Source organism: Telopea speciosissima, chromosome 7, assembly GCF_018873765.1.
Source record: "Telopea speciosissima isolate NSW1024214 ecotype Mountain lineage chromosome 7, Tspe_v1, whole genome shotgun sequence".
Lineage (NCBI taxonomy): Eukaryota > Viridiplantae > Streptophyta > Magnoliopsida > Proteales > Proteaceae > Telopea > Telopea speciosissima.
In genome coordinates this window covers 37,146,679-37,218,767 of record NC_057922.1, presented here as the reverse complement: position 1 = coordinate 37,218,767, position 72,089 = coordinate 37,146,679, and the positions used below count along the sequence as shown (strand labels likewise).

Here is a 72,089-nt window from a genome sequence, read left to right as displayed (position 1 = left end):
ATCAGGGGTTTTCTTACAAGTAGGGGTGTCAATACCCAGTCCGACCCGCTGAAACCGGCCCGAACCAACCCGAACGAGCCCGGACCACATCGGACCGATCCCTTAGCGGTTTGGGTTCGGTTTGAGGATCCAGAGATCAATCAAGTTCGGTTCAGTCTGGGCTAGCCCGATGGTGCACCGCAAACCCGAACTGTTAGGCCTGAACCCAGCCCAAACCACTAGGCCCGATCCCAACCCGACCCATTAGACCCAAAAAATCACTTATTCCCCCCTAAATGCCCTAATCTATTTCACTCTCTCAGTCTCTCCTCTCTCGTCTCGAGTTTTCTGTTCTCGACTCTCAGTGGCGGTAGCAACGTCACTCCTCACTTCCTCACTCCTCACTCACTCAACGACACTCAAGCTTCAAGAGTTCAACTGTTCAAGCAATCAAGCCTCAAGGCTCAGGGGCTCAAGGTCACTCGGTAGCACCGACATTCGGCAACCGGCAACAACACAAGCGCAAGTCGCAACCGGAGGTAGGTTCTGATTATCCCTTCTTTTTTTTCCAATCTCAATTCCTGATTCTTCATTTCTATTTTTTGTGTCATTGCTTTGTTTCATTTTTGGAATTAGTTTCTTCTGAACTTCTTTTTTTTTAATTTTTTGGATCTTCAGATTCAAATTTTGAACTTCTTTCTGATTATCCCTTTTTTTTACCCACTTCCGAGAAGCCATATATCTCCGACGATATTTACAATTTTTTTTTTTTGGTTCTTTCTGTATTGAACGATCTTTAACGATCTATGGTGTCGATTCAGATATGGAGAATTCACCTCTGAACCGACATTTCGTTCTTGTACTTGCATTATTGTTTTCCAATTGAGAATTCTTAAATCTCTTGCTGTCTTTTTTAAGTTTTCACTGGATCTCTTTCTGATCTCGTCTCGCACATTTGAATCAAATGGTTTTTTTCAGTCATTTATGCATTTGATTACGTTTGTTCATAGGGGATCAAATCACAAAAAAAAGACACTGTAGATCATAGGGGATCAGTGGCGGTAGCGGCGATAGCAGCGTCACTCCTCAGTCCTTAGTCACTCAACGACACTCAAGCTTCAAGAGTTCAACTGTTCAAGCAATCAAGCCTCAAAGCTTTATATAAAAGTTAGTTAATGTTATCAGGATGTCCAAGGAAAGTTTGGAAGAATACCACTAAATCGACATTCTTATCTAAGAAAAAAAGCTTTCACCATCTCTTCATTTATTTGGGCGGTTTTCTTTTTTTGTTTCTTCCTTCTGTGTTTTTCATTTCTTGGAAGGTTGAGGTTGGTTTTGAATCACAAGTCACAACTTTCTTTTATATTTTTCTTGGATGTTATTAGGCTGTCGTTCTCCCTCATGTTTGAATCTTACTTTTATACTACTAAGCACTAATCGGATCTTAGTAGTTATATAAAACTGGTACCAAACCGAATCCAAACCGTTATCAAAAACCGAAAACCGACATGAAACCAAACCACACCGAAACCGAAACCCCACTGAAACAGAACATTTCTTAATGGTCTGGTTTCAGTTTGTATAAAAGTCACACCGAAACCGAAAAGCCCAAACCGAAACCGGCCCGAACCAGCCCATTGACACTCCTACTTACAAGGTTCAATAAAGAAGCCCTGGAGGTGCAAAATTTGGACCAAATGGTGAAGTTCTAGGCGTTACGTAGCGGAATTTGAGATGTTGAGTTGAAAAAGTCCTTAATCATGGACGAACTAGGAGACATGTACGAGTTGTTCTCAAGATGTGAAAAGTATATCAACTTGGCCGAAGTTCTTGTGGTCGAGAAAGAAGATAAAATCGAGAAGAAAGCTCAGGAAAAGGAGGAGACCCCCTGAGAAGTTGGCGCGAAACGCAGTCGAGATGACAAGGATGACAAAAAGAAAGAAAGATGACAAGAAAGCTTGGGTCCCCAAAGCTGCAGATCTGGAATCCGAGTCGGTGTATACGGCCTTGACTCATACCCAAGCACACATATTGAATGAAATTAAAGACCAGGTGACCCTATGGTGGCCGGCCAAGATGGTCAAGCCGGCGCATGAGCGCAATAAGAATAAATATTGTCGCTTTCATTACGACCACGGTCACAATACTGAGGAATACAGACAGTTGAAGGATGAGATAGAGGCTCTCGTCCAAAGAGGATGCCTAGGACGATTCGTCAAGAAAGAAGGGAGTGATCGGAGGTCAGATTATTGTGCTTGGGAGCCAGAGGGAAGACAAAGATCACCCCCCAGAGCTGATAAAGAGGAACTACACTGTGGTAAGCCCTACAGAGAATGCACCCCTGAGGGAAATAACAACCATATTTGGTGGGCCTGGCATGGGAGGAGAAACCTCAAATTCCCGAAAGCAACACGCTTGGAATGTACTCCAAGCCTAGACGACAGTCAAAAAGAGGAGAACCAGTTACCACATAACCTTCTCTGATGAAGACCTAGCAGATATTAAATCTCCTCATGATGATGCCTTGGTAATCAAGATGGTTATCGCCAACTGCACGGTAGGGAGGATCCTGGTGGACAATGGGAGTTCAGCTGACATCCTATACTATGATGCATTCGAAATGATGCTCCTAAAACCCGAGATGCTGAAGAGAGTGGAGTCTCCCCTATACGGTTTCAATGGGGCCCCGGTACAGGTGGAATGATCAATTGAGTTGCTGGTTACCGTGGGGACAGAATCCAAACTCTCTACGGTGATGATGAACTTCCTAGAGGTAAAGGTGAATTCCACGCATAATGGAATATTGGGGCGGCTAGGACTCAATGCAATGCAGGAGGTGGTCTCAACCCCACACCTAGTCATAAAATTCCCAACTGACCATGGGGTAGGGGAATGTCGAGGAAGCCAGGTGGCGTCCCGTCGCTGCTATGAAGGATATCTAAGAACCAAAGGAAAGGAGCCACAGATGCATCTAATCCATCTGGATGAGAACTGAGATATCGAAGAGCAGGAAAGGGGTGAACCAGCCGAGGAGTTGGTCATCGTGGAGATAGTAGAAGGGGACGCGACGTGCACCTTCCAGATAGGCGCAGGCCTGAACAGTGAAAGAAAAATTGCCCTCATAAACTTCTTGAGAACGAATGCAGACGTGTTCGCCTGGTCCACTGGTGACATGCCAGGGATAGACAGGAAAATAGCTGAACACAGGCTCAGCGTATACCCCACTGCCAAGCCAGTGTTCCAGAAGAAAAGAACCTTTGCTCCCGAGCGATAGGAAAAAGTGATCGAGGAGGTAACCAAGCTGCTTGACGCCGGCTTCATTGAGGAGGCTATCTATCTAGAATGGCTTTCTAATGTTGTAATGGTGCCCAAGCCAAATGGCAAGTGACGAATGTGTATTGACTTTACAGATTTGAATAAAGTCTGTCCTAAAGACTACTACCCTTTGCCTCGTATTGCTTTATTGATAGACGCCACAACAGGCCATGAAATGCTTTCTTTCATGGATCCTTACTCAGGGTATAATCAGATCAGGATGTATGAATCTGATATCTTGAAAACTTTTATTATCGCGGGGAGGGATACATACTGCTATATTCACATGCCTTTCGGATTAAAGAATACCGGAGCTTCCTAACAGCACTTGATAAATTACCTTTTCAAGCACTAAATAGGACGCAATATGGAAGTATATGTAGATGATATGCTGGTAAAGAGCTTGAAAGCACAAGATCACATTGCGGATTTGAATGAGGCATTCTAGGTTTTAAGAGAAAGCAAGATGAGGTTGAACCCGGCCAAGTGCGCCTTTGGGGTCACATTAAGAAAGTTCCTCAGCTTCATGGTCTCGAGAAGAGGGATAGAGGCAAATCCAGCAAAGATCAAGGCTATATTAAAGATGCGTCCACCTAGAAGAGTTAAGGAATTACAAGAACATACGGGAAGAATTACGGCACTCGGGAGATTTATCTCGACTTCGGGGGACCGCTATTTTCCTTTCTTCAAGGCTCTCAAAAACTGAGCAAAGGAACGGGAGACTAAAGGGGCCAAGCTCACCTTCGAATGGACCGAAGAATGCCAGATAGCCTTCACAGAGTTAAAAAGATATATGGCACATCCACCTTTTTTGGCCAAGCCGGAACCAAGGGACATATTGCAGTTGTACCTGGCCATTACCGCTGTTGTAGTTACCGCGGTATTAGTTTGAGGAGACGGGCAGGTCCAAAAACCGATATATTATGTCAGCAAGGTACTCCTAGATGCCGAGACCAGGTATAGCAATGTGGAGAAATATGCCTACGCGTTGGTTACGGCGGCTAGAAAGTTAAGGCCATATTTCCAAGCTTACAGCATCGAAGTGGTCACCAACCAGCCTTTGAAGAAAATATTGGCCAAACCCGACCACTAGGGAAGGCTGGTAGCCTGGTGCGTAGAGTTGGGAGAGTTCGACATCCGATACAAGCCCCGAACTGCCATAAAGGCACAGGCCCTAGCGAATTTTGTGGTGGAGTGCACACTCCCTGAAGAAGAAATCCCCACCACCACGGAACCTGAAGAAGTGGTAGAAGAATGGACACTGTATGTGGATGGTTCATCCAACACACAAGGGTGTGGGGCAGGATTGATACTAACCAGCCCTAGAGGGTTCCTGGTGCAGTATGCACTGAGGTTCGAATTTCAAACAACCAATAATGGGGCCGAATATGAAGCCCTGATTGCAGACTGAAACTGGCACAGAGTCTTATGGTAAAGCGTATCACCGTCCACAGTGATTCACAACTGATAGTTAATCAGGTCAAAGGAGAGTATGAGGCAAAAGAAGCACGAATGGCCCAGTACCTGAGAAGATTGCAGGACCAGACCACGAAATTTAGCCATTTTGAGATACTTCAGGTACCTTGAACACAAAATGCATCTGCAGATGCCCTCTCTAGGCTAGCCACCGCAGATTTTCAAGACCTGGGCAAAACAGTGTACCTAGATGTACTTGGTACTCCAAGTATAGAATAATATGAGGAAGTATTACCAATCGAGGTGGAACTGTGCTGGATGGACCCTTTAGTCAACTACCTCCAGGAGGGCATACTGCCCATCGACAAGGAAGAAGCAAAGAAAGTCAGAATACGGGCCGCCAGGTACACGATAATAGGGGAAACACCATATAAAAAGGCATTTGCAATGCCCTATTTGAAGTGTCTCTGACCATCTGAGGTAGAGTATGTTCTACGATAGATACACACAGGCATTTGTGGATAACACTTGGGGGGCGTGGAACTCGCCCATAAGGTCATTAGACAAGGAAACTTTTGGCTGTACCTCCGTAAAGAAGCAATGAGTTTTTCTTATCCGTAAATGCCTGAAATGTCAGAAGTTTGCACCCATCACGCGCCAACCAACAATGGAGCTCACTTTAATTTCAAGCCCATTACCCTTTGCCCAATGGGGAATGGACATACTGGGACCCTTCCCTAAGGCGTCTGGAGGCAGACAATTTGTGGTGGTGGCTGTCGACTATTTCACCAAATGGGTAGAAGCGGAAGCCTTGGTAACTATCACCGCAGTAAAGGTTTGGAAATTCTTCCTCCATTCAATTATCTACAGATATGGAATCTCGAGAACCCTCATTACTGACAATGGAAAGCAGTTTGAGCAGAAGTTCAAGGAATTTAGTGACCAATATGAAATTCAGCTAAGGAAGGCCTCAGAAGCCCACCCCCAATCCAATGGGTTGGCAGAAGCGATGAAAAAAATTCTATTAGATGGGATTAAGAAAAAATTGGAAACGGCCAAAGGTTTGTGGGTGGAAGAACTGCCTAACATTCTATGGGCATATCGGACAACCACGAGGTTGGCAACTAGCGAAACACCCTTCATACTGGCATATGGAACAGAAGCAGTACTCTTGGCGGAGATAGGAGAAATCTCGCTAAGGGTGCAACTCTATGATCCTAAGGTCAACGATGAAGAATTGAGAATAAACTTAGATATGTTGGAGGAAATCAGAGAAACAGCTCGGGTAAGGAATGCAGTACACCAACAGTGGATAGCACGCCACTATAACACAAAGCTGAAAGCTAGAAGGTTCCACCAGGGAGAGATGATCCTATGCAAGGTAGAAGCCTTAGACCCGAGATCCATGGGAAAGTTATCACCCAACTGGGAAGGACCATACAGAATCTCCAAACAAGTAGCCCCAGGAGCCTATCATTTGGAGACCGTAGAGGGGGTACCAATACCACGATCCTGGAATACAGAGAACTTCCAAAAATTTTATCAATAAAGGTCAGTTCCCAATTGTTTGAATCCCAAAATTCTCACTTGTTGAAAGTTTAGGCCATGGCCAATAAAGATATCATTGATTAATCAAAGAAGTTAATGGCAAGCATAGTGACTCTTTGCAATATTATTATTTTTGTTACTAATGATATGCCAGCAATCAACATAATGGTGAGTTACACCATAGGGGCGTTTCCGCAAGTCCAAGGCGATAGTCACTTGATCATAATGGTGAGTTGCACCATAGGGGCATTTTCCCAAATCCAAGGCGATGGTCACCCAACCATAATGGTGAGTTGCACCATAGGGGCGTTTCCCCAAGTCCAGGCGATGGTTACCCGACCATAATGGTGAGTTGCACCATAGGGGTGTTTCCCCAAATCCAAGGCGATGGTCACCCGATCATAATGGTGAGTTGCACCATAGGGGCGTTTCCCCAAATCCAAGGCGATGGTCACCTGACCATAATGGTGAGTTGCACCATGGGGGTGTTTCCCCAAATCCAAGGCGATGGACATCCGACCATAATGGTGAGTTGCACCATAGGGGCATTTTTCCAAATCAAAGGCGATGGTCACCTGACCATAATGATGAGTTGCACCATAGGGGCATTTCCCCAAATCCAAGGGGATGGTCACCCGACCATAATGGTGAGTTGTACCATAGGGACGTTTCCCCAAATCCAAGGCGATGGTCACCCGACCATAATGGTGAGTTGCACCATAGGGGCGTTTCCCCAAATCAAAGGCGATGGTCACCCGACCATAATGGTGAGTTGCACCACAGGGGCGTTTCCCCAAATGAAAGGCGATGGTCACCCGACCATAATGGTGAGTTACACCATAGGGGCGTTTCCCCTAATCAAAGACAATGGACATCCGACCATGGAGGTAAGTCACACAAAAATAAAGTATGCCAAGGAAGTATACAAGAAAAATTGCTCGGATAACGAGATTCTTTTATTAGTATTCCAATCTACAAGTACAAGTATTCCATGACTCAAGTACAAACTTACAAAGCAGTCACAACTTTCAAATACAAGTACACAGTGAGGTTTACAAGTACCCACATGAAGCTATGCTCGGTTTTAAAACCAGTACTCTGAGAGGAGAAAGTGTGGCAAACTAACAGGGCAACCACACCGATAGGAGAAAACCGTCCTTGCACTCTCGAGCAGAAGAAGGCTGATAAAAATTGAACGCCGAGGGATGCGAAGTGTGAGACAGGGGTAGCATTGACAACATCATCACATAGAACGATACTGAGCTCGGTATTCATGATGCAATACCACCTGCTCCAAAGCAATCCCAAGAATCAAGAGCTAGCTGCCTTGCCAAATGGGATTCACCATCAGCGTGTTGAAGCACCAAAATAGCCCTGTTACTACTCCTCTCAAACCACAGAAAGCAAGGAGCCCAAAGAGGATTGGGCCTATCACAGGCTTCTTGTTCTCCAATGCATTGACAGTTCCACACCACCACCCACCAAATACGTTAACAGTGGAGTCGGCATGGAGCAGCCTCCTCAAGATTCTCCACCTCTCTGATGCAACATTCCCTCTCCAAAGAGTCGGCAAAGGGAAGGCACACATAGAGGGACCCTCACGGCCCGTCAACCCAAAAGACACTACGTGTCGGTTGAGGATCGAAACTGTGAAGGTCAATGTTAATTGAAGATTGAAGCCGAAAGTAGCATTTCTAAGAAGATAAACCTTAAAAAACTTGCAACCTCTACATCTAAGAAAACAACGACAACCAAAACTCTATAAGAAGCATCGAATTTCTATGGAGCGGCAACAGACAAACAACATTGAAGAACCCATATTTCCATGGGAAGCAAAGAAGGAAGGATACCAGCCCTATTTATAGGGCAAAACTACGGTTCGAAGGTGAAGGAGAATATTAAGGGAACAACTACCCCACCTAATGGGAAGTTACATCCAGGACCACGTGCTCCACCCCCAATGGACAAACACTTCTCCAAAAATTGGAAGGGGTGCGATTACCCAGACAGCGATTCGGCTTCTTCCCCAGACCCCAGCTCCATTAATGATGAAGTATGTGAAACATCAGTCAAACAAGGAAACAATAAATGTTAGCGTGGGGAATCTTCCAAAAATCTCTGAAAAAAGATTCACGCCATAATGAGGGTTTATGCCAGAAAGAAGGGCAAACGTCACCAGAGGCCGAGGGAAAAGAAGGATTTTACAGCTCAAGGAAAGAAAAACCAAGGGGCGCAGATTCAATAAATATTGAGCATAAAGCAAAACCCACCATATACATCAGTAGGGCAAAAATAGTTGCCCGAGATACAACAACAGTAGCTACATGCGTTTGAGCTTGGGACGAGGTGGATTAGGGGGCAAAGGCCCTGGAACATTTTGTGGAGGAGGAAAGAAAGGTATGGATAGTGTTAAGGGGTCAAGTACAACCTCCTGTACCAGAACCCAAGGGTCAAAACCCAATCTCATCTTCCCCCAATTAAAATAGAGGGCAACCTCCTTCACCCGGTTATATAGGCGCTGAGCGCCTTCCAAAGCCTTATCTACGCAGAAGCGCTTAAATGCAGGCGATTGAATCACATGGTTGATCGTGAGGTTCGCCGCAGCATATTTCTCAGTCCAAAGATAGTCACTGACGTTATCCATAATATCCCGAGTAAATTCCAGCTTGGCCAGTAGATCTTCCTCCCAGCGCTCAAAGGACTTATGATCTTCCAATTCCGCTTCCAACTGAGAATTACGCTTCCTCAGTATAGCATTAGCTCTGTCGTATGTTTCTATCCGAGATTGCAACTCCTTCTTATGCTCTGAAGCCACCCGAGCCATGATATCAGACAAGGGGGGATGATCCTAGGGAAAAAAGGGGTAAGGAGTCATGGTCGGATATGCAGCAAGACAAAGAAATCCAAAATAGTAAATAAAACCCGTGGCCATTTTCTATTAATTGAAGTGCGTGGGATTACAAAAAAAAAAAAAACAACGCAATAGCATCTGACGGAACAGAGAAATTAAACCATAGAGGTGTCTACAACATCTTCAGGGGTCACAAGAGCAGCTGGCGTGTTTGACAGGAATCCTCCCCTGCTCAACACTTTGTGCAATATTTTGCTCGGGGGCAGTCTCAGAAGGGACAGAAGTCACTATCTGGCTAGTTCCACTGGTAGTAGCTCCTCTAGGGCTGACTGAAGAGCTTTGCCCACCGACCTCATTGAGGGGCATCTAAGGAGTCACAAAAGAAGACGGACGAGGGATGTCCAATTTTCCAACCGAGGAGGCAGGCTTGTAGGCGCCTGATTCTAACCGCATAAGCATATTCTCCACCTCAGATATCCCCTTGAAGTTGAAATCCGGTTGCCTCTCCTTCACTTGAACCCAGATGGAGTGAGCAGTCTTCAGCATAGCCAGAGAGGCCGTCACCATGTGGTGAACCTTACAAGCTTCGGATTCAAGATATTCATTGAGGACCTTGACTCCAACATCATTAACTTGAACCTTCAGGCTATCAATCTCAACCTGCAGCTCACGGAGTAATTGTTTCTTCTCACCTAGCTTCTTTTTGACCTTTCCGTAAGAGGTCACGGAAGATCGGACTTGCCCCTCCTCCTTCGCCAGACTCTCCTTCGCTGTCGCCAGCGCTTTCACTGCAAAATCTTTTTGTGACCTCAGAGCGGTCAACTTATTATTCAGGAGAGAGGTCTGTTCATAGCTATACTTGACAGCCTTCCTCAACTCCATCATTTCCTTCTCAAATTCCTGGTAGACCAAGGTAACCTTCCTCTTGCACTCCACCAACTCCAAAGCAAAAGCTAAAGCCTAAAATGGAGAGAGAAAGAGGGTCAACAAGCAGGGGGAAACAAGTAGGAGTGCAAACCGAAGAAAGAACGTCACCTCATAGGCCCATACCAGGGAGCATTTCTCCAACGTCTCATCGGACATCTCAGAAAGCTAGTCCTGGTCTACTGGGGCAACGCAATTTAGAGCCATATTCTCAACAACCGCAATATTACCAATCACCCTCTGGTCGTTGCTAATGGACCATCGAAGAACGAACACTTCAAGATTGGCCTTGCCCTTGCCCTTGTCCTTATTGGTATTACTGGGGGGAGGAAGGCCTTTCAGGATCGTGGAGGACTCCTCCTCCTGGGAAACTAAGTCCGAGCTAGGAGTCTTCTCTTTACCCGAGGAAACTTCTACAGCTTCTGTACCTTAGGGAGGTGCGAGGGGAGGCTTGAATGATCCCTTCATTGGGGAATCCTTGCTCAACTCGGTGGAGGGCGCTTTCCTCTTCTTGCCCTTGTCCAAAGGGGCTAGAACTTTGTCCCCGACAACTTGAAGGTCTTCCTTCTTTATGAATGATGCAAGGGAATCCGAAGGAAACTCCACTACGGCCAACAAAAGGAAAATATCAAACAAAGAAAATGTTATAATATAACCTGAAACACCCCGGGAAAGGGGAAGGAAGGAGCTCCTGAGATGCTCACCCCGCTTCAGCTCGCCCATATCCTGGACATCGATAACCTCTACCTTGATGCAGCTCCTATCAGCTATCATCTTCTCCAAAGTCGCCTGATCCTCGGAGTCCAAGGGTGGAATTTTGTTTCCCGCCGTGGTATCGGGGTAACTCCACGTGGTGGGACACTCAGGACCCTCACAGACTACCCAGAAAAACCTCTGCTTCCAACCATGGTTGGACGATGGTAGAGAATCCACCACAGGTACACCACATTGGCGAAAATAGTACCACCCGGGGTTATCGCTATTTTGATTCAAAGTAAAGCACCTGATGAATAGGGCAAGGGAAGGGCATCTCCCCAGCCCAAAGCACTTGATTAAAAAGGCTCCCACACACCTCCAGCCGTTGGGTACCAGTTGGCTGGGAGCTATCTTATAATGCCTGAGGAGTCGACCCACAAAAGGAGAAAAGGGATATTGAAGTCCAGCTTCAAAGGCATCAAGGATAAGCCCCACCTCCTAGGGTCGAGGCTGATTCAGTCTATCCTTGGGAGAGGGAACTCTGAGAACAACCCCCTCTGGAATCGCATAGACATTTCGGATCTCCAAAAGGTTATAATCAGTGAGAATGGAAGAAATCTAGTCAACACCTTTTCCAATGATAGGATCCTGTTGCGGTTGTCGAACCCGATAACCCTTCCTCCCTAGCCATTTCATGGAGTCAAGGCTGGAGGTGCTGGCAAACACACCTGTGGAACTCCGAGGAACAAATGTTGAGATCTTAGAACTTGCGCCTTCAGCTTGAGGCGATCGAGGGGAGATTCCTTGGTTTTCTTCCTGGGCAACCCCGTGGAATAATCTCTCACCCTCATCTAATAGGGATTTTACTTCTATGTCATCCTTGAAAGAAGAATTTCTCTTGGATTTCCCCAATTCCCTGAAGCGGATATAAAAGGAAGAGAAAGGAAGGGCAAAAAAAAAAAAGAGGAGAAAGAGAGAAAAACACTTACTTGGGACGAAGAAGATTGCGATTGAAGGAGATGGAAAGGCACAGAACGATGCTATGGCAAAACTTGAAGAAGTATCTTTTGCAGAAGGGCTTGAAGACGATGGGACGAGAAAACTAAAGAAAGCTGAAACATTTTATACCCTTGGGAGCACCCTCGTGACGCCCATTAAGATCCAACTGCTCAATTACTTTCGACGGACCAGATGACAGGGAGAGGAAAAGACCTAGAGCTCTAAGGAAGAGCACCATCATCAAAGAACACTGGGAAGGCAAGGAAGTTCAAAAATTAAACTTTATGACGTCCCATCAATCTCCCCTCAAAAGGCGCGAAAGGCTACAGATATTTCGCTCCCACGTGGTAACAACAGCTACTGGCGGTGCATTTTATAAATAACCAATGAAGGGTAAAAATGTCCAGAAGAGGAAGAATCATCTCCAACTAGGCATGGCTCCTTGCTAGCTAGACCCAAACAAGCCACCCGAGCACTGGGCAATTCGTCAAGGCTCTTCGTCGATGCTTATCAAATTACTCCTTACACCTCAACCGAGGTAAAGGGTGTAGGGGCAAATGATACGCCATAATTTGTACTTCAAATCCTGACCCTACATGTAGACCCCTCAGGTTCGCAAACAAAAGGAAGTTGGGGGTGTGCTTGGAGAATCCCACGCGCATGACGGTTAAGAAGCGTGGCCCACTACGGTAGTTATGTAACCACCAAGAGAAGGTCCCATATGCCTCAAGAATTTGGGAGATCCCAAGATTTGCGGGGGATCACAACCAGAATGGGAGTTTCCAAAAATCGTGCAACCAAGAAAGGAAACTATCGAAATAGGAAGGATGGCCCGAGATTCCATCCATCACTATAAATTAAGGGCCAGACCCTGATGTAAAAAGAACTCAATTGACAGTATTCAAGGATCAATAGAGAAAAATTATTATTCAACAATTTCGTCTCCGTTATTCCCAATTCCATCAAGTTTTAACACTAGCATATCCCTTGTGCCGCCGGTAGATTTCTCCTTGGCAGAAATCTTTGCACAACATTGGTACAGAGAAAGTGTAAGCTTATTTTTACTCCTGTCCAGCCGTGACTCATCTATTTCTAGACATCCAGCAAGGCAAACCAGGTACTCTGATTTTCCTTCTTATCTCTATTTTTTTTTCCCCCCATTTCTCTGTACATCAAATGCTTCCTCTTCCTATTTCTCAAGTCTGGAAAACCTGTACTGCAGGGCCGTTCTCTGTGCTACACTTGATTTTCTGATTTTCACCTTAAATCCAGACTTAGTAGGTTACAGAAAAATGTCTCAGGCAAGTTAAACAGTCTTATTCTTATTGCCTCTCTAATATCTGAAAATTTTTCATGTTTGCAAGGGCGGAAACCATGAGGACACCCACTCTCAATGTTTTTTAACTTTTCCATATTTCACCTACTTATTAGTTGTCGTTTAAATGGCCTTATTTCTTCCACCTTTATCTGATTTTGGTGAGGGTTCTTTATTGTGTGTTCCAGTTGTGCTAATATAGATTCCCTATTCAATCAAGACTTGTAAAGTGATTTGTTGCAATATTCTTGTTTGGAAGGATCTGTGCTTATATGTTTACCTTCCTATAACCTTGGATCTTTTTGTTTTCCTATGTCTATTTCTTGCATTTGATTGTTTCCCATATCTCTGATGTTGGGAATTTGCATTGAGTATGTGTTCATCCATTTTCCTCAATCAGTTGTCTTCTCTTCTCTTTTCTTTTTCTTCTTTGGTTATACAGGTCCAGATCTCTCTTGTGCATGCTTAGTTCCATCTATTTTCTTAATTCTATTTGATAGTCATTAAATAATATTATCTTGCTCTTGTCTTCTTCAATTTTCAATTTTGTTAACTGGTTAAGGTTCTACTTCAAATTCTGTTTTGAAAATTTAATTTTTCAATTCAACTAGAGGTATATGTCAGGTGAGGTTAGTGTACTTTAATTTAATTTTTTTTTTATGTTGGATTAAACTAAAATGGTTTTAATTGATGTAGGTGAGTCTTTAGCTCAAAAAGGTAGAGCAACTGGTTTTTTACTAGGAGATGATGGTTCGACTCCATCGGGACTCCCATATTAATTAATTAATGAATTTTCGTTCAAAATTTGGCCTTGGTATGAGTTAGTAAGACAGTCTAGAAGGTCTACAAGGTTTCTATTTTGTTCAAAGATGAGTGAACTTTTGGTTAGGAAGTAACTTAAGGAGTTTCTATTTTTGTTAAAGCATTATGGCCTATATGAAGGGCAAAACAGCTGACTAAGCTAAATAATTGAGTTGTGTTCTTTATTGATTTGGAGTTGAGTTGTACCCTTTTGCTGCAATTGTGGTTGTTTCCATGAGTCCTTGTGGTTATAGTTTATGTAGTTCTCTCTCTCTATTTTCTGCTCTTTGGATTTTGGGCCTGCTATCTGGCATAAGTCCTTGCTGAACTACATCAAGTCAATGTGCCTTTTTTGTATGAATGTTACATGTAACAGAATGAAATAAAAAAGTAAGAACTTATATGGGTGGTAGTGAAGCATTTTCCCTTGCCAACACTTATGCTATGATCTTTATAAATAAGAGGGAGCTCTTCTATGAGTCAGAGCACCTATTTTAGTCTTCCTATGCTTTCTATTTGTAAATTTTATTTGAAAAAGAATGAGATGATCAAGATACCTAAGAATCACACAATATGGAAGCCTTTCATGTCTATGAATAGTTGAATAAAAGGATCTCGGTGGATTCGAACCACCATCCCCTTGGAACATGCTCATGTTCCAAGTGCTCTATCAATTTGAGCTAAAGACCCCACAAGTAGAGTTTAAGATTTACAAGTAACCATGAGATTGTGTCACAAACCATGTTTCAAAGATCATACCCAATGGGGACCTTGCCACAAACCTTCCTAATGTGGAGTCTCTCATATGATTCATGGCATGGGTGTCTTCATCAAAGATTAGTTCGATGGTGCCTAGGAGGGTGTGATCACACTCTAAAAACTGTGGGAGTGACCAGTAAGAAAAAAAAAGAAATCTGAAACCAAATATGGATGACATAATATATATTGATATCCCCCGAGATGTGTCAAGTTTTGTTGGTGATGGACTAGTCTGATCATGATAATATAGAAGATATCTGAAAGATAAGTACTTCTCCTTGAAATACCCCCACAGGGGATGGGGGTGGGGGGAAGGGCAGCAGGCTTTTAGCTTCTGGGAATGCTGGAGCACCTGTGCTAAACCACCCTACCCCACCTTGGGGATAAAAGAGGAAGGAACAACAAAAAGCAGGTTTGCAGAAGATATATCAAGTAGGCAGAACCATAAGTCTGAGTTGCAGTTAGGTCTCATTACTGCAATTCCATAAAGAAAAAGTTTTGAGTTCTTTCTAGCTAATTAGCGTTATGTGTAGGATAAAAAAAAAAAAAAAAAAAGAATTTGGGTGGAGGATATTAGGTTTAGTTTTTGTTAGTATTGCATCAACTAATCCCTAAAACCATAAACTCTTTATTGTTGATTACAGAACTGTGAGAATCATTTTTTTTCTGCAAAAAATTGTCTCTCTCTCACTCAGCCTCAATCAGCCTTAAGCCCAATGACAGTGACAGTGCAAAACACTAGAAAAATTTAAAAAAAAAAAAAAAAAGAGATGAAAAGGAAAAGGGAAAAAAGGAAGGCATAGCACATCGTGATCAATGCTGTGAAGGCATGAATAATACAAAGTTTGCAGCAGAAGAAGGTTAAGAGAACTGCAAGTGAATACCTCTATGAAGAACCTTTCGCTGCCGCTCATTGCTCGTCGCCGTTCATCGCTCAACCAGTGGAGCTCCCCTTTGTCGCTCTGGAATAGAGTTTGTTGCAACGAGATGAGGTGTCGCCGCTGCTAGGGTTCGTCGCGAGGTCAAGAAATGGAGAGAGAAAAGAAAGGGGGGAAGAAAGAAAGTGGGGAAGACGAAAGGGGTTAAACAAATCCGGGTTTCGTTTTTAGGTTTCAAATTTCAAAAAGGAAATGGGTTGGGTTCGTCATAGAATCGGATGAGAGAGGACGAAAGAAGCAAATGGGTTAGAATAAGGAAACCCATAAATTTGCCGTTCGATGGTCTCCTGTCCAGGTGGCAGAATCTTAGATGAGTGCTGGACTCTCCAGCTCCCGCCACGGCAGGACAGGAGCCAAATCCCCCCCCCCCACCACTCCAACCATCAATTCCCTCTTTCCCTCTTTCCTAAACCCATGATCTCCCCCACTGCCTCATCCTAGATTCTCTACCAACCCAACCCATGACCCACGATCACCACCATCTCTCTACTATCCACTCTCTCTTCCCCAAACCCACAATCACCTCACGTCACTAGGTTCTCTGTTCGCCAAACCCACAACCCACTTCTTCATTCTCGATTTTGGGAGAAAGGAGATTTATGTATTATTAATTGGGGAGAAAAGAATGAATTTACATTCTGAGGAACCGCTTCCCGTTTGCATCTTCCCTTACAAGGTTGGACAAAGCTAATGGCAAGCTGTTAACACAGAGATGCATTTCATGGTGGGTATGTAGTAGTCCAGCCAAGAAAATCCGCACACCTATTTATCTCTCGCACATGGAATATGAAAGTGCAGCTTTTGAAGCCCTCTCTCAGCGCAAGCATGTCCTCCACCAGAGCAATTGCATGCCACAAAATTTGAAAGCGACCGCATAGCATTTGCACCGCCACCAGAGAATCTGATCTCACTTGAACTTGAGAAATGTTCAAGGACTTGGCTTTCACAAGGCCCATCTTTATTGCCAGGAGTTCAACATAAACAATGTTATTATCCTCAGTCGCCCCTGCCAAAGTGATCAAAGCTTTCCCTCTAGAATCTCAACCCATGGCACCGCCCACCTCACGCCTAATCAGGCGCATGGGAAGCAACGGATAAACATTATCTCCGAATTACACTCTCCAATGGTCTCACTCCACTCCGGGATTCTAGCCTACCAATCTTAGCAGAATTCAAACTCTCAGTCACCTTAAATACGGGAGGTAACACACGTCCAACTTATCTGAACACTCATTGAATTGACTATTGCTCAGAGATCTAACTTAAGCATCAGAGTGAGATCACTGGCGATGCCCGGTACTCTCTGCTAATCTCTGTCTTGCAGGAAGAACTCGCTTTAACAGGATTTCTGACACAACAGTTTGGTGCCGTCTGTGGGAACGATACAATGCTCAAAGCCTTAGACTCTCTCTATCCGAATGAACTTGAGATGATGGCCGAAGAACCAAACGTCGTTCCATCCAACACTCAGGCTCCACCAGCCGTAGAAAACCCGGTAACACGTCGGACAACGAAGAGCACTCATGGCGGCGGGAATGCAGGGAAGCAAACATTACAACGGTGGATGGCAACAGCATCCGTCGATCCCCCGCTACCAGTAGCCGGGGAAATAGCAGGAACCCAACCCTCTACAACATTGGGAACTGACAAAACGGCGACACTGGAGCAAGGCCAATCTAGCCGTGGCATCAGGGCACTGCCTCCCCCACCACCACTGCCTCAGGGGTTCATCCCAGAAACAGATCCTAGTGCGCCTGCCAATGTTGGCCAGATCCAGGATCTGCAATAGCAAGTCCTCAATCGGAATGGAGTCCTAAGGGACGTGGTTCGAGAGATACAGGCATTGAGGACGGCTACTGTGGCGGCAATCGCGGCAGCAGGCCTGCCCCCGACACCGGTGCCACCTCCAGAGTCGGTACTGCCTCCGGTACTCCCAAGGACTACCCAGGGGAACCTAAGGCAGGCGAGGGATGACGTACGAGCATAAGGAAGTACATTAGGATCATCGCGCCCATCCAGGCAAGAACTACCTCCTCTGGGAGTTGTGCGCACGGGGAATCTGCCCACTAGGAACAGATCCTCGCACGTTGAGGAAGTGTTAGCATCCATTGGCCAAAGGACCTACAACAGGATAGAAAGAACCCATTCTAGGGCATCAAACACCCACGCTGACCAGGTCGACCAGCAGAGAAGGCCTCGGCATGACCTCAGGGATGAACTAAACGCGCGTTGGGCGCAGGTCAATGCCGTCAACAACCAGGTCATAGAGAGCGAGCTTGACCATAAGCTTAGAGAGATGAACACAAAGATCGCGGCGTTGGAAAGGGGAACCATCCTAGAAGAAAGTTTTAGACCGGGCCAGCATCCCTTTACAGTGGAGCTCATGAGGGCAGAGCTTTCTAAGGGCTTTAAACCCCCTACGTTCGAGGCTTATGATGAGAAGGGCGATCCTAATGATCACATTGTGAATTCACCTAGAGGGGGGTGAATAGGTGAAGATAGTGGACTATGCTAAAATAATGTGGAATAAAAAATTATCTAAGGAAAGCAAGTAAAGCAAACAAGCAACAAAGATAACACACAATATTTATAGTGGTTCAGCCAACACTTGCCTACGTCCACTCCTCTCACCTTAGAGAGAATTCCACTAAATCGAAACTTGAGTAAGAGCAAGAGGACTCAACTACTCTTGATTGAGAGCAAAAGGACTCGTACAAATCTTGATTGAGAGCAAGAGGACTCATACAACCTACTACTCTTGATTCCGAGCAAGAGGACTCAACTACACATAAAATAAAAGTGTACTAAGATTAGGATTACCTCAACCTTAGATGTGTAAAACTATCTTCTACCTTTGAAGCTTGAAGCTAATTGAGGTAAAGTAGTCTTGAGTATGTGAGCTTGTGATGCTTTGATGCTTACAATGAATGATTGGCTCACTTGCAATGTATCTTGTATTGAAAGCTCTTAGGTATGATTAGTAGTAGTCATTAGAGCCTAAAACAAGTGGGTATTTATAGGCTAGATGGCTTGAATTAATTAAGAATCAAAGTAAGGATCGGATTCTATAAGCGATATATAATCTGGTATGCTGGATTCTAATCTGGTATGCCAGATCACTTATCTTCCTTTTAAAACAGAGGAATAACGGTCAAATGAGACTTAGTAGTACACTGATCCGGTATGCTGGATAGCCATCCAGTATGTTGGATCAGGGTAAACAACAGGCAAATAGGATCCGGTATACTGGATCCTTATCCAACTTACTTAACCAAGCCACTGTGGCCATTTTCCTGAGATCAACAGCTGATCCGGTATGCCGTTTCATGATCCGGTATGCTGGATCATAAAATTTCTGCTGACATTATTAAGTCCTTTATTGGACTTACTTGGGTTGATTCCATTGGATAAGTCCGGGCAAATTTCTTTGGTTTTAGCCCAAGTGAGAAGTGTCTAAAACAACCTCCTAGAGTCACACTACATATATGCATGCGTGAGTGTGTGCATCACATATGGACTTTAACAAATGAATTTACAACTTAGTACATTTCTAAGTCTTCACAATTCTTTAAGTTTTGAACTTTACTTCTTTACGTGAGTATCTTCAAAGAGAGTTCATCTAACTTGTTTTGATCTTTGACTTCAAAACTTGTTCTCCATTCTTCATATTTCTTTAATGTCTTGAAAGATTGGACAAGTTCAATTTGCTTTGAGCATCAATCTCTTGAATTGAGTGCTCCCCCTCACTTGATGTTCTGCTCTTATCTATGCATCTATTAGGTAAGAGTTAGTACAACTAACTTATTTGTTATCATCAAAATCATAATGGGTGATGTGTGGAATTTACCTCAACAATCTCCCCCTTTTTGATGATGACAAATAAATAATATCAAGTGATATAAAGAGACAATATGAAGACAATTTATGTTCAAAAGATAAACTACATAGCAAATTTTTCTCCCCATTTCTCTCCCCCTTTGGCATTATCAAAAAGAGGGGATAAAGGGAAATAAAACTTAATAAAATGTGGGTCCCCATTGTGTGTTGGGTCCGTCAATGTTGGTGTCATACCTTTCTCTTGGTTTCCAAACCATTTGGTTACCATACCAATTTAGGTATGATTAGGGGTTCTAATGTCTTTGGTTCTGGGGTACCTTATGTGGTCTTTGCACTTTGGGATGACTCCTCCTATTTTGACCACTATAAGGTCTTCTAGGATGGTGAAAAGGTTGATTCATATGACGACCTTCCCAAATAGTGTGTCCCTTCTTGTTACAATTATTGCATATAATAATTTGAGGGTTATACGGAGTCTTCCCTTTGGGATTTGATTTGCTAAATTAAGGAGTTTTCTTTCTAGCATAATATTCCTCAATTGAGTGCCCTTTCTTTCTACAATAGTTGTAAAATTTCGTCTTTACTTTCTTTTTACTTGAACTTGCCTCTTTGTTCATATCATAGCCTACTCCTTCCTTGTTGAAGGATGCTTTGGAGGCATTTCCAAGTAAGATATCAAGGGTCTTTTTGCCATTTGTAAAGGACTCCAAGGCTTTACACAATTTCTCTTTTTCTTCTTCTAAGATATTTACTTGAGAAGTTAGAGTTATGTTTTGGTCTTTGAGGGTGTTTATCTCTTTTAAGAGATTTTTCTTAGTAGTAGCTAGTTCCATACTACTTTGGTAAATGTCTTCAAAGGCTTCTTCTAATTTCAAAAAGTTCTTATCTTTATGAGATGGAGAAGTAGGAGTTACCTCATTTTGGGTTTCTTCATCTTCAGTAGCCATGAGTGCCAGATTTGTTTGTTCTTCTTCTTTTTGTGATTCTTCATCATCTTCCTTTTCTTCATCACTTGAGTCAACGGTATGTTCAACTTTGTAGGCCGTCTTGTATTTCTTCATTTTAGGGCAATCTCCTCTAAAATGTCCTGGTTTTCTACATTCATAACATATAATATCTTTTAAAGAACTGTCAGTGTTATCCTTAGAAACATTCTTACCTTTTTGGTCTTTGGAAAATCTTCTCTTATTGAATGATGTTTTGCCCTTATTCTTCAAGAATCTTGAAAACTTCTTGGATAATAGGTAATTTCATCATCCAAAATTTATTCATCATCATCGCTGATGTCATAAGTTTTGAATGCAACAACTTTCTTCTTTGGTTCCTTAGGCTCATCTTCCTTGGTGTCTTGTTTGAGCTCTATCTCATGAGTTTGGAGTGATCCCAACAACTCATCTAGACTTAGCTTGTTGATGTCCTTTGATTCCTTTATTGCTGTAGTCTTGGGTCTCTACTCTTTTGGGAGAGATCTCAAAATCTTTCGAACGTTCTCACCATTGGAGTACATATTTCCTAAACTTTTCAACTTGTTCACAATGTTAGTAAAGCGAGTGAACATGACATATATATATCTTCATCATTTTTCATCTTAAGTACCTCATATTCATTTACCAACATATCAATTTTAGATTGCTTAACTTCAGAAGTACCTTCATAGGTCACTATAAGCCTATCAAACATCTCCTTAGCAGAGTCACACATGCAGGTTCTATTATATTCTTTTTTTCCTAAGACAGACTGAAGATAGCTTATAGCTACATAGTTGAGTTGCATTTTAGTTTTTTTAGCTGGGGTCCACTCTTCTTTAGGCTTGACTATGATATTTGGTCCATTTTTAATAACTTTCCATGCATCAATGTTGTTGGCACACACGAAGTTTTTAAAATGATTCTTCCAGTAGGAGAATCCTTCTCCTTCAAAGAAGGGAGGTCGGATAATATTATAACCTTCAAACTTGCGATTAGCAGAGGTTCTCATGGTCTTAAAAACTTTTAATTGGATTAAAAAATCACGGTCTTGAGCTCCCGCTCTGATACCAAATGTGAATTCACCTAAAGGGGGATGAATAGGTGAAGATAGCGGAATATGCTAAAATAATGCAGAATAAAAAATTATCTAAGGAAAGCAAGTAAAGAAAACAAGCAATAAAGATAACACACAATATTTATAGTGGTCCGGCCAACACTTGCCTACGTCCACTCCTCTCACCTTAGAGAGAATTCTACTAAATCGAATCTTAAGTAAGAGCAAGAGGACTCGTATAAATTTTGATTAAGACCAAGAGGACTCATACAAATCTTGATTGAAAGCAAGTGGACTCAACTACTCTTAATTGAGAGCAAGAGGACTCATACAACCAACTACTCTTGATTTCGAGCAAGAGGACTCAACTACACATAAAATAAAAGTGTACTAAGATTAGGATTACCTCAACCTTAGATGTGTAAAACTATCTCCCACCTTTGAAGCTTGAAGCTAATTGAGGTAAAGTAGTCTTGCGTATGTGAGCTTGTGATGCTTTGATGCTTACAATGAATGATTGGCTCACTTGCAATGTATCTTGTATTGAATGCTCTTAGGTATGATTAGTAGTAGTCATTAGAGCCTAAAACAAGTGGATATTTATAGGCTAGATGGCTGGAATTAATTAGGAATCCAACTAAGGAACGGATTCTACAAGCCATATATAATCCGGTATGCCGGATCACCTATCTTCCTTTTAAAACAGAGGAATAATGGTCAAATGAGACTTAGCAGTACACTGATTCGGTATGCTGGATAGCCATCCGGTATGCCGGATCAGGGCAAACAGCAGGCAAATAGGATTTGGTATGCTGGATCCTTATCCAGCTTACTTAACCAAGCCACTATGACCATTTTCCTGAGATCAATAGCTGATCCGGTATGCCGTTTCATGATCCGATATGCTGGATCATAAAATTTCTGCTGACATTATTAAGTCCTTTATTGAACTTACTTGGGTCGATTCCATTGGACAAGTTCGGGCCAATTTCTTTGGTTTTAATCCAAGTGAGAAGTGTCTAAAATAACCTCCTAGGGTCACACTATATGTATGCATGCGTGAGTGTGTGCATTACATATGGACTTTAACAAATGAATTTACAACTTAGTACATTTCTAAGTCTGCACAATTCTTCAAGTCTTGAACTTTACTTCTTTAAATGAGTATCTTCAAAGATGTTCCTCTCACTTGTCTTGATCTTTGACTTCAAAACTTATTCTCCATTCTTCATGATTCTTTAATGTCTTGAAAGATTGGATAAGTTCAATTTGCTTTGAGCATCAATCTCTTGAATTGAGTGCTCCCCCTCATTTGATGCTCTGCTCTTATCTATGCATCTTTTAGGCAAGAGTTAGTACAATTAACTTATTTGTTATCATCAAAACCATAATGGGTGATGTGTGGAATTTACCCCAACACACATCAGTTACTTCAACGCCATGATGACGGTCTACGGTGGGTCCGACATAGTGTCGTGTTGTTCTTTTCCCACCTCTCTCAAGGGACCCGCGGTGTTGTGGTTTGCTAAACTGAAGCCCAACTCGATCCGAAGCTTCACAGAGTTGGCCAAAGCCTTTGTCAGCCACTTCCAGAGCAGTGTGAAGCAGAAGAAGACCGCAACCAACTTGTTGGCCATCAAGCAACACTCTGATGAGTCCATCAGAGACTATATCGCCCGCTTCAATGTGGAGTGCCTAGAGATCAAGGACCTGGACGATGCGATGGCCTTCAATTCCTTGCATAATGGGGTCACCAATCACGACCTAGTGAAGTTGCTTGCGCTGGACCCGGTGATGGCCATGCCACAGCTACTGGATCCCTGCTACCAATACGCCAACATGTTCGATATCATGAAGGCAAGAAAAGCAGTGAATGGCAAAGCCCCTGAGAAAAAGGGGGCAAGCGAGAAGGATGAGAAGAAGAAAGACACCAAGAGAACGATGTCAGACAGGGACCAGAGCCCTGACTCCACTCCACTCAACACCACCAGGACCAAAATCCTGATGGAAGTCTATGACTGGGGACTACTGCAATGGCCTCAGCCAATGTTCTCCAGGCCGGAGGACAGAAACAACAACAAGTTCTGCAAGTTCCACAAAGATGTGGGCCATGACTCCGAGGACTGCAGACCACTGAAGAGAGAAATTGAAGATGTGATCCAAAAGGGCTACTTGAGAAGATATGTCAAGGAAGATGCAAAGGCCATGAAGCTGCAAGAAACGACCGATGAAGGGATGATAGAGACCGTAGAGGAGAGGATTGAGGTCACAACGATGATCGGAGGGACGATCGTAGGGAGGTCCGCAAAAACTGGGATGAGGACAATAAGTCCACTGCCCCTGCCATTCTCACCATCCTGGGAGGACCAGGACAGGAGTGAGCCCACAAAGCCAAGGTAAAAGCAAGGTTCGTGGCAGTGGCTGAAGTCTCTGAGAAAAGAGCGCTCACTGAGCCCATGATCACGTTCTTGGATAAAGACATGGAGGGGCTGAGATGGCCACACGATGATGCCGTCGTGGTTCAGGCAGTCATAGCCAACCGACCTGTCCATAGAATTTTAGTAGACATAGGAGCATCTGTAGACATGCTGTCCTACGATGCATACTTGTAGTTCAGGTTTGAGCCAGGCATGCTAAAGCCCGAGACAACACCTTTATACGGATTCTCGGGCGTGCCAACCCTGATTGAGGGGTCGGTGGAGCTCTTAATGATGGTGGGAACAACACTGTGCCAGAAGACCATAAAAGTCAACTTCATGGTAGTTCGAGTGGCAACCGCCTACAACGCCATCCTGGGCAGACCCAGCTTGAATGAGTTGGGCACAGTAGTTTCCACCAAGCACTTGAAAGTCAAGTTTTTCACCCCTAACGGCATGGGGGAATGCCAAACGAAGCAGAAGAAAGCCCAAGAATGCCACGCTGCGTTCTTAAAAGGCATTAAGGGCAACTGTAGAGGAACAACATATCAGGTGGAGGTCGTAGATAACCACGAAGAAGATAAGCTCTATCAGCGAGGCGAACCAGTCGAGGAGCTCATAGAGGTCCCGTTGGATGAACGGAACCCCACAAGGACCATAAAAATTGGGTCTTCACTAAGCGGGGAAGAGGCGAGGGAGCTCACCTTGTTCCTCCAAAAGAATAAGGACGTATTTGCCTAGTCAGCAACCAATATGCCAGGCATACCCCATCACGTCGCAGAGCGCACCCTGCATGTGGACCCCAACAGAAAGCCAGTACCGCAAAAAAGAAGAACGTTCGCACCTGAGCTACAGGCCACAATGAAAGAAGAAATTGAGAAATTAAAGGCATCCAGTTTCATTAGGGAAGAACAATTCCCCACTTGGTTGGCAAACGTGGTGATGGTCCCTAAGCCAAATGGAAAATGGAAGATGTGTGTAGACTACACAGACCTCAACAAGGCATGTCCCAAAGATGAATACCCATTGCCAAGAATCGACCTCCTGATAGATGCTACGGCAGGACATGAGAGGCTGAGCTTCATGGATGCCTACTCCGGGTACAACTAGATCCTGATGAAAGAAGGAGATGAAGTTTACACAGCGTTTCGATCCAACCAGGAGAACTTCTGCTACCTGGTGATGCTGTTCGAGCTGAAAAATGCGGGACCGACCTACCAAAGAATGGTAAACAAAATTTTCAAGGCCCAGATAGGCAAAAATATGGAGGTATACGTGGATGATATGCTAGTGAAAAGCATCAAGGCCCAGGAACACTTGGCCAATCTGGACGAGGCATTCCAAGTGTTACGGGCTCACCAGATGAAGCTAAATCCAGCCAAATGCACCTTCGGGGTCAGTTCTGGCAAATTCCTCGATTATATGGTGTCCCAAAGAGGGATTGAGGCCAACCCTGCAAAGATCAAGGCTATATAGAAAATGAGCCCGTCCAGGACCATTGGAGAAGTACAAAGGTTGAATGGGAGAATCGCAGCACTGGCACGCTTCGTGTCCCATTCGGGGGACAAATGCTTGCCTTTCTTTAAAACCTTGAAGAATCTCAATGATATAAAAGGCTTTGCATGGACGGAAGAATGTCAGAAAGCTTTCAAAGACCTCAAAGCTTACCTTGCCAACCTGCCTCTGTTGACTCATCCAGTACTGGAAAAGGAGCTACTCCTGTACCTGACGACGTCACTAGTAGCCATAAGCGCCACCCTAATAATAGAAGAAGATGAAATTCAGAAGCCTATATACTATGTCAGTCACGTTCTGCTAGACGCAAAAACTCACTACCCCAAGATCGAGAAACTTGCATTCGCGCTGGTGAAAGCAGCCCGAAAGCTAAGACCATACTTCCAGGCCTACCCAATAGTGGTCATGACTGATCGGCCCTTGAAGAAGGTTCTCCACAAGCCTGATATATCCGGGAGATTAACTGTTACATCTATGCCCGGACCCTGACCCGAACTTCTAATGTAGGTCTGAAACCCGATGGATCCTGGGTCATACCCGCTAGCAACCCGTGGTGCACCGACCCGATAATCATTTTTTATGGGGAATACCCGATGATGTCATACCTACCCATCCGGAGGCAGCTACCAGCCTTGTGCTGCTGTTCTATAGACATAATGATGGACGACCTAAGGTACAGCCTCTGTCTAATCACAATAAGAATAAATTTATTTAAAATAATTAAATAGGGTTTAATGACCACAAATGGTACAAGGACAATGCCCTTGGCATGGCACAGACCTTGGTGGGGTTCAGGTGCAAGAACAACAGGGATCCACCTACTGGTCCATCCCTACTGGTCTATTGGATCAACTAGTTGGATCGACCAGTACTGCTGTACAGCCCAGAATTCATCTCAGATGTGTGGGGCCCACCGTCGTGCACCTCGGATCACCTCCCCGTGCCTAGAATGATCTGAGGAGATATTGTCCCAATAATGGGGTCATGTTGGGCCCACTTGGAAGCCATTTACACAAGAGAATTGGTTTTAAGAATGTGTTTTTTATAAAGCACATTTGGCAAACAAACCTTAATGGTTGGGTCTAAATGAAAGCACATTTGACAAACAGACCTTAATGGCTGGGTCTATATAAAGACCAGCCTCAGCCCAAAACCTCTCCTATTCAGTCCGTTGGAGAGAAAGAAGAGAAGGAGAAGGTGAAAGAGAAGAGAAGAAGAGGAAAGGAGGAACTAGAGCCATCCTTGTGCTTGGACCCTTCAAGGTAAGCTCAAACCCAGCCTTTTCCCACTGATTCTTACAAATACCCGTGGTTGTAACCCTGCTGTGAACTAAGAAACCCACTGTACAGCCTTGTTCTCATGACATTTGTAATAAAAATCATGCTTTGCTAGCCTTGTAGCTTGGATCTTGCATGCAAGTATGGATTTGCCATGTCTGGCGCAACAACTATCACACTCATAAGGAACACACACTGTAACTGCCATTACTAGCCTTAGATGGCTGATTCTTACACCCATAGCTAATTTAGATTAGTAATATAGGTGTAGGAATTTTTGTACCTAATCACATAATGAGTTATGACCTATCTACTATGTTAAGACTGTTGCAGTTGTCTTTAATATGTACGAAACTACAGATTTGTGTATTGTGTATATGTATAATGTTCATACGAGCAAAAACTCCAAATCCCCCATGTATGTACAAATTTCCACCATGGACATGTTAGTTAGCATGCATGGAACCCAAATATGTGCCCTGATCATCCAGGCATGCTATTGATCCTCTGATCTAAGCCAAAATAGCTTAGACATTTAAATTCTCGGACTGAACTTGCACTGGTCCATTGCACTGGTCGATTGGATAGACCAGTCTGATCCACCGGTGTAAACCATTGATGAATAACATGACCCTAACCCTTGCAATTACCTAAAATAGTACCTAGGAACCCTTTGGAGACTGTTTCCTTAAACCCCTTGTGGTTCTAGCCACAGCAGCGTACTGGTCTATTGCCATTGGTCCATTGAATAGACCAGTGCCAATCGACCACTACTGCTGTCATGGTAGTTTTGAGTCTTGCTTGGTCTGGGAGCTAGACCAAGGTTTCCCTAGCCTCCTGGGGTACTTTAATGAATATTAAGGAATCATCTTTAATTTATTTAATTAGGCTTTGAGTGTCCGCCCGGTGATGCGTATTCATGTGCTCTTACTGACCAGTAGTCTTCAAATTCGGCAGATTACAGTCAAGGTGAGTGGATATCAGATCATTCATGTAGGTGTGGCCTTATAAACATATCGAAGATAACAAAGTTACCTTTATTACTATTATCTGTTCTATATTATTATTTAAATTGCTTTCGAATATCAGAATTTATTGATGTAGCTATGGAATGTGGTTGTGAACCTGTTGAGTAAATAATTGATGAATCAAATGCATGCTATGTGAATTGTTAGTTTAGATGCCGTAATAGACGGCTTGGAAATGAAAGGCATGGTGAGCCGTAGTATGGGCTGCGGGATCACCGTGCATTTCATACTGGAAATGAGGTTTGTAGCCCGTAGAATGGGATACGGTCAACTCCACTAAACTTATACTGATCATGTAGACCATTAGGCTAGGTAAACATACCCTTATGATACAACCCTTCCCAACAGGGGTGTAGGTGTTGGGTGATCATGGCATCCTGAATGCCGAGGATAGCAGCAGCCGGGTCAGTTTGCTATGATTAACTAGGGGTCCGCCAAGGGAGGAGTTGGTGCTCACTACCCAGCGAGGGTTCCATCTGCAGTAATTGAAGTGGCAACTGAAGACGGAGGAGAAGCGACAGAGGTTGTCGCCTGAGTCATTGCAAGTAGCATACACCTAGTGACTTAGTTGTGATGTTAGGTGGACTAGAGTAATAAAATTGAATCCAGCATGTAGATTGATGATTGTGTTGGTTGTACCTGCTTGCATGATCTTATATTCATTTGCTGGGCTCGGTGGAGCTCATACCTTGTGGATTGTTTCTTTTAGATGATTTTACAGGTGGACATTACCCTGAGTGGGAGGATCCTTACGGACAATATGGTGATGGTGATTGTGAACATTCTGGTATGGACCCCTATGGAGGTGATCCCTCTGATGCAGGTGCATAGGATTAGGTTGGAGGAGCTTATCTGATGGCGGCTGTCCTTTCTTTTTGATGTTCATAGAACATTCTTTTTTTGTGGATAGCCGTATGGCACTTTTCTTTTGTATAGCTTATAGATGCAGCTTTCATGTATTTTGATTTATGATGCTGGGCTATGAAAGAGGCCATGTATGTAGTTGTTATGAGTTCCTGTGAGGTGACCCTCTGTTAAACAATGTAGTTAAGGTAGTACTGTGGGTTATGAGTGTCTGTCGGACAATGTACTTTGGTAGCTCTTTTATGTAAATATTACGCTTTAGCTTCCGTTGCACTCTGGTTCCAATTTTATATTGTAAATGTGGTGTATGTCTGTTGAGTGGTTTGCTTCCGGATCCTGAAGTTTCGGCGGATGTGGTTCGACATCCGGGTCACCCGCCCGACCCGCCTAGGGGGTGGTTTGGGGAGTGACAGAGTGGTATCAGAGCGAGAAGCTCTCTAAACTCACAGACAGCGGAATTAGGATTAAAGTAGACTAGATATGAGAAAAAAAAAAACATGAACATTAGAATAAATAGACAACGAGAAAATAGAATGATATAATAGGGGAACTGATTCAAGTCCAAAATCTTGGATTACATAATATTTAGAGGGGGCATAAAGCCATTACACCAAAATTGGAAGTACTACTTCCTAAAGTACATACTAGAAAAGTTCAAAAGTACAACTAGCAAGTTAGAAAAGCAGAAACAAACATAAAGTAAAGTCTTAGAGTTTCCAGAAGGACTAAAGTAAGGCTACTGCTGAGCTGGATCGGGTGGTGGCTGAGGTGGATGCGAATCAACCTGAAAGCGTGCATCCCAAAAGTCCAACCTCTGCTCTATGGTGGCCACCCTACCATCAAGTGTTGAGAAACCCTGCTGCATCATGGTAGAAAGCTCTCTAAGCTGACCACCCATAGATCGAAGCTCCATCATCATGTCTCTCATGTTGTAAGTCTCCGGAGATGGAGGTGCTGCCTGAGAGGTTGAGCCGGTGAACTGCTCTACACCTGGGAGGTCTTCTGCATGTGGATCAGCAGCTTCTGGAACATCTATCTGACCCACATTTCCATCCTCATCATCGCTCTCTGGGGCACCCAATAAACCCATCTTCTTGATTGTAGTTTTGTTAATTGGAGTCTTGCCCTCCCCACCTACAACCTCACCAGTGAAATCAACCCCAAAGTGCCTGAACACCCGGGATAAGAGCCTACCATATGGCAGGTTGCCATCTGACGGGTGTCTGGTGTGATACATCATCACTTCCATGATCAGATAAGGCAGGCAGATATCTAGAACTTTCCCTGTGCCTGCCTTATACAAGCAAAAAGTAACAAAGGCCCAGAGCATAGAAACCCCTCGCCTGTTTCCACCCTTGGGGCAGATGTTGTATTGAACACACCTGCTCAACAATCGAGCTGAAGGCTTAAAATCAACTTTTGAACTCGGAAAGTCCTCCTTGCCAGTCAACGCCTTAAACATATGGTTGCGTGTCTCCATGGGGAAATTCTCACTAGTGTCAGCCCTGGGCCTACAGTAGAGTCCAGAGCCTCTGTTGGCTACGTGAAGTATGGCGGCTAAATCGGCGCAATTAAATACTATCTTGACTCCTTTCACCAAACTTACAAGGCCATAGCCCTGGCACTCATTCTCACCAGCTGGCCTGAGGTTGCAATAGAAATGCCTAACAAGGTTAGGGTAACAAGGAAGCTCGGGGTTAAGCATTGGAGCCCAACCCAATGCATTGAACCTCTCATAGACCTTGAACTGTGGGAAGTCCTCTACCTTCACTACTTTCCCGTTCTCGATCTTCTTATCTTGGAAGCTCCTCCAATCTCGAGCATGCTGGTAGCAAGAGAACCAGAACTCATCATATTCACCCTCTTCTGAAGATAAGTCATGCTCTGAAGAATGCTCCTCAGACCCTGGAGATGGGGGTTCTGATGCTGAAGACTCAGATTCAATTCTTTGGAGCTTGCTATCTGCAATTTCCTTGCCCTTGCTTCGAGTAAGGCACGTAGACATCTAAAAGAAAAAAAAAAAGAAAGAAGAAAACAGGAATGCCATAAGTAAAAAAAAAGTACAGCAGCTAGATGGCATGATATTATCAAAAAAATATATATAAGGGGTTAAAGAACCCTTAGATCACAAAAAAAAAAACAAGCATTTGAGTTGGGAACATGATGGGATCAAGCAAAAAAAAAAAAAAAATGGAATACAGCAATAAGGTTTTGATAAAAAAAAGACTAGGGAACCATTAGTCTATAAAAACAATATATAATAAAGTAAACAACAAGCAATTGTGAGATGGGAACAAGTAAGAATCGAACAAAAAAAAAAAAAACAGCATATGTACTAGTAGGTTAAAGAACCTTTGGCTCACACAACTATGCATTTGAATGATGGAAATATGTAGAGATGCAAACCCTAGCTTATTTGGAGAGAGCTAGAGGGAGAAAAAAAAAATATATATATATATATAGCAGTAAGTGGGCATGAATATCCCTGAGAATCATGCCAAAGGGCCCCCAATGCACAAAGGTATATATGTATTTGAATGAACACAAAAAAAAAAAAAAAAAAACAAGGATGCAAATCCTAGGCTATTAGGAGAAGAACTAGAACAAAAAAAAAAACAGCATGGAAGCATGGATTTTATAAAAAAAAAAAGGGGGTTATGGAGCCATAAAATTTTTGGTTTATACAACTATGAATTGTATATTGCATAAGTGGGAATGCAAACCTAGGGCTGATTAGAGAGAAAGTAAGAATGGAAAGAAAGGGGAAAAACGTGGCTAATAATCTCGAAATCCATCAAGATCACATTTGGAATAGAAGAAAAACTAAAATAGACGCAAAACCCTAAATCTAAATGGGAGATACAAGGAAAAACGTGAGCAGCAGGAATTAGGAAGAAAATTTCGTTTTTCTTGAGAGCTCACCTTGAATCTCGAGGTCCGGGCACAAGAATTCTTAGAAAACCTATAGGAATGATGGGGGATGAGTGTTCCAAGCCTCTCTGGTCGTTCCTGTAGCTCCCCTTCAACCAAAAACAAGAATGGGTTTGAGAGAAATGAACCACGATTTGGGTTTATATTCTGCCCGATTTACTGGTCGATTGGATCGACCAGTGCCAAAGGACCAGAGCAGGACAATAGCAAAAATTCAAAAAAAAAAATTCTGCAGCAAACATGGCAAAAAAAAAAAAAAATCTGGGTTTTGCAACATTTTCATTTGAAAGAAAAAAAAAATGCACGAAAAAAAAAATATATATTATAAATAAAACATGCAAGTTTGAATATTTAGCTTAAAAAAAATAGAGGGGTAATGCATGTAGCATATGTACATGGAAGCTTATGAGTAAGCAGTTTTAATGCATCCCTCTGTACTAAAATAGGACCAAAGAAAAAAAAAAGTTTCATTTATGGATGGCCATGGTAAACTGCTTATAGAATACCTGGGGATTGGGTAATTTAAAAGCCCAATTTTGTCCTATGCTGAAATTATTATGGTTGTGTAAGACCATATATATATATGTATGTTGTTATGCTACTATAATTGTGTTTGTTTTTTTTTTTGTAAGTATTGATAAGTATTTGGGACCAATAACTTATCATAGAGTAGCCCATCCCTAGAGACCTAACGGTTGTTTTCTTATGACAGGTAATGGTCGTGTTGCTTGGACTTGACAAAATTCCAGCAGCATGCGTTACCTTAGGAAATTAAGGAAAAGGCTAGCTAGAATTCGTGCAATCAAGGCTGCAGCCAAGAGAGCACTAAGAGAGCACCTAGCTTGGGCTGAAGTCTGTAGGATCGAGGAACGAGAGTTTTTCCTCGCGTTAGCAGAACAGCTAGAGACGACATCTTCTACCTAGACCTACATGCATATATGACCGGATAGCGACTCCAGAGTCTAGCTTGCTGAGCTCAGGTCCTGGAAGAAAAGAAAATATGTGTACCTATACTTAAACACATGGGCATGCTTTTGGTAAAATGCAAGATGCGTTGATAATATAGAAATGTGTACATCTGTGTGTGCAATGATGATGTCTGATTGCTTTAGTAAATATATAAAAATATACACATAAATAAATATACACAAAGAATGTAATGTATACGTAACAAGCACATTACCTTCACTCTCTTTCCAGAAAGTAGTCATGGTTAGTACAAGGGCAAACAAGAGAGCTCATAGCGAGGAGCAACCTCATTTCGTACGAGAAGCAAGACCATCAAGTGATCCAGGCCCGACCATTGAAACATCTGCTACCTCTGGGAGCATGCGTGAGGTCCCTCCTCCCTGAACTCATGAAGTTCCTCTAGCACCTGCGATCCCTCCGGCTTAAGTACCCCCACCTCCACCAATTATGATCGCCGGAGAGATCTCAGCAATCATGGCTAGCATGATGCAGTCCATGCAACAATAGTAGTAAGTTCAACTGCAGATTCAGCAACAACAACAAGAGCTGATGACCAGCATGAACGCACAAATTATGGTTGCCACACAGCAGAGAACAGTCCTGCAACCTAACCGTCTTCCAAACTTTCCTCCTCCTATGCCCCAAGTTACACTAGAAAACTCCATTGCTAAGGTGATGGAGAAGTTCAAGAAACTCCACCCTCCATCTTTCTCTAAGGTTGAATCAGATTCACTACAGCCTGAGAGGTGGATTAGCGCCCTGGAGAAGGCTTTTGAAGTGCTAGAATGTACCAACGCCCAGAAACTGATATACGTTGGGTACCAGTTGCAAAATGAAGCCGCGGCATGGTGGAAATCAGCTCGGCCAAATCTCGAGGCAACTCATCCTGACCCAACATGGGATCAGTTCAAAGAGGTATTTTTCAAGAATTACTTCCCAGAGAGCCTCAGAGACAGAAAGGAAGCAGAGTTCTCTATCCTTACACAAGGATCAAAGACAGTACTGGAATACCAACAATAATTTGAGGACCTGCTCCATTTTGCTCCAGATCACCTGAAGAATGAGGCAAGCAAGACCAAGAAGTTTGAGAAAGGACTCAGACCTGAAATTGGGGCTTTGTTGTCAATCATGGAGATTGAAACCTATGCCCGGATGGTTGATAAGGCTAAGACTGTTGAAGACAGACTGAAGGATAAGTCAACTGCATCGCAAGGATCAACTAAGAGGTCTAGTAACTTCCAGAATTACAGCTGGCCTAACAAGACTTTCAAGAAACCTGGCAGCCCCAGTCCACTGCAGTACCGATAGCCAGCAATGGGCTAGAACTCGCAACCATACCATTCGGCCTATAATCAGTCAAATCAGTATGTTCGTCCAGCTTCTGGTCAAACTACAACATCTGTCCAGACTCCGCGGTTGACGACAAGCCAAGCAAGTCAAGCTTCATCTCAACCTGCCCACTCTGTGCCTCCTTCTCAATCTACCTATCTCACCCGATGTTTTGAATGTCGTAAACCTGATCATTGGGCAAAGGACTGTAAGCATTGAAGAAACGACGTATCCTCAAGATTCCAACCATCTGGCCGACTCAACCTGCACCAAGATGGCCAGACTCATGGGAAAGTGTATGCGCTGACCAATGAGGAAGCCGAAGCGGATCCTAAAGTAATGACAGGTATTTTTCCAAAAGAATCGTCAAAGCAAGTTTAGATAAGTTATATAGTATAGGGTAGATCTTTGATTGCATCATTATCTTAATTAAACTTAGGTACTCTAAACCTAGCGCCCATCCCTACGTATGTGCTATTCGATTCCGGCGCATCACACTCCTTTGTCTCTAATATCTTTGCAAGTAGAATGAACTTAACTCCAAGAATTATAGGGCACAAGTTTGCAGTGAGCACCCCAGCCGGAAGTGCAATAAGTTTGAAAGAGGTATTCGATGCTTGCCCCATAGAAATTTATGGGCGGAACTTGATGGCACGTTTGATCAAGTTTGACATGAAGGACTTTGATGTAATCCTAGGAATGGATTGGTTGTCTGCTCACGGAGCAAGTGTTATGTGTGCAGAAAGAAAGATCATGTTTAAGCCTAAGGAAGGAGATGAATTTACCTACAAAAGTGAACCGGTGAGGAAGCCCAAGAAGGTGACGATATCTGCACTCCAAGCGAAGAAGTTATTGGATGATGGGTGCCAGGGATATCTGGCTATAGTTATGGACATAGAAGCAAAGGTAAAGCCATTGGAGGAGTTAGATGTAGTTCGGGAATTTCATGATGTGTTTCTCGAAGACCTAACTCAACTGCCACCAGAGCGAGAAACAGAGTTTGCGATAGATCTGATCCCTGGGGCGGCCCCGGTGTCTAAAGCACCATATCGTATGGTGCTTATAGAGTTGAAGGAATTACAAATACAGGTGCAGGATCTATTAAAGAAAGGGTTTATCCGGCCCAGTGTGTCACCTTGGGGAGCGCCGGTCCTGTTCGTAAAGAAGAAGGATGGAAGTATGCGTATGTGCATCGATTATCGGGAGCTGAACAAACTTACAATAGAAAATTGATACCTGCTACCGCGCATCAATGACTTGTTCGATTAGCTGCAAGGCACTAGTGTTTTCTCAAAGATTGACCTCAGATCCGAGTATCACCAGCTGAGAATCAAGAGCAGTGATATCCATAAGACTGCATTCAAAATGAGGTACGAACACTACGAGTTTTTGGTGTTGTCCTTCGGACTGACAAAAGCCCCTGCAGCATTCATGGATATGATGAATAGGGTGTTTCATGACATTTTGGACAAGTACGTCATAGTCTTCATAGATGACATTTTAATTTATTCAAAGAATACAGAGGAACATGCACACCACCTAAGGTTCGTACTGCAACGGCTAAGAGAACACCAACTGTTCGCGAAGTTTAGCAAGTGCGAATTTTGGCTCCGCCAGATAAGGTTCCTGGGACATGTAGTCTCGAGTGAGGGCATTAAAGTTAACTTCGGAAAGGTCAAGGCGGTCCTTGAATGGGAGACCCCGAAGAATGCCACAGAAATCCATAGTTTCTTGGGACTGGCCAATTACTACCGTCGATTCATCAAAAATTTCTCACGAATATCAGTACCCATGACTCGGTTAACCAGGAAGGGAGCAAAGTTTGAATGGTCGGATGCATGTGAGAAGAGTTTTTGTGATCTTAGAAGGTTATTGGTGTCAGCTCCGGTTTTGACCATCCCTGATGGCACAGGTGGTATGACTGTGTACACAGATGCGTCTAGAACTGGCTTGGGTTGTGTTTTGATGCAAAGAGGGAAGGTGGTTGCCTACGCATCAAGACAACTAAAAGAACATGAGAAGAATTATCCCACTCATGACCTAGAGCTAGCGGCAGTGGTCTTTGCCTTGAAAATTTGGCGGCATTATTTATATGGCAAGAAAACCGAAATCTTCAGCGACCATAAGAGCCTGAAGTACTTCTTCACGCAGAAGGATCTAAACATGAGACAGAGAAGATGGTTGGAGCTTGTAAAGGATTACGACTGCGACATACAATATCAACCTGGAAAGGCCGATGTGGTTGCAGACGCATTAAGCAGGAAGGCCCAGACACAATCGCTTGCCTCTCTGGCTGTTAGTGAGCAATTGATTGAAGAAGCCAGAAAGTTTGATTTGGAGCTAATGATTGATGGGACAGTAGTATTGTTGGCTGCTTTGGATGTCCAACCATCAATCAGAGATGAGGTAATAGAAAAACAGCAGAGAGATCCAGAGTTGTGGAAGATTATTTGAGGCATCCAACAAGGAACTTGGAAAGATCCGGACTTCTCGATTGCTAGTGATGGAGCACTGAAATTTAGAAATAGACTGTACATCCCAGCCGATTATGATGTGCAGGATCGAATTCTCAAAGAAGCCCATAATTCACCCTACTCCATACACCCCGGCAGCACAAAGATGTACAAGGATCTAAAGGGGTACTACTGGTGGGTCGGAATGAAGGAAACCGTAGCACTGTACGTTTCAAAATGTCTTTCCTGCCAATAGATAAAGGCGGAAAGACACAGGCCACATGGACTGTAACAACCATTACCAGTCCCTGAATGGAAGTGGGATCATATTACCATAGATTTTGTGATTGGTCTACCATTGACGAAGAAGGGCATGAACGTAATTTGGGTGATTGTTGATAGATTGACAAAATTGGCCCACTTTATTCCTATAAAGGTTACTTATTCGTTGGATAAGCTGGCCCAGCTATACATCGATGGTGTGGTTCCCCTTCATGGTGTACCGATCAGCATCATATCTGATCGAGACCCTAGGTTCACCTCCAGATTTTGGAGATGTCTTTAATAAGCTATGGGCACTCAGTTAAACCTAAGTACTGCCTTCCACCCTCAGACCGACGGGCAATCCGAGCGAACCATACAGACATTGGAAGATATGCTCAGGGCATGCACCTTGGAGATGAAGGATAGTTGGGGCACGCATGTTCCTCTGATAGAATTTTCTTGCAATAACAGTTACCATTCCACCATTGGAATGGCACCCTACAAAGCACTATATGGGAGGAAATGCCGCATGCCTCTCTACTGGGATGAAGTTGGAGAACGACGCATGATAGGCATGGAATTAATACAGGTCACATGTGAGAAGGTGGACATGATTAGAGAAAAGATCAAAGCGGCTCAAATAAGGCAGAAGAGCTACGCTGACGTTAGACGAAAGGATATTGAGTTTGCTGTCGGCGAAAAGGTGTTCCTTCAAGTATCACCAACCAAAGGTATCACACGTTTCAGTAAGAAGGGGAAGTTGAGCTCGAGGTATATTGGTCCATACGAAATCCTAACAAGAGTTGGACCAGTAGCATACCGGCTAGCTCGACCTCTGACCTTCGAAGGTGTACATAATGTGTTCCACGTGTCGATGCTAAAGAAGTATATCACCAACCTAATACACGTACTTTCGGCTGAACCTGAACATCTTGACGCTGACTTGACCTATGTGGAGCAACCTGAAGAGATCCTGGCTCGGAAAGAACATAAGCTCCGCAACTGCACTGTTACTCATGTCAAGGTTCGGTGGAGAAACCACACCCCTGAGGAAGCATCGTGGGAAAATGAAGAAGAAATGCGTAAAGAGTACCCTCACCTTTTTAGCTTACAAGGTACGTCAATTTCGAGGATGAAATTCTTGTAAGGGGGGGAGGATGTTACATCTGTGCCCGGACCCTGACCCGAACTCCGAATGTAGGTCCAAAACCCGATGGATCCTGGGTCATACCCGCTAGCAACTCGTGGTGCACCGACCCGATAATCATTTTTTATGGGGAATACCCGATGATGTCATACCTACCCATTCGGAGGTAGCTACCAGGCTTGTGCTACTGTTCCATACACATATTGATGGACGACCTAAGGTACGGCCTCTGTCTAATCACAATAAGAATAAATTTATTTAAAATAATTAAATAGGGTTTAATGACCACAAATGGTGCATGGACAATACCCTTGGCATGGCACAGACCTTGGTGGGGCTCAGGCGCAAGAACAGCAGGGATCCACCTACTGGTCCATCCCTACTGGTCTATTAGATCAACCAGTTGGATCGACCAGTACTGTTGTACAGCCCAGAATTCATCTCAGATGTGTGGGGCCCACTGTCTCACACCCCGGATCACCTCCTCGTGCCTAGAATGATCTGAGGAGATATTGTCCCAATAATGGGGTCGTGTGGGGCCCACTTGGAAGCCATTTACACAAGAGAATTGGTTTTAAGAATGTGTTTTTCATAAAGCACATTTGGCAAACAGACCTTAATGGCTGGGTCTATATAAAGACCAGCCTCAGCCCAAAGCCTCTCCTACTCAGTCCATTGGAGAGAAAGAAGAGAAGGAGAAGGTGAAAGAGAAGAGAAGAAGAGGAAAGGAGGAACTAGAGCCATCCTTGTGCTTGGACCCTTCAAGGTAAGCTCAAACCCAGCCTTTTCCCACTGATTCTTACAAATACCCATGGTTGTAACCCTGCTGTGAACTAAGAAACCCACTGTACAGCCTTGTTCTCATGACATTTGTAATAAAAATCATGCTTTGCTAGCCTTATAGCTTGGATCTTACATGCAAGTATGGATTTGCCATGTCTGGCACAACAACTATCACACTCATAAGGAGCACATGCTGTAACTACCATTACTAGCCTTAGATGGCTGATTCTTACACCCATAGCTAATTTAGATTAGTAATATAGGTGTAGGAATTTTTGTACTTAATCACATAATGAGTTATGACCTATCTACTATGTTAAGACTGTTGCAGCTGTCTTAAATATGTATGAAACTACAGATCTGTGTATTGTGTATATGTATAATGTTCATACGAGCAAAAACTCCAAATCCCCCATGCATGTATAAATTTCCACCATGGACATGTTGGTTAGCATGCATGGAACCCAAATATGTGCCCTGATCATCCATGCATGTTGTTGATCCTCTGATCTAAGCCAAAACAGCTTAGACATTTAAATTCTCGGACTGAACTTGCACTGGTCCATTGCATTGGTCGATTGGATAGACCAATCCAATCCACTGGTGTAAACCATTAATGAATAACATGACCCTGACCCCATTACCTAAAATAGTACCTAGGAACCCTTTGGAGATTGTTTCCTCAAACCCCTTGTGGTTCTAGTCACAGCAGCCTACTGATCCATTGCCACTGGTCCATTGAATAGACCAGTGCCAATCGACCACTGTTACTGTCATGGCAGTTTTGAGTCTTGCTTGGTCTGGGAGCTAGACCAAGGTTTCCCTAGCCTCTGGGGTACTTTAATGAATATTAATGAATCATCTTTAATTTATTTAATTAGGCTTTGAGTATCCGCCCAGCGACGCATATTCGTGTGCTCTTGCTAACCAGCAGTCTTCAAATCCGGCAGATTACAGTCAAGGTGAGTGGATATCAGATCATTCATGTAGGTGTGGCCTTATAAACATATCGAAGATAACAAAGTTACCTTTATTACTATTATCTGTTCTATATTATTATTTAAATTGCTTTCAAATATCGGAATTTACTGATGTAGCTATGGAATGTGGTTGTGAACCTGTTGAGTAAATAATTGATGAATCAAATGCATGCTATGTGAACTGTTAGTTTAGATGCCGTAATAGACGGCTTGGAAATGAAAGGCATGGTGAGCCATAGTATGGGCTGCGGGATCACCGTGCATTTCATATTGGAAATGAGGTTTGAGGTAGCCCGTAGAATGGGATACGGTCGACACCACTAAACTCATACTGATCATGTAGACCATTGGGCTAGGTAATCATACCCTTATGCTACAACCCTTCCCAACAGGGGTGTAGGTGTTGGGTGATCATGGCATCCTGAATGTCGAGGATAGCAGAAGCTGGGTCAGTTTGCTATGATTAACTAGGGGTCCGCCAAGAGAGGAGTTGGTGCTCACTACCCAGCACGGGTTCCACCCACAGTGATTGAGGTGGCAACCGAAGACAGAGGAGAAGTGATGAAGGTTGTCGCCAGAGTCATTGTAAGTAGCATACACCTAGTGACTTAGTTGTGATGTTAGGTGGACTAGAGTAATAAAATTGAATCCAACATGTAGATTGATGATTGTGTTGGTTGTACCTGCTTGCATGATCTTATATTCATTTGCTGGGCTCGGTGGAGCTCATCCCTCGTGGATTGTTTCTTTTAGATGATTTTGCAGGTGGACATTACCCTGAGTGGGAGGATCCTTACGGACAATATGGTGATGGTGATCGTGAACATTCTGGTGTGGACCCCTACGGAGGTGATCCCTCTGATGCGGGTGCACAGGATTAGGTTGGAGGAGCTTATCTGATGGCAGTTATCCTTTCTTTTTTATGTTCATAGAACATTCTTTTTGGGTGGATAGCCGTATGGCACTTTTCTTTTGTATAGCTTATAGATGCAGCTTTCATGTATTTTGATTTATGATGCTAGGCTATGAAAGAGGCCATGTATGTAGTTGTTATGAGTTCTTGTGAGGTGACCCTCTGTTAAACAATGTAGTTAAGGTAGTACTGTGGGTTATGAGCGACTGTCGGACAATGTACTTTGGTAGCTCTTTTATGTAAATATTACGCTTTAGCTTCCATTGCATTCTATTTCCAATTTTATATTGTAAATGTGGTGTATGTCTGTTGAGTGGTGTTTGCTTTCGGATCCTGAAGTTTCGGCGGATGTAGTTCGACATCCGGGTCACCCGCCCGACCCGCCTAGGGGGTGGTTTGGGGTGTGACATTAACAGCCTGGGCCGTAGAGCTGAGCGAATATCAGATCGAGTATAGGCCCAGAATAGCTATAAAAGGACAAGCTTTGGCAGATTTTGAGGTCGAGTGTACGCAGAACGAAAATGAGCCAGTGTAGGAGGCCACGTTAGAAGTATAAACCAGCCCGGAACCGTCATGGACCATGTTCGTAGATGGATCGAGTAATTCAGAGGTCAGAGGGATTGGCTTTATCCTAACAAGCCTTGAAGGCTTCAAGATACAGTTTGCCCTTAGGCTGAACTTCCCTGCCTCAAACAATGAGGCTGAGTATGAAGCACTGCTCGCGGGATTAAGGACTGCCAAGGCCATACATGTTAAAAGGCTAATTGTACGGGCTGACTCACAACTGATCGTGAATCAAGTCAACGGGGACTATGAAGCCAAGGACGATCGAACGGTAGCATACTTAAAAGAAGCCAAGAAGCTAGTAAGATCATTCAAGACGTTCGAGATAAGTAGGGTACCCCGTACTAAGAACAAGAAGGCTGATGCGCTCTCGCGTCTATCAACTGAGGAACTGGCCAGGCTCGATGGCTCAGTATATATCGAGCAGCTCGATGGACCTGCTCATCTGGCTCGAGAGGTCGCATAGGCCGAGATCGAGCCCAGCTGGATGGACCCAATAATCGCGTACTTAAGAGATGAAATTTTACCCGAAGATAAGATCGAAGCCCGCAAGGTGCAAGGTCGAGTAGCCCGGTACTCACTGATAGAGAACGAGCTATACAAAAGATCAGTTTTTGGTTCGTTGCTGAATGTCTGACCCTCACACATGCTCTGAACGCCCTAGCAGAAGTACATCAAGGCATATGTGGCAGTCATATGGGGGGAAGGCACCTGGCTTACAAAATATTAAGAGCTGGGTTTTACTGGCCCAACATGCAGAAAGAGGCAATCCAATACGTGAGAAGATGCGAACAGTGCCAGAAGTTTGCAGATATACCATGGCAACCTGCTACAGAATTAGCCTCCATACTTAGTCCTATCCCCTTTGCCATGTGGGGGATGGATATTCTAGGCAACTTCACCCCAGCCTCAGGGGGAAGAAAATATCTCGTGGTTACTGTGGATTACTTCACCAAATGGGTGGAAGCAGAGCCATTAGCAAAGATCACGCGGCAACAAATGGAGAAATTTTTCAAGGACAAGATCATCTACAGGTTTGGTCTGCCAAAAATACTAGTAACTGATAATGGGAAGCAATTCGATAATCCACAATTTGGAGCGTTCTGTGCCCAATACGGCATTGAGCACCAAACGACCTCAGTCGCGTACCCTCAGGCAAATGGCCAAGCGGAAGTGACTAACCGTACTCTACTTACAAAAGTGAAGAGAAGGTTAACTGAAGCAAAAGGAAGGTGGGTCGACGAACTCCCCAGTGTATTATGGTCATATTGAACTACCGTTCAAACACCCACGGGGGAGAGCCCGTTCCGACTTGCCTACGAGACTGAAGCGTTGGCGCCGATTGAGGTTTTAGCGGGATCACTTAGAAGTCTAAACTTCAACAAAAGAACATATCAGGATGGGCTGAGCCAACCTAGATTTCCTAGACGAGGTTAGAGATGACGCATTGATGAGGAACATGGCTTACAAGCAGAGGACGACCCGCTACTACAATTCCAAGTTCAAAGAAAGGACATTTTGAGCTGGTGACTTAGTGTTGCAAAAAGTGAGCGCCTCCAAACCATAACAACAAGGCAAGTTAGACGCGAACTAGGAAGGACCATATGTGGTCTCCAAGCAAATCAGACCAGGAACTTATCGCTTGAAGACCCCATGGGGCAACAAGGTACCACGACCCTGGAATTCAGAGAATCTGAAAAAATTCTATCAGTGAAAGGTCATTGTAAGTTAATATTAATTAATAAAATTTCAGTTTGTGTCCCAAGTTTCGTGCAAGTGTCATTACAAAAGTCTAGCTCTCTGAGTTAGCATGAAAGCCTGATCTCCTTGGTCAGTACGAAAGTCTAGCTCGCTGAGTTAGCGTGAAAGCTTGATCACCTTGGTCAGCACGAAAGCCTAGCTCGTTGAGTTAGCGTGAAAGCCTAATCCCCTTGGTCAGCACGAAAGTCTAGCTCGTTGAGTTAGCACGAAAGCCTGATCTATTAGGTCAGCATAAAAGTCTAGCTCGTTGAGTTAACAGTCAGCACAAGAAGCTAGCTCATGGAGTTAGAAAGCAAAGTTCATAGTCGGTATGTAATGCCTAAGACTAGCAGCACAAAAGCCTAATGCATGAAAATAGCAGAGAGACACTGACTGATGGCATAGCAAGATCGTTCTCACATAAAGATAGAAAAGGACAAGTAAAAATAAAATAATCTTTTATTAATGTTTCTATAAAGTACAGGTACATAGAAAGATCAAGATATACAAGGACAGTTACAGAGATCATTTCATGATCCAGATACATCTCCTTAAAAGGAGAAAATGTGGCAAACTAAAGCCCATCAGCGACGTGAGTCTGAGGCAGACCATCTTGGAGCTCGAACAAAAGAAGGCTAATGAAGCACAAGCACCAGGGGCCGCCAAGTGTGAGACAAGAGTAGCATAACAACAGCATCGGATAGATCGACACTGAGCTCATTAAAAGCTTCTGTCACTGAGTGACCCCGAGAATCAGGAGCAGACCGCCGGGTCAAATGGGATTCACCATACAGATGCGCTGGGACCCAAGAAGCTCAATCTTCACCCCTCTACCTCCCCCAGGAGTGAAGACCTTGAAGAACAGGAGTGGGCTATAGCCTTAGGTCCTCCGGCGCACCTGATTGCTCCACATCGCGACCTGCTAAATATGTTAACAGTGAAATAGGGCAGGGAGCGGTCTCTTCAAGATTCTCCACCCCTTTGATGTAACCCCACCACTCTAGTGAGTTGGCATAGAAGGAAACACAAAGGGGATGCGCCATGGCCAATCATCTGAAGGATGTGGCATGTCGATCAAGGATTGAACCTGTGAGGGCCAATGTTGATAGAAGATTGAAGCTGAAAATACCAGCGAGGAAGAGATCAAGCCCCCAGAATTTGGAGCCTCTGTATTTGAAAAAACGATGAAGCCATGCACGGCGAAGGAAGTGTAAACCCCAAGAGCAAAAGAAAAGCGGCAAAATAACAGAAGGAGCCATGACTTTATGAACGATGCTAAAGTTGAAGAACTCTGTCCCTATTTAAAGAAGAAGGGTGACGGTTCAGAGTTCTGAGCTGCATAAAGGGTAAGTTACGTCGTGGACCACATGGTTTAGTCCCATTAGCTCACACTTCCCGCAAACGTTGGAAAAGATACGGGTATAAAGAAGCGGCGGTTCAAAGTCCAAAATCGCATAAATGGTAACCCAGGCCAAGGACCACGTGTTCAAACCCTATTGGTCTCGGGACTCCCCAAAAGGATTATGCAAGGCGCCAACATCGGGATGATGATTCGGTTCCCGTGTACAGCCCAGACACGTGTCCTTTCCCCGACAACTTTGGTTCTTTCCAAGCAACTGGAAGTGCATCGTTATCAAGACGGCAGTCCAAAAGCCAACTCTCATAAAAGGCAAGAAGGAATCAAGGGTCAATAGAAAGGGAAAGGCAATAAATGCTTACGTGGGAAATTCGCAGAGAATATTTGGGGATTACTCAGAGTCATAATGACGCTTACGTCATGGAGAAAAGACAAAAAGTCGCAAGAGAGCCTACTACAAAGGGTTAGTCAGCAAAACCTGGCACGGGAAGGCGACTTGATGGGGCGACCTGGGAAGTCTGCCAGCTCGCGTAAATAGGGGGAAAGACAAAGAAAAGTATGTGCTCCCACACTTGGAGAAAATATGTTTCATTGATGGCAAGCTAAATATTTACATGTAAAAAAAAAAAAAAATAGGGGAAAACATTGAGATTCTCAATTGCTGGTTGGAGGATCAGAGGCAACAGCCACACTTGTTGGAGATGAGTCAGCTGGAAGAGGGCTCAGAGTAGGATCCACAGTGGCCGAGGTCGTGTCCGCTGGAGGAGGAATGGGGTGAACAAGTTCGTCTGCGGAGAACGCGACAGCAGTAGGAGGAGACATTGGAGTAGGGGGGTTGTCCATGACCACAGGATCCTCCACGGCCTCCGGCACATCCGGGGTCACCGGAGCAAGAGGAATATAATAGCCGAAGCTAGAGAAGTCATAGCCGGGGGTCATCTCAAGAACGTGCTTCATGGCATCATCAACTCTAGCCCTATAGCCCTTGTGACTCACCTCCTTCATGCGATCTTTTAGCTCATCCGAGGACTTAAAAGCCTCTAAGGCCACCCTAACGACCTCCTCAATCACCTGGGGCTGCCGATTCTGAAAGTCAAAAAAGTCCTTTAGGATGCTGTCAGTCTTCCTCTTCTCCAAAGCCGTCGTGTTATCCGCTAGCTTCAGTTGTGTCTCTAGCTCCTCGATGCACCCAATGAAAGATTTGACCGCATCCTCTTGGCTCTTAGCCACCTCAGTCAAGGTGGAGATGGTGGTCCCAGCGACTACCGTCTGCTCCTCCGCAGCCTCTCTCATCTTTTTCTCCTCATAAGAGGTGGATAGGCTCACTACACACCGTCGTAGCTCGCTCGCCCCCCGAGTAACCTACAGAGAACAGGATGATATTAGAAATGCCCTGAGCAAACCAAGGAAGGAATCATCTTAGGTTGAGGCCCACCCTAGCAAAATCCAGCACAAACGAATTAAGGAGTTCGTCATCCGATTGGGCACGAAAATCATCGACGTCCCTGGGAGGCCCATGATCCATCAACTCCCCAGTAACAAGAGGAGAACGGAGAGAGGAATTGCCCTAATAGACCTCCCACTGAAACTGGAGGCGCTTCTTCCCGTTGGGAGGAGGCGGAACGCCCATCTCACCCTTGCCAGATTTCCCCTTAGTGAGGTCCTGGGGGGCTGTCTTTGAAGCCTTCGAGACCTGGACAGTCTTCTCCGAGGATCCAACAGTTCACGCAACTCTTTTCGAGGAAGGGTCAGAGCTCACCACATCTTCGTGCGTCCTCTTCTCAGGGACCTTGGCGAAAAAGCCGTACTGGACTTCTCTACCTGCTCCTTCCCCTTAGAGAAGACTTCTTGCTTCCTCTGACCACTACCGGAGGACGCCGAACCCCCTATGGAAATGCCTGGGAGCGAAGAGCAAGGCGAACACCGGGATCGCTTCTCCAAGGCCTTTTGTCTGGCTGATACGGCCTCTTCGCAAAGCTTGTTGACATCCGATTCGTAATCCACTGGCAGAAAGAAAAATTCAGGTCAGAAACAGCTCGTGGCCGTTAAGGAACAAGTTCTTTAGGGTAGGGACTCACCCTGCACTGAGCTCAGTCCATGTTCAACCAGCAGACCCTCGTTTGCCAGACCGCACACGTCGAAGGCCCTGCCCTGTACCGCAAGCTCGAGAGACCGCTGATCGTATGAGCTCAGCATGGGGATCTGGTTCACTAATCGTAGTCGTACAGATCACCACTCCGCTCTGAAGGGATTGCCCTCAATACGTGCAAAGAAGAAGTGATCCTTCCACTTCTTCGCAGATTCAGGCATATGAGAAACAAACTCCTTAGGTCTATATGACCCCATTGTACTATGCAGGGCCAGGTAGAACCACTCGCCGCCGGTCAGCTTCAAGTGTTAAAAATAAAGAAAAAGCACCCATGAGGCCTCACGGCCAAGCTGGGTAAAAAATAGGAGAAACCAAGGAGGTGCTCCAAGCATTCGCCACTAACCGGCCTGGAGAAATCTGAAAGCGGTCTGACACTTCTAGAATGAAACAGTGGACGGGGAAGCGTAAGCCGCACCGAAAGGCGACCTCGTACAAATATACAGTGTTCGACCATGGGGTGTTCGCCCTCTCGGCTCTTGTAGGAACCCATGTCTCCACCCATGAGGGAAAGCTGTACTAAGTTCGAAGAGCAACCAGTGAATCCACAGTCATGGTACTCTTAAAGGCTACCACACTGGTAGGTCTCACCAGGGCCTCCTCCTCTTCATTAACACCAGAGGCACCGCCACCGTCAGTAGCACGCTCTGTTGAAGTCTCAGTCGATACTTGCCCACCGCTGGAATGAGCGGCGGAGCCCTGGGTCAGGTATTGGACCCAGGCAGCAAACCTCTTTGACCCAAAGAGTGCAGATTGCTCCTCTTGGGTCCTCTCAGAACTCACTTCGGGGTCAGAACCCCCACTCGTTTCGGAAGCATCGACAGAATCCCTATTAGACTCCGACAAAGAAGACATGACTAAAAAATAACTTACTGGTAAAGAGCGGTAAAGATCAAGAACAGAGGGTACAGTACGATCGGGGCACGCGACGAAGGTTTGCAACAGAAGAACTTCTCCAAAAAAGGCTCGAGAGTCCTTGGACGCAATGATCGTCGGAGCAAACGCAGCGGCAACAACAAGAAGCACCGAGAGTAAAAAAACCCAAAATGGACGGAGGACAGTAAAAGATTGTTGTAAAAGTGAAGTCCCCAGTTATAAAGAAGAAGGAACGCTTCCAAATCCAATGGCCAAAAGATGCGACCCATCGAATGGCTGAAGGCAGCCAACGTTTGGGATGGCTCGAGGTAATTAAAGCTCAAGCCACTTGGCTGAAACGCAATGGGGGGCTTAGCGTGACGAGGATCAGCCAACGGTAGGCTTAGCCCAGAGATCATAATGCGTAAGGCCACGTGTCCGTACAAAAAAGGAACGTCAAGCGTCACCTCGAATCAAGACACCTTTAGGGTTTCAGACACTTGTCAGAAGATGGCTGGAGCGACAAATCACATTCAGCTGCCTGATTGTCAAGGCACGTGCACCAGAATGATTGTCATAAAGTGAAATGAACCTAACCCCCCTGAATGCCCACGTTCAGGAGAGTGGGGGGCTCGTGTTGGGATATGGAAACTAGCTCGGTAAGAATGAGCTATAGAGATCGTGGATCTAGGTCCAGGCCACGAGCTCGTCGATCGCAAGCACGTGCACCCAACCTTGCGCCGGGGGCGCGTAACTCATCACTTTATGTGATAACACCAAGAATGAAGGGGATAACCCTTGTGGCTTACGTAAGTCATTCAAAGTCAATCATGGACCAACAGAAACCTTCGCCCACCTCACGCCTAATCAGGTGCGTGGGAAGCAACGGATAAACATTATCTCCGAATTACACTCTCCAACGGTCTCACTCCACTCCGGGATTCTAGCCTACCAATCCTAGCAGAATTCAAACTCTCAATCACCTTAAATACAGGAGGTAACACACATCCAACTTATCTGAACACTCATTGAATTGACTATTGCTCAGAGATCTAACTTAAGCATCGGAGTGAGATCATCGGAGATGCCCGGTACTCTCTGCTAATCTCCGTCTCGCAGGAAGAACTCGCTCCAGCAGGATTTTTGACGCAATAGATATAGTTGACAGCAACCCATCCTTGAGGTGGTCGTGGCCAGGAGTAATGGGTCTCAGTCAGATGGCGGTATGTGATCTAGATTTTCCATCTGCCCAAAAAAACCTCTAGTGCCATCGTTGTCTGGTACCTGACTTTGCAGACCACCGAAGCGCCCTCTGGTGTCATTGACAATCTGGCGGAGAATGCAGGTTGGTTCCCTCTGTTGCCAAAGGAAAAGCCTGTGGTTACGTAACACCCACCTCTTCAATCTCAATTTTTATTTGGGATGGTGACTCAATTCTAAGGAGGTCAATCGATCTCTGGTTGGGCAGCTATCAGCCACCTTCATCGACCTGGATCCTGAGAGACCCCAACGGTCAGTAGGAGTTGCCATAGAACCTGCTCTTCTCCTACGGCAGAGGCACCAAGTCGCAAATCCCTGGTCATGCCTCCTATCGCCACTGTGCCCAAATACGACCTCCTTAGTCGTTGTGCCTTCCTGCTGCGGCCTCTCTATTGCAGGTAAGTTAGAGTAACAGGGGAAGGGAAGGGGGTGTGAAGTTTGGGCTTCCCTAAGGGCAAAATGGTAAGCTCACACCTCCATTAGGGGTATATTTGTCATTTTAAGGTATAAATGGCCAACACATCAGTAACTAACGGAAATGCTCTAACGGATGGGGGCTGAGTGTAACACGTACCCTAAACTCAGGGGGTGCAGCTATATAATTTAGAAACACAGGAAGTTACTCTATATTTAATACAAACCTCAAGGGCTGACAATGTAATTTTTGCATTTTTTTTTAATTCTAATTTGATGCCTTTTAATGAGATGTGGATGATTGTAGAGTTCTAGAAGAGTTTAGAGTTGCGAAGTTATTAAAATTCTAGAAAGCCATGGAATTTATTTCAATAATTTAGATGCTCATCATAAGTAATCAGATTCTCCACTTCTCTCTTTCTTCTTTTTCTTTTTTTCTTTTTTTGGTTTTTTTTTTTTTTTGTTTTTTATTAAGAAAAGAGAAACGTATGTACATCATATAAAAAGGGGGGGAAAGGAGTATTGGTCCTAATTGAAATCAGTGTGTGGGATCTTAGGGCAGCTGTCCATTAGTTGTGCTGAAAGGAGATTGGTACAAAGAAAAGTTAAAAGTGAGTTCAGCAAGTTCAAAAAAAGGTGAAACTAAAGTCCAAGGTATACACATCTGTCCTCCAAATTGTAAGATTTTGCTAAGGCTAAAGTTAGAGATCCAAATTGTAAGATTTTACAAAGTCTTGGTTCTCTGTAAATACAATTTTAAGACTATTTTACCTTTCCAATTAAAACAAGTGAACCACTCCTCCTTCCTCAATCAATCGAAATAAGTCACCGCCACCGTTCATCTCTGCAACCCCTTTGCAATTGTTGTCAAAGTGCTTTTCAACCGATGAAGCTCGCAACCGTCATCCAAGTTGTAGATTTCACAGATCTGAAATGCTCTCAGGAATTCGACCAGATAATGAATTCTCACTGGAATCTCTCCTGTTAACAGATTATGTGGAAGAAACAATGCTTGTAAGCCCTTCCACCTATAATACCCACTGGTATTTCACCTATAAACCGATTGTCAGAGAGGCCAAGAAGTACTAGACCAGATTTTTCTGTTGTTGTTGCATTTTACTCGGTAGAAGACCAGAGACACCGTTGGAACTCAGGTCTAGAACAAGTAGCTTCTCCGACAGTATGAATCTTGGCAAAATGTCATATTTCAAGCTGTTGAAGGAGAGATTGAGCATCTTTAAACCTCGTAGAGATGAAATGCAGGTGGGAATCCCTCTGACAATGGAGTTATTTGCGAGATTGAGGACTATGAGCGAATCAACTAAAGTAGAGAAGCAAGGAATCTCTGAAACAAAAATAAATAAAACATAAAAGAGCTGAAATTGTATCTGGCGAAGTCACCAGATCTAATTTGAACTTGGGTATGGAACTCACGATAGAAGAGGATTCGGGAGGGGAGACTCTAAGGTTTTAAGTTGCCTTCAAAGGGGCTTCCTTCCCTCCAAATCTCAGACCCAATGGAACATGCACCAAGGAATTCAAACTCTCTGGTTAGGTTTGCAAGTATCGCCCAGAAATAGGACTGGGAATGAAGCTTTAAGATTAAAAAAAATTAGGAAGAAGGGCAAGAAATAAGGAGCAACGAAAAGGAGTAAGAGAGAGAGGGAGAGACTGATAAAAACGAAACCTCGGTGGACAAGATTATTTTGGCCTCATCTCTCTAAATCTGTTCTATTTCTATCACCAAAAAACAAAAAGCCCGAAAATGGAAACCGCCCCTGGGTTTCTGCCTTCCCTTGTTTTTTCTCAAACATAAAACAAAATTTCCTATAAATACCCAATAAGACTCCCTCTGATTTGGAAGTAAGCTAAAAACCCTCTCAAAACTATCTCCCTTTCTTTATGTATGTATTATCTGTCTCCAGATTCATTCCAGAATACAAAATTTTTAGCACCCATCTTCTTCTTCTGTTCTACCCTCCAGCTGGTTTTTAGTTTGATTTTTTTATCATTGGTCGTTGATTGATCACCATCAATGGAAACCAAGGTTGGTAACATCGATTTATGCAAACCTACCATACAAACAGGGCCGAATCCACCCTCCCCAAGCTTGTGATCAAAGAAAAAATCTCTGGTTGCTGCAACTAGGGTTTCTAAGTTTCGATTGGATTTTCCAAGGTTGTGGGTGACTGTGGGGAAGAAGAAGGGTTTGTGAGTATTTTAATTGGAAGGATAGATTAGGTACTTCGCTCACTAAAAAGGGTAGAATTGTCTTTTAAAAAATATTAAATAACTCAAATCACTACTTAACAATTCTTAACTAACGATAGGGGCGTGAGGAGGTGACATTGATAATTTCCTTATATATATATATATTTTTTTTCTAATTTGATGTTTTTTTTTTTTTTTTGGTAAAAATTTGATGCCTTTTATTAAGATGTGGACGATTGTAGAGTTCCAGAAGAGTATAGAGTTTCGAAGTTATTAAAACTCTAGAAAGCCACGGAATCTATTTCAATGATTTAGATGCTCATCATAAGAATCAGATTCTCCTTTTATTTTTTAAATGAAAAAACTATGCTTTAGATTAAGAAAAGACAAACGTATGTACATCATATAAAAAGGAATCTGAATCAGCTACCCACATGGGATGGGTGGGGACAGATCTGACCCCTCCATAGGGCATGGATCCCACACCCTAGAGGTGGATCCCACACCCCCATGGAGGGTTTAGATCTGTCCTCACCCATCCCCATGTGGGTAGCAGATCTGAACTCTATAAAAAAGGGAGAAAGGAGTATTGGTCCTAACTGAAATCAGTGTGTGGGATCTTAGGGCGGCTGTCCATTGGTTGTGCTGAAAGAGATTGGTATACGTTGTACAGTAGAAAAGTTAGAAGTGAGTTGAGCAAATTCAAAAAAGGTGACATTAAAGTCCAAGGTATACACATCTGTCCTTTTAGATGGATTCTCCACTTCTCTTCGCTTCTACATTTGTCCCGTACTTTTTTAAAGGAATAAGAAGCCTCTGAAGAGTGAATACAGAACAGAAGAGAAAGAAACAGAGTTCAATTTAATTCAAATGGAGACGACGATGACGACGACGACGACGATAGAGAAATCAATAATGGTGGTGGGTATCGACGATAGCGAGATCAGCTTCTACGCTCTCAACTGGGCTCTCGATCATTTCTTTGTCCCCTTCGCTTCAAATCCTCCTTTTAAGCTCGTTGTCGTTCACGCCAAGCCTTTTCCTACTACGGTTGTTGGAATCGCTGGACCTGGTAAAGCCTCTGCCCTTACTGTTACTGTTACTGTTCATCCATGCTCTTCCTACCTTCTTGAAATTTTGGAATTTGGAATTAGATTTAGGATTTGAAATGTGTCTTTAACTGGGAAATTAATCTCAAGTTCGTATTTCCAAAGTCCTAATTTTACTTCCAAAATTTTTGCAGGAATTGTCGAAGTTTTGCCTATCGTGGAGGCGGATCTTAAGAGGATAGCAGCTAAAGTTGGAGAGAAGGCCAAAGAGATCTGCCACAATAAATCGGTAAGAATCGATTTATACTCATAATAGTTGTAATGAAATTCCTATGCTCTCTGTATTTGCTTGTTGTAATCGATTTCTAGTGGATCACCTTTTTTTATAGATCGAAATTAATCGATTCATGTAGTTTCTTTTCAATTGTTCCCTAAATTTTCCATTTCACCAGACTATGTGCCTTGAACCACAAATTTGTTGTTCTCAACTGAAATCTGCAAGAATAAGATTTGACATGTTTCAGTTGGATTATCCTCTATCTGTAGAATTTGGCTGTACAGTTGGGGAAAAAAAATATAAATTAAAAATGTTGAAGTTTAGATGTTTTGATCAGGTCACTTTACCAGTACAGGAAGCTTTGCTGAACATTTTGATCAATGTACAGGTGGATGATGTAATAGTGGAGGTGGTGGAAGGAGATGCTAGGAATGTTCTCTGTGAGACAGTAGAGAAACACCATGCATCCATACTGGTGGTGGGCAGTCATGGTTATGGAGCTATAAAAAGGTGAGCATATGATCCTCATACCATTAATTGATAAGTGGTAGGGGAAGATTTTATTCATTCATTGTCTGTTAATAAGTTATTTTGATTATAGGACAAAGTTTTCTTCCACTCATAGAGGATGGTTCATCCACCATCCTAGGGTTTTAGTATGTTCCAAAATACCCTCCTGATACCCATTCCCGCCCTCTTATGCCCCTCGGTGGGTGGAGGGAAACTCATTCCTTGATTATAAGTATATGTAATAGATTGTCTCCAACTAAAAGGTGAAGTAACTGATATATCTACACTGATTATACGACAAAGTTTTCTTCCACTCATAGAGGATGGTTCATCCACCATCCTAGGGTTTTAGTATGTTCCAAAATACCCTCCAGATACCCATTCCCGCCCTCTTATGCCCCTCGGTGGGTGGAGGGAAACTCATTCCTTGATTATAAGTATATGTAATAGATTGTCTCCAACTAAAAGGTGAAGTAACTGATATATCTACACTGAGTAACCTACAAATGGATTGGTCTGTGTCAACTTAAATTCCACCCTTCATCTGACAACCAGATTGTACACCATCAAATTCATTCTTTTGTAGCTTACATGTGGTAAATACAATTGTTCCTCATGGTTCCTTTAATTTCACTTCCAGTGACAATTTATTCAAAGTATGTGAAGTTCCAATTTTTTTTAAAAAAAAAACTATATAGGGTTTAAGACCCCTGAATTCCAAAGAATAGAAGTTTAGTGTTTTAAGAAAAGAGGGAGTAATTTATAGAAAATCCACTTGTTTGAGGCTTTGATCTTTTGAACAGTCGTATCTTTAACTGTTTATTTTCTGCCTTATTCCTTTTAGGATGTTTTCATTTGTTCAAATGTAATTGTTTGTGCTTCATTAAGGCTTTGTTGACACTCTTAAGAGGTTGTAGTCTTACTTGTACCTGCCATTTCTACAAGGAGGACAATCAGGGGATTTCATCCATCGCAATTCTTTGACATGATTTCTCTCCTTCAAACATCCTAGTGTGTTCGATTTTTCTTAATTCGGGTCAAAGCAGGTTTTTCGCATATCCCAGTGGACTTGTGAGTACTTATGTCAAATGTGTGTTGGGTATTTCATGAAGTCAGGCACTCATCAGCTCTTCTGCTCTGTGATAGGTATCCTATAGGGAATGAAATTAACTAGAATCCCAGTGACTTTTGTCATGCCTCAATCATCTACTACAACCAATCATTTTCTCTTCGATGTAGATCTGGTACTGTATTTCCAACACTCTGAAAGGTGCTAGCAGGTTGATTTTCATGGCTACTGTAGAGCCATCATTAAAACCATATTGTTTGAAACTGAAGTTCTGCATATGAAGACTCTCCTAGAACATGTAGCATATGGGCCAAATTTTCTTCATTATAGTATAAACTTTTGACAAACCATAATGCATGCAATAGGAAATCCGGTTAACAAATTGTCTTTGCTAATAGGACTGAATGAAAAACCTCAGAGCAGCAGAAATTTTGTTCAAGTCAAAGGGTAAATAGACAATGAGGAAAAATAAATTTTCATGAATTAAGATGCTATATTGTAACATTAGGACAGTAGATTTTCTAGGACTGAATGACAGCATTTCTTAGGGAAGGGAGGAAGAGAGTTGCAAACATGAGAGAAAAGAATGGACCTTGGTGCAACGGTAAGGTTGCTCCATTGTGACCAAGTGGGCACGGGATTGAGTCAGGAAACAGCCTCTCTGTGTAGCAGAGGTAAGGCTGCGTACATTATGATCCTCCCTAGCTCCGCAGTGGCCCTTTTTATTGCTGTTTAAGCAACTCACTCTTCGTCTTTTTCATTTTCTAGATTAATTTGACTCCCCCACCCCCAAAAAAAAAAAAAGGGAATTGAAGATCATGCTGACTCTAAGAAATTGCCCACTGGTTAATGTTTTCTGTTGACAAAAAATTGAAAATGTGATCTTGAACTTTGCTAGTTGGATCTTTGATGATGCTATAGTTTTATATAAAGCAAGTCATCACTATTATTCCTTTATTTTTCGCTATTCTCATATGTATTAATAAATTAATCAATCGCTTGATGTCTTGCAGGGCTGTTTTGGGCAGTGTAAGTGACTACTGTGCTCACCATGCTTACTGTACTGTGATGATCGTGAAGAAGCCCAAGCCCAAGCACTAAGCTCTCTAGCTAGTGGTGCGTAAAGGCCCATTGCTATTAGGAGGTCTTGAGTTCAAGTCTCCTAGTTCACATCCTACATCTCCCCCTACCTATTAAAAAAAATACTATATTGTGTGTAAGTTCAGCAACTCCAAAGAGTTGACTTGTTAATATGTATAAGAAGAGTGTGTATGAGGATTGTTTACAAGTACTACTTCAGCTTTTCCTCTCTTTAAAAAAAAAATAAAAAATTCTTTGTGGACTCCTTAAACTTGGTGCAAGTGGCACCCTTCTTCCGTGTGGAATGGATAATTGGGTGCAAAAGTGTCTATTTGTGTGTGTGAGAGAGAGAAACTCATCAGAATGGTCCGCCATGATAAGATATAATCAAAGTGGCTCATCTCATTTTGCCATTTGACATGATGATGCGATAATTTTGAGCGAGATAAATAGAATATGCCTTGGATTAGCCAATGGACTGAGTCTTACTCCTGTTTCACAGAAAAGCACAAATCGTTCACCGCTAGATTGCAATGGAGCAATATGCGCCAAGGCCCACCCTCTAGATACATGCTTTAAGTGCAGCCTTCTCTTGCTACGCTACAACTAGTCATGTAATACCAGGTTCAATTGGACGACAAATTCTTGTGTGGTCGAAGTGTAGGTTAAACTATGGTCCATGGGATCAAGTCATGATTCCCCCTGAGAAATCAATTATAAACCAATTAGGGTATTGCACGCCCTGGGTTAGCCCATGGTTATTCATGGGTGTCCTATTTAAATTTTAGGGTTTTTCATGATCGCCCATGGGAATCTTGGTGCGTTCCAATTAGGGTTTGGTCTAATAAATCAATGCCCTGCCCTTCTCTTTTGTGACCCATGCAATTATAGAACCCAAAAGAGATGGAGAAAATAATCTCTAATTCATCACATGGAAAGAGGGATCCATCCCATACTCGAATGCGCAGCAGAAACAAATCGATTCGGGTTTCTTTCGCATCCCATAAATAATCAATAATTAAAATCAAGAGGAATCCATAAAGAACTGCTAACCTGATGAGCCTCAAGTGTTGCTCCTCCAATAGACAGTGGTTCTTCCTCCAATGAGCACTCCAAGTAAACAAATTTGAACCTCCAATGGTGCAGCCAAGGTTCTTCAGGCCAATCCCAGATGTTCTTCAATTCTTCAAGCACAGATTTGAGTTTCTAAAACCTTAACTCTCAATCACAGAAGAGAGAAGCAAGAAGAAGAAGAAGAAGAAGAAGAAGAGATCACAAGAGGGAGAGATGGACCAAAACGCATCCAAGAGGGAGGGGGAGCCAAAAAACGTGGAAGCCTGCTCCCCCTCTGCTTTTTGGTCCTATTTATAATAATGGGATTTAATGAAATCCCTAGATGAATTTAGATAAATCCCTGTGAGAGTCTGACTCTCTCTCTCTCTCTCTTTGTTTGGCAGTTCTATTTAAACTCAAAGTACTTCTACAAGGTGAAGAAGCAGAATCTAATAGGGAATGATTTAATTAGTTACTTTATTTAAATTTATGGATAATTACATTTAGCACCATATCCATTAATTAAATAAAGAACCAATTAATATAGAAAATTTTAAATAACTCCCTACATGATAATTATCATGTACAATCCCCCCACTAATCAACACCATCATTATGGAATCTAGGGCATGTACACTTGTATCGCCAAACCCCATTCTATAGTAAATGTCCATATGAGAGTGTCTGTGGATCTGATCGGGTCCAGCAAAACTCGATAAAACACTTTATTCAAATAATCATTTATAATCTATTATTTTATATAAAATATATTTTGCAAAAACCATTTTCAAAACGGCACTGGATCCAGATTCCGATCAGACCATACACGGACAATCTCAATCTTGGTGTTCCCCAATCGGGCAGTGGTGACCATGTTGAGTAACTCCTTCACTCACAAAGTGTTCACGCATTCCCAGAGCATCGGCTTTGACTCACTTGAGTTTCAGTCATTGATGAACCAAAGAATGCGATCACACTTTGCAGTGACAGGGTTCCCTCAGGCAAATGGTGTTGGTGACACATGTCTATCCCTTCTTACATCTGGCAATAATACATGAGGGAATCGACAAAGTAGATTCTTCGCCAATGCACATATCAATCATGTGAGTACTCGCATTCGTACCCTGACATCACATGTCTAGGCATACCCAATGCGACGACTTTGTGATAAGGGTACCCATCCCAAACCCTAGTCGTGACTACCATTTTAAGTAAAACTTACAGACACATAATGCTCAAAAAGTTTATATCGCATGTGATAATATTAAACCAAAATGTATAAAAATTCAATACAAAGTAAAACAGGATTGAACCGGACCGAACCGGGTTTGATGGACACACAAGTCTAACAATCTCCCACTTGTACATCAAAGTCAATTTCCCATATATTTCAAACCCATGCCCTCCATGTGTTTCTCAAACACTCCAGGAGACAAACCCTTTGTCATGGCATCAGACACATTTTCAGTTGTGTCCACTTTGGAGATACTCACGTCGCCCTGCTGGATAATCTCTTTGATGAGGTGATACTTCCGTTGCACGTGTTTGTTCCTTTGATGAGCCCTGGGCTCCTTAGCTTGTGCAATGGCCCCTCTGTTGTCACATAATAGGGAAATAGGGCCCTTGACAAGGTCAGGGACAACCTCAAAATCTGATAGGAATTTCCTTAGCCAAACACCTTCTTTTGCTGCATCGCAAACTGCAAGGTATTCTGCTTTGGTAATGAAAATCAGTTGTAGATTTCTGTTTTGCACTCCGCCACACAATGGCACCTCCACCCATTAGATATACCATCCCAGACGTGGATTTTCTGTCATCTTTGTTAATTTGGAAATCCGAGTTTGTGTAACCTAAAACTGACAACTGATCAGATCCAAAAACCAAGAAATATTCTTTAGTTCTTCTCAGGTACTTGAGGATATTCTTGACAGCACTCCAACGCTCCCGTCCAGGGTTAGATTGGTAACTACTTACCATACCTACTGCATAGCAAATGTCTGGCCTCGTATACAACATAGCGTACATAAGACTCCCTACTGCTGAGGCATAGGGAATCTTCTTCATCTCTTCAATGTCTACCTGAGACTGAGGACATTGAGATCTAGAAAGTCTGACTCCTTGTCGAAAAGGGATACTTCCCCGTTTGGAGTTCTTCATGCTAAATCTGGCCAAGACTTTGTCTATATAAGTAGCCTATAACAAGCTTAGCATCTTTTTCTGGCGATCTCTCACAAGTTTGATCCCAAGGATATAGCTAGCTTCACCAAGGTCTTTCATTGAAAACGTTGTGGATAACCACTGTTTCACTGATGAAAGGAATCTTACATCATTACCCATCAGTAATATGTCATCTACGTATAAAACAAGAAAACATACTGCCCTCCCACTAATCTTCTTGTAAACGCATGGTTCATCCATCTTTTGATCAAAACCAAACGATTTGATTGATTGATCAAACCTGATGTTCCAGCTTCTGGAAGCCTGCTTCAGTCCATAAATGGACCTCTGCAATTTGCACACTTTTCTTTCTTCCTCCAAGGAAGAGAACCCCTCTGGCTGTTGCATGTAGATTTCTTCTTGAAGAAACCCATTCAGAAAAGCAGTTTGCACATCTATCTGCCAGATCTCATAATCAAAGTGTGCAGCGATAGCCAATAAAATCCTGATGGACTTCATCATCGCCACTAGTAAAAAGGTTTCCTCATAGTCTATACCCTCTTTCTGGGTATAGCCCTTTGCAACCAGTCTCGCTTTGAATCTTTTGACCTTTTCATCTGCGCCCTTCTTTCTCTTGAAGGTCCATTTGCATCCAATAGGCTTAACGTCAAGTGGTGGATCAACTAGAGTCCAAACCTTGTTGGAATCCATTGAATCGATTTCACAGCGCATTACCTCCAGCCACCTAGTGGCATCAACATCCTTAAGAGCCTCAGAGTATGTTATCGGATCATCATCCGATTCAACCGACACCAAGTGAAACTCTTCCACTATTTCCTCTTCCGTTAGAAGAGTAAGTCTGTTGGGTGGTCTAATAGACCTCCCACTCCGTCAAGGTTCTTGAGGTGTTGGTATTTCAGCGGGTATGTCAATTGGTTTCACTTCTGGAAGTGAAGTATCTGAGCTATCAAATAACTCTTTAATAACTAATAGGGAAGGAGAAATCCTAACAGAGATGCACCAAGGTTCCCATGGGCAACTATGGGAAACCCTAAAATTTAATGGGGCGCCCATGGGACACCATGGGATAACCCAGGGAGTGCAAAATCCTAATTTTGTAGTATATTAGTTTGCCATGGTGAACCATAATGATCCCATGGACCGTAGTTTTGCCTACAGTGTGGTATCAGAGCCACCTTTCCCACCCATGAATGTTAGATAATTAATGGATAATATAATTATCATGAGTGGGATACAAGTTGGCACATGGGTGGTTATATTATGGTTGTTGTAGCAACCTTCCCATGTGCACATGGGTAGTTACAAGGTTATTAGTGTAACAACTTGCCCATGTGATGATGGATTTGATTTTATATGTTCATTCCTATTATTGAAACATGTATCTAAATAGGGTGTGATTATTAACTTTTAATTTAAAATTTTTAATCATGATTGTATATTGGGGGGGGGATGCACGCTGCCAAGCCTCTACGCACACCGTCCCCCTTTTCCTGCCTATGTGCGCAAGCCCTACTTGGGTTGCTGCATGTGGGCAGCAAGTTTGTGGGCTGCAGCCTGTAGGCTACTGTCCGTGGGCAGTAGTTTGTGGGGCAGCCATGGCTGCTGCCTGTGGGCCTTGGATCTGTGGGCTGCGTAGAGAGTGTCTGTGATCTGCCCTAATGGGTTGCATGCACTCCCCTTGAATCCCCTCCTGTTTTTAATAAAAAAAAAAAATTAAAAAAAGGGTATTTTTCAAAACAGATTTTTATATATTTGTTTTATTTTTTGAAGGATGAAGATGGGTGAAGGGATTCCCCCCTCCACCCACTTGCAATTAAAATTGTGATTTTAATTTTATGGGCTTGGATGCATGTTATCACATGTGATGTGGTGGCTCAATAATTGAAGAAATCCATGTTAATTTTGGTTTACTTGCTTTAATGCCCATGCATGAAATTATGTTATGATGTGATTATGGGAATGACAATCTAATAAAATGGATGGATTGTTTACGTATGTGATACATGGGGTTATGGGTGGATGTGGTGCTTCTCTCTCTTTCTCTCTCTCCCCTTATCTTTTTTATAAACAAATGTACTCCACCCCATGGGCAGCCCAAATGGTAGGTTGGTTTCTCCATGTTTCTTTATTATGGAAGGAAAATGTATAGAATTTTTTCTAGGTTTACATTGTAATTTTAGAGGAGCTAGGACTCCCAGGGCATGTTGATGGTGATCCACCTGTGGAGCTAAAAGCTTATGGAGATGCAAATCACTTACTTTGAAGATGTGTTCGGGCGGAGGAGATGATCGAAGCGTGGCATCCATGGCATAGTTGATGCACCCAAGTTATTAGTTTATTTTTATTGGGAGGGTTCTTTAATTGCTTCTAATAAAAATGTCACCATCGCATAATCACTTTTAATTAATGTTGATTAATTATGATTGTTTAAATCTGTCCATGATATGTGAGAGTTGATTAATCCCTCTTTATTCATAATACATGTATGATATGGACTAATCTTAATCGGTAGACATGTCCATGGCCTCCTAGTGAAGATAAATGTAGAAAATGTGTGACATGACCCCGCATAATCCGACAGGACATTGCCAGGACCTCTGTCACACATTTATCTATATTTACCTCTATCTAGATATGTTAGGGTATAGATAGTGAGAGGGCACTGCGACAGTGGGTCATCTTTCATGATTCCATGATTCTAACTAATGCAATAGGTAAGTACACAACTTGGGTGTATATCAGTCGACAGGGTTTGGAAATGACACCCAGATGGCCGAAAATATTGGAAGCCCATGAGGCAGACAGCTTAGTCCACACTACTACGGTATGTATAATGACTCCCGACAGTGTAAGTTATGCATGCAAGGGTTGTAGGTGTCCAATTCATCTTTTGGGTTATGAGAGAAACCCAAATCATGAAAGACCATTAATGTATGTGTGTTCAATTCTTTTTCAATGGTTGTTAATTAGCATGTGGTTTTTACTTGTGCATGTGTAGATTATTATACAATGGCTGCCGTTAATTCCAATCTTTTGACACTCATTAGTGAATATAAACTTAATAATACAAACTATGTCGATTGGTACCGAAGCATTAAGTTGCTTCTGACTGCTGAAGGACTGTACACAGTTCTAAATGAACAAGTTCCTCCTTAACCAGACCCAAATGATTTTGTGGCAAATGAAGAGATGTAGGATTTCCTCATGAGGGATTCCAAGGCATCACATTATATCCTAGGATCTTTGGAAAAGTCAGTTCTGGACTCGATCAATGATATACGCACTACTGGGGGTAAGATGGATAAGCTTGTTGAATTGTTCAACAGGCAGTTGACACATGCCCATTCTGATGTGGTGAGTCAAATCCATAACACCAAGATGTCCCAGGGGACTCCAGTAATGGATCATGTAATGAAAATGATCAATCTATTTGAAAAACTGGAATCCATGGGGACTAATTTCAGCCTGCAATACAAGACCACTGTAATCTTAGCGTCACTCACCCCTGCCTATGCAATCTTTAAGATGTCCTACAAGATGTTTGACAAGCAGATGGAGCTCACCGAACTTGCTAACGCACTAGTAGAGGCGGAAGCATCCTTGAAAAAGGACAAGGCTGAGGTCAATACAACTGAGGCAAAGCCTTCTTCAAATAGGAAGAAGAAGAAAAAAGGGAGTAAGGGTAAGACCCTGAAAACCAAGGGTGCGAATTCTGGCAATAAAGGCAAAGGCAAGTGCTTTTATTGCAAGAAGGAGGGTCACTGGAAAAGGAACTGTCGTGCTTACCTGGCGACTTTGAAAGACAAGAAGCCGGATGAAATAGAGGTTGCTAAAGAAGGTACATGTGATGTTCACGTTCTTTATGAGTCTAATTTGTCTTTTGAACCGACCAATTCTTAGTTGGTGGATAGTGGTTTCACAGTTCACATTTGCAATGATTTGTAGGGGTTCAAGGATATAAGAAACCTGGAAAGAAATGAGGTGCATCTTTAGATGGGCACTGAAGCTGAAATCATGGCGATGGCTGTGGGAATTTTTGTTTTGAATTTTAATTCTACTAGTTTAGTTTTAAAGGATTGCTGTTATGTACCCTCTTTTAAGAGAAAGATTATTTCAGTTTCAAAACTTGTTTTGGACGGGTATAGTTTCTCCTTTAATTCTAAGTTAATTATTTATTTTAATAATTTCTTTGGGGTATCTGGATATATGCAAAGTGGTTGTATTTTCTAGATTGCCCTATTAAAACAAATGTTGTTTCAAATGTTGATTTGAAACAGAAAGCAGCTCTAGTGAACTCAACATACCTGTGACATCTAAGATTCGGTCACATTAACTTGGACCGAATCAGTAGATTGGTGAGGGATGGGCCCTTAGAGCATCTGAGGGTGGAACCATTCTCCACTTGTGAGTCATGCCTTCAGGGTAAAATGACCAAGAAACCCTTTAACAATAAAGGTGCTAGAGCCACAAATCTGTTGGAGTTGATACATACTGACGTGTGTGGACCCATAAACATACAAGCAAAGTATGGGTATGAGTACTTTATCACATTCACCGATGATTACTCTAGATATGGTTACATATACTTGATGCGTAGAAAATCGGATGCCTTTGATAAATTCAAAGAATCCCAAGCCGAGGTCGAAAGACAGCTCAATAAACACGGCAAGTCCTAACGATTAGATCATGGAGGGGAGTATCTATCAGGTGAATTTAAAGAATATCTCATATCACAAGAGATAGTTAGCCAACTAACTAATCCAGGCACATAACAAAATGGTGTAACTGAACGATGCAATCAGACCTTATTGGATATGGTCCGGACAATGCTCACTTATAATGAGCTGCCTCTCTCTTTTTGGGGGTACGCTTTAGAGACGGCAATTTATATCTTGAATAGGGTTTCATCCAAGTCTGTAGCCAAGACACCCTTTGAGTTGTGGAAAGGGCGCAAGCCCAATGTTCAACACCTTAGGGTATGGGATTGCATAGCACATGTGCGAAAGCAACAGACAAACAAGCTGGAATCCAGGACTTCGGGATGCTATTTCTTAGGCTACCCTAAAGACACGATAGGCTATTATTTCTATAACCTGGTTGAGCAAAAGGTCATTGTAAGTAAACATGTCACATTTCTAGAGGAAGAAATGATGACCCGGAGGTCTGAACTAGTTGTCATTAAAGAGCTATTAGATAGCTCAGAAACGTTACTTCCAGAAGTGAAACCAATTGACATACCGGCTGAAATACCAACACCTGAAGAATCTCGATGTAGTGGGAGAACTATTAGACCACCCACCAGGCTTACTCTTCTAACCGAAGAGGAAACAGTGGAAGAGTTTCACATGGTATCGGTTGAATCGAATGATGATCCGATGACATACTCTAAGGCTCTAAAGGATGTTGATGCCACCAGGTGGCTGGAGGCAATGCGCTCTGAAATCGATTCGTTGCATTCCAACAAGGTCTGGACTCTAGTCGATCCACCACTTGACGTTAAGCCGATTAGATGCAAATTGATCTTCAAGAGGAAGAAGGGTGCAGATGGAAAGGTCGAAAGATTCAAAGCGAGACTAGTGGCAAAGGGCTATAGCCAGAAAGAGGGTATAGACTATGAGGAAACCTTTTCACCAGTGGCGATGATGAAATCCATCAGGATTTTATAGGCTATCGCTGCACACTTTGATTATGAGATCTGTCACATGGATGTACAGACTGCATTTCTAAATGGGTTCCTTCAAGAGAAAATCTACATGGAATAGCCAGAGGGGTTCTCTTCCTTGGAGGAAGAAAGAAAGGTGTGCAAATTGTAGAGGTCCATTTATGGGCTGAAGCAGGCTTCCAGGAGCTGGAACATCAGGTTTGATCAATCAATTAATTCATTTGGTTTTGATGAAAACATGGATGAACCATGCGTTGACAAAAAGATCAGTGGGAGGGCAGTATGTTTTCTTGTTATATCTGTAGATGACATATTGTTGATTGGTAACGATGTGGTTTTTCTTTCATCAGTAAAACAGTGGTTATCCACAATATTTTCGATGAAAGACCTTGGTGAAGCTAGCTATATCCTTGGGATCAAACTTGTGAGAGATCGCCAGAAAAGGATGCTAGGCTTGTCACAGGCTACCTATATAGACAAAGTCCTAGCCAAATTTAGCATGGAGAACTCCAAGAGGGGAAGTGTTCCCTTCCGACATGGAGTCAGTCTTTCCAAATTTCAATGTCCTCAGTCTCAGACGGACATTAAATAGATGAAGAGGATTCCCTATGCCTCAGCAGTAGGGAGTCTTATGTACGTTATGTTGTGTACGAGGCCAGACATTTGCTATGCAGTAGGTATGGTAAGTCATTATCAATCTAACCCTGGACGTGAGCATTGGAGTACTGTCAAGAATATCCTTAAGTACCTGAGAAGGACTAAGGAATATTTTTTGGTTTTTGGATCTGATCAGTTGTCAATTTTGGGATACACAGACTCGGATTTCCAAAATGACAAGGATGATAGAAAATCCACGTCCGGGATGGTATATCTAATTGGTGGAGGTGCCATTGTGTGGCGGAGTGTGAAACAGAAGTCTACAGCCGATTCCACTATCGAAGCAGAATACCTTGTAGCTTGTGATGCAGCAAAGGAAGGTGTTTGGCTGAGGAAATTCCTATCAGATTTGGAGGCAGTTCTTGACCTTGTCAAGGGCCCCATTCCCCTATTATGTGACAACAGAGGAGCCATTGCACAAGCTAAGGAGCCTAGGGCTCATCAGAGGAAAAAAACACGTGCAGCGGAAGTATCACCTCATCAGAGAGATTATCCAGCAGGGCGACGTGAGTATCTCCAAAGTGGACACAACTTAAAATGTGTCTAATGCCATGACAAAGGGTTTGTCTCTAGGAGTGTTTGAGAAACACATGGAGGGCATGGGTTTAAAATGTAAGGGGAATTGGTTTTGATGTACAAGTGGGAGATTGTTGGACAAGTGTGTGTCCAATAAACCCGATTCGGTCCAGTTCAACCCGGTTCACCTTTGTATTGAACTTTTATACATTTTAGTTTAATATTGTCACATGCGATATAAACTTTTTGAGCATTATGTGTCTGTAAGTTTTACTTAAAATGGTAATCACGACTAGGGTTTGGGCTGGGCACCCTTATCATATGATCGTCACATTGGGTATGCCTAGACATGTGATGTCAGGATACGAATGCGAGTGCTCACATGTTTGATGTGTGCATTGGCGAAGAATCTACTATGTTGATTCCCTCATGTATTACTGCCAGATGTAGGAAGGGATAGACATGTGTCACCGACACCCTATGCCTGAGGGAACCCTATCACTGCAAAGTGTGATCGCATTCTTTGGTTCATCAATGACTGAGACTTAAGCGAGCCAAAGCCAGTGTTCTGGAAATGCGTGAACACTTTGTGAGTGAAGGAGTTATCCAACATGGTCACCACTGTCTGATTGGAGAACACCAAGATTGAGACTGTCTGTGTATGGTCGGATCAAAATCTGGATCCAGTGCCGTTTTGGAAATGGTTTTGCAAAAATCTATTTTACACAAAATGATAGATTATTTATGATTATTTTGAACAAAGTGTTTTGTCGAGTTTTGCGGGATCCAATCAGATGCACAGACGCTCTTATATGGACATGTACTATGGCCTAGATTCCATAATGATGGTGTTGATTAGTGGGAGGATTGTATATGATAATTTGTTATCATATAGGAAGTTATTTGGAATTTGCTATTTGGATTGGTTCTTTATTTAGTTAATGGATATGGTGCTAATTATAATTATCCATAAATATTAAATAAAGCAACTAATTAATACTTTCCCTATTAGATTCTGCTTCTTCACCTTTTAGAAGCACTCTGAGTTTAAACAGAACTACCGAACTGAGAGAGAAAGAGAGAGAGAGAGAGAGAGAGAGAGAGAGAGAGAGACTCTCATTGGGATTAGTGTAATCCATCAGGGTTTTTAATTAAACCCTGCCTCTATAAAAGGGGACCAAAACGCAGAGGGGGCACACAGTGCTCTGCGTTTCAGCCTGGGCCCCTCTCTCCTGCGTTTTGGTCTCTCGCTCTCTTTCCCTCTTGTGATCTCTCTCCTTCGTCTTCTAGTTTCTCTCATCTATGTTTAAGAGTTAGGGTTTGTGGAACCCTGGATCTATGCTGAAGAATTTGAGAGCATTTGGGATTGGCTTGAAGAACCTTGGTAGCACCATTGGAGGTTCAGATCTGTTTACTTGGAGCGCTCACTGGAGGAAGAACCATTGTCTATTGGAGGAGCAACATTTGAGGCTCACCAGGTTAGCAATTCTTAATGGATTCCTTCAATTTTAATTATTTAATATTTATGGGATGCGAAAGAAACTCGAATCGATTTATTTTCGCTGCGCATTCGAGTATGAGATGGATCCTTCTTGCAATGTGATGGTTTAGAGATGCTTTTCTCCATCTCTATTGCGTTCTATAATTGCATGGGACACAACAGGGAAGAAGAAACCCTAACAGGGATACACCAAGGTTTCCATGGGCAACCATGGGAAACCCTAAAATTTAATGGGGCACCCATGGGATAACCCAGGGCGTGCAAAATCCTAATTTTGTAGTATATTGGTTTGTCATGGTGAACCATAATGATCCCATGGACCGTAGTTTTGCCAACAATACCATGTTATAATCCGATACCAGACCCGATCCATGCAACCGCATCAATATCGGTCAGATATCGATATTGACAAGGTTCAAAACCAATACGGATCACCCGATACAAACATTCCTATACCGATACTTGGAACCATGCTCTCGAGATCCTGCCAAACGCAGGAGCCTTATGCATTGGGTACGGCGTTTTTAGCTCGTGCTGAGGTCAGATTTTATAATTCCACTGACGTCATATTTTTTTTATTCTAATTTGATGCCTTTTAATAAGATGTGGAGGATTGTAGAGTTCCACAAGAGTGTAGAGTTTCGAAGTTATTAAATTCTAGAAAGCCGCGGAATCTATTTCAATAATTTAGATGCTCATCATAAGTAATCAGATTCTCCACTTCTCTTCGCTTCTACATTCTTCCCGCACTGTTTTTTAAGGAATAAGAAGCCTCTGAAGAGAGAATACAGAACAGAAGAGAAAGAAACAGAGTTCAATTTAATTCAAATGGAGACGACGACGACGATAGAGAAATCAATAATGGTGGTGGGTATCGACGATAGCGAGGTCAGCTTCTACGCTCTCAACTGGGCTCTCGATCATTTCTTTGTCCCCTTCGCTTCAAATTCTCCTTTTAAGCTCGTTGTCGTTCACGCCAAGCCTTTTCCTGTTAAGGTTATTGGAATCGCTGGAGCTGGTAAAACCTCTGCCCTATCTGTTACTGTTACTGTTCCTGTTCATCCATGCTCTTCCTACCTTCTTGAAATTTTGGAATTTGGAATTTGATTTAGGATTGGCATTTGTCTTAACTGAGAAATTAATCTCAAGTTCGTATTTCCAAAGTCCTAATTTTACTTCCAAAATTTTTGCAGGAGTTGCCGAAGTTTTGCCTATCGTGGAGGCGGATATTAAGAGGATAGCAGCTAAAGTTGTAGAGAAGGCCAAGGAGATCTGCCACAATAAATCGGTAAGAATCGATTATACTCATAATAGTTGTAATGAAATTCCTATGCTTTCTGTATTTGCTTCTTGTAATTATTGGCTTGAAGATTTGTAGTGGATCACTTTCTTTATAGATCGAAATTAATCGATTCATGTAGTTTCTCTTCAATTGTTCCCTAAATTTTCCATTTCACCAGACTATGTGCCTTGAGCCACAAATTTGTTGTTCTCAACTGAAATCTGCAAGAATAAGATTTGACATGTTTCAGTTGGATTATCCTCTTATCTGTAGAATTTGGCTGTTCGGTTGGGGAAAAAAAAATAAATTAAAAATGTTGAAGTTTAAATGTTTTGATCAGGTCGCTTTACCAGTACAGGAAGCTTTGCTGAACATTTTGATCAATGTGCAGGTGGATGATGTAATAGTGGAGGTGGTGGAAGGAGATGCTAGGAATGTTCTCTGTGAGACAGTGGAGAAACACCATGCATCCATATTGGTGGTGGGCAGTCATGGTTATGGTGCTATAAAAAGGTGAGCATATGATCCTCATACCATTAATTGATAAGTGGGAGGGGAAGATTTTATTCATTCATTGTCTGTTAATATGTTATTTTGATTATAGGACAAAGTTTTATTCCACTCATAGAGGATGGTTCATCCACCATCCTAGGGTTTTAGTATGTTCCAAAATACCCTCCTGATATCCATTCCCGCCCTCTTATGCCCCTCGGTGGGTGGAGGGAAACTCATTCCTTGATTATAAGTATATGTAATAGATTGTCTCCAACTAAAAGGTGAAGTAACTGATATATCTACACTGATTATACAACAAAGTTTTCTTCCACTCATAGAGGATGGTTCATCCACCATCCTTGGGTTTTAGTATGTTCCAAAATACCCTCCAGATACCCATTCCCGCCCTCTTATGCCCCTCGGTGGGTGGGGGGAAACTCATTCCTTGATTATAAGTATATGTAATAGATGGTCTCCAACTAAAAGGTGAAGTAACTGATATATCTACACTGAGTAACCTACAAATGGATTGGTCTGTGTCAACTTAAATTCCACCCTTCGTCTGACAACCAGATTGTTCACCATCAAATTCATTCTTTTGTAGCTTACATGTGGTAAATACAATAGTTCCTCATGTTTCCTTTAATTTCACTTCCAGTGACAATTTATTCAAAGTATGTGAAGTTCCAATTTTTTTTTTAAAAAACTATATAGGGTTCAGGAGTCAAGACCCCTGAATTCCAAAGAATAGAAGTTTAGTGTTCTAAGAAAAGAGGGAGTAATTTAAAGAAAATCCACTTGTTTGACGCTTTGATCTTTTGAACAGTCGTATCTTTAACTGTTCATTTTCTGCCTTATTCCTTTTAGGATGTTTTTATTTGTTCAAATGTAATTGTGTTGGCTTCATTAAGGCTTTGTTGACACTCTAAGAGGTTGGGAATTACTTGTACCTACCATTTCTACGAGGAGGACAATCAGGGGATTTCATCCATCGCAATTCTCTGACATGATTTCTCTCCTTCAAACACCCTTGTGTGTTCGATTTTTCTTAATTCGAGTCAAAGCAGGTTTTTCGCATATCCCATTGGACTTGTGAGTACATATATCAAATGTGTGTTGATATTTCATGAAGTCAGGCACTCATCAACTCTTCTGCTCTGTGATAGGTATCTTATAGGGAATGAAATTAACTAGAATCCCATTGACTTTTGTCATGCCTCAATCATCTACTATAACTAGGCCTGTAAACAGATCGGATTCGGCTCGGATACGGATCGGATGTAATTGGATTCGGATATTTTCTGGTCGAATACGGATATCTCTAAACGGATTTGGATGCGGATCGAATTCGGATTTTCGACTATCCGTTTACACCTCTGCCTTGTGTAACCCGAACCTTCCTCCCCCTAGTGGATACAATTCACTCTCAATCCATAGTTTTAGATCATGATTCTCTTCTCCTCATATTCTAGAACCTGTTGAATCTTCAAAAACCCTCAAGATCGTTATTACTTAATTTTTTAAAATTAAGTATTCGGATTTGGATTCGGATTTTTATCGGAGTATTCGAATTTTTTTCCGGATAACTCTAATCGAATACGGATGCCCCTAAACGGATACGGATGCGGATCGAATTCGGATTTTCGGCTATCCATTTACAGCCCTAATTATAACCAATCATTTTCTCTTCGTTGTAGATCTGGTACTGTATTTTCAACACTCTGAAAGGTGCTAGCAGGTTGATTTTCATGGCTACTGCAGAGCCATCATTAAAACCATATTGTTTGAAACTGAAGTTCTGTATATAAATACTCCTAGGACATGTAGCATATGGGCCAAATTTTCTTCATTATAGTATAAACTTTTGACAAATCATAAATGCATGCAATAGGAAATACGGTTAACAAATTGTCTTTGCTAATAGGACTGAATGAAAAACCTCAGAGCAGCAAAAATTTTGTTCAAGTCGAAGGGTAAATAGACAATAAGGAAAAATAAATTTTCATAAATTAGGATGATATATTGTAACATTAGGACAGTAGATTTTCTAACTCAATGACAGCATTTCTTAGGGAAGGCAGGAAGAGAGTTGCAAACATGAGAGAACAGGGTGGACCTTGGTGCAACGGTAAGGTTGCTCCATTGTGACCAAGTGGTCATGGGTTTGAGTCAGGAAACAGCCTCTCTATGTAGCAGAGGTAAGGCTGCGTACATTATAATCCTCCCTAGTCCCGCAGTGACCCTTTTTATCGCTGTTTAAGCAACACACTCTTCGTCTTTTTCATTTTCTAGATTAATTTGACCCCCCCACCCCCAAAAAAAAAAAGGGAATTGAAGTCCATGGTGACTCTAAGAAATTGCCCACTGGTTAATGTTTTCTGTTGACAAAAAATTGAAAATGTGATCTTGAACTTTGCTAGTTGGATCGTTGATGATGCTATAGTTTTATATAAAGCAAGTCATCACTATTATTCCTTTATTTTTCGCTATTCTCATATGTATTAATAAATTAATCAATCGCTTGATGTCTTGCAGGGCTGTTTTGGGCAGTGTAAGTGACTACTGTGCTCACCATGCTCACTGTACTGTGATGATCGTGAAGAAGCCCAAGCCCAAGCACTAAGCTCTCCAGCTAAATGCAGCAGGGGTGATATGGATATCCATTCTATTCATTAAAGTATTAACTAAATATCATTGGCATTGTTTCTTTATTTGCTAGTTCAGTGACTATATTGTGTGTAAGTTCAGCAACTCTAAAGAGTTGTGACTTGTTAATATGTATAAGAACAGTGTGTATGAGGATTGTTTACAAGTACTACTTCAGCTTTTCCTCTCTTTAAAAAAAAAAAAAAAAAATTCTTTGTGGACTCCTTAAACTTGGTGCAAGTGTCACCCTTCTTCCCTGTGGAACGGATAATTGGGTGCAAAAGTGTGTGTATTTGTGTGTGTGAGAGAGAAACTCATCAGAATGGTCCGCCATGATAACATATAATCAAAGTGGCTCGTCCCATTGTGTCATGTGGAATGATGATGTGATAATTTTGAGTGAGATAAATAGTATATGCCTTGGATTAGCCATGGCAAATATTAGGTCCTTTGATAAGTTTCTCATCTTCTTTAAATATTGTTTGTTGAAACTATTAGGGCTTTCAACAGTTGATACATTAATTATATTACCCCAAAAAAAAGGGTGTTGCGTCAGGAAATCGTCGGTGGTCCCTCAAGTGCCGTAACCTGCAAAAGGACCAGGGTGACAAAGGAGAACCGGTGTGGTTCCGGCCTAGGACTCTCCGATGCTTAAGTTAGATCTCTCTGAGTAAACAGACGAATAGTTAGAATTCAAGATGAGTTTAGATGGGTTGTTGGGGGTTGAGTACCTTCCCTTTTATAGTGGAGTGTGGCGGTGTGGAGAGTCCCAGTCGATGGTGAGTGATCCTCGTAGTTGATAGAGTCCCTGGGTAGCAGGGTTTTTCCTTGATTGGTTGTCCCCTACAAGAGGCAGTGTCCTTGTAAGGCTGATTTACCTAGCGGATAGACGTTGATACGTTGTCAGATAAGATGCCTGGTGTTTGTGTCCGTCTGGGACTGTACAGCTGATAAGCGGTGTTCTAGAGTCCTGGAGATGGTGCATGTCTTGTTAATGGCGTGGTGGTACCTTGATCTTAGATCAGGGTCTTCGTCCGGGGTTTGATCTGTACCCCAGGTCAGTCTTCGCTCGTGCTTGTCCGAGGTCACGCCTGTAGGCTGTCCACGCCAGCGGAGGGTGGTCCTTCGGATCGGTGCCTGCGGAGGGTGGTCATTCGGATCGGCGCCCGTGGAGGGTGGTCATTCGGATCCGCGACGGAGGGTGGTCCGTGCTCGTGGTTGGTCCTTCACTAGTCCTGTCATGGCCCACCTCCTTGGGCCGGGACACGTGGCAGCCTCCGATTGATTGGTGTGAATG

General features: G+C 42.9%; 3 protein-coding genes across 3 annotated transcripts; all 3 read left to right on the top strand.

Moving 5' to 3' along the window:
* The first annotated feature begins 22,843 nt into the window (after nt 1-22,843).
* Nucleotides 22,844-23,800, top strand: LOC122668525. The gene has a single exon (XM_043865076.1). It carries the CDS (start codon nt 22,844-22,846, stop codon nt 23,798-23,800), a length of 957 nt encoding a protein of 318 aa, XP_043721011.1.
* Nucleotides 23,801-51,678: 27,878 nt separating this feature from the next.
* On the top strand, nt 51,679-55,335 carry LOC122666696 (universal stress protein PHOS34-like). The gene is made up of 5 exons (XM_043862742.1): nt 51,679-51,889; nt 52,061-52,155; nt 52,532-52,653; nt 54,736-54,835; nt 55,330-55,335. The coding sequence occupies exons 1-4, from the start codon at nt 51,688-51,690 to the stop codon at nt 54,821-54,823; spliced, it is 507 nt and encodes a 168-aa protein (XP_043718677.1). The 5' UTR covers nt 51,679-51,687; the 3' UTR covers nt 54,824-54,835; nt 55,330-55,335.
* An 11,826-nt stretch (nt 55,336-67,161) lies between these two features.
* Nucleotides 67,162-70,941, top strand: LOC122666697 (universal stress protein PHOS34-like). The gene is made up of 4 exons (XM_043862744.1): nt 67,162-67,387; nt 67,563-67,657; nt 68,043-68,164; nt 70,682-70,941. Exons 1-4 carry the CDS (start codon nt 67,198-67,200, stop codon nt 70,767-70,769), a joined length of 495 nt encoding a protein of 164 aa, XP_043718679.1. The 5' UTR covers nt 67,162-67,197; the 3' UTR covers nt 70,770-70,941.
* Nucleotides 70,942-72,089: the final 1,148 nt, after the last annotated feature.

What these genes read in the sequence shown, in the direction of transcription:
- LOC122666697 (XM_043862744.1), top strand. Translation starts at nt 67,198, where the DNA reads ATGGAGACGACGACGACGATAGAGAAATCAATAATGGTGGTGGGTATC. An exon ending in TATTGGAATCGCTGGAGCTG is followed by an intron (nt 67,388 to 67,562) that starts GTAAAACCTCTG and finishes AAATTTTTGCAG; the next exon opens with GAGTTGCCGAAGTTTTGCCT. An exon ending in GGTTATGGTGCTATAAAAAG is followed by an intron (nt 68,165 to 70,681) that starts GTGAGCATATGA and finishes GATGTCTTGCAG; the next exon opens with GGCTGTTTTGGGCAGTGTAA.
- LOC122668525 (XM_043865076.1), top strand. Translation starts at nt 22,844, where the DNA reads ATGACGGTCTACGGTGGGTCCGACATAGTGTCGTGTTGTTCTTTTCCC.
- LOC122666696 (XM_043862742.1), top strand. Translation starts at nt 51,688, where the DNA reads ATGGAGACGACGATGACGACGACGACGACGATAGAGAAATCAATAATG. An exon ending in TGTTGGAATCGCTGGACCTG is followed by an intron (nt 51,890 to 52,060) that starts GTAAAGCCTCTG and finishes AAATTTTTGCAG; the next exon opens with GAATTGTCGAAGTTTTGCCT. An exon ending in AGATCTGCCACAATAAATCG is followed by an intron (nt 52,156 to 52,531) that starts GTAAGAATCGAT and finishes ATCAATGTACAG; the next exon opens with GTGGATGATGTAATAGTGGA.